General features: G+C 50.1%; 2 protein-coding genes across 3 annotated transcripts; both read right to left on the bottom strand.

Moving 5' to 3' along the window:
- Positions 1–49,490: 49,490 nt before the first annotated feature.
- Positions 49,491–59,426, bottom strand: LOC127236690 (natural cytotoxicity triggering receptor 2). The gene is made up of 4 exons (XM_051204443.1): positions 55,512–59,426; positions 54,934–55,263; positions 53,894–53,993; positions 49,491–50,782 (listed from the first exon to the last, which is right to left on the bottom strand). The coding sequence occupies exons 1-4, from the start codon at positions 55,873–55,875 to the stop codon at positions 50,674–50,676; spliced, it is 903 nt and encodes a 300-aa protein (XP_051060400.1). The 5' UTR covers positions 55,876–59,426; the 3' UTR covers positions 49,491–50,673.
- A 48-nt stretch (positions 59,427–59,474) lies between these two features.
- Positions 59,475–69,303, bottom strand: Treml2 (triggering receptor expressed on myeloid cells like 2). 2 transcript variants are annotated; one of them, XM_051204441.1, is made up of 5 exons: positions 68,763–69,303; positions 66,480–66,829; positions 62,311–62,683; positions 61,426–61,529; positions 59,475–60,739 (listed from the first exon to the last, which is right to left on the bottom strand). In XM_051204441.1, the coding sequence occupies exons 1-5, from the start codon at positions 68,816–68,818 to the stop codon at positions 60,642–60,644; spliced, it is 981 nt and encodes a 326-aa protein (XP_051060398.1). In that variant the 5' UTR covers positions 68,819–69,303; the 3' UTR covers positions 59,475–60,641. The 2 variants fall into 2 exon arrangements, with proteins under 2 accessions (XP_051060398.1, XP_051060399.1); XM_051204442.1 differs by having other exon boundaries at positions 66,480–66,800; positions 68,763–69,302.
- Between the last annotated feature and the right edge of the window lie 1,439 nt (positions 69,304–70,742).

The following is a 70,742-nucleotide window of genomic DNA, read 5'->3' as shown; positions in this document are numbered from 1 at the left end:
GCGCTCATGAGGCAGAGGGCGTGGTGGTTAGACACAAAGGGTTAGACACAGCTGCTCTCTCTGCTCCAAAACTCTCCCCAGGGGATCACACTGTCTCATGGACAGGACTTACCATTTGAAGGTCAACCTAGAGCATGGAAGCACTGGAGTATGCTGGAGCTCTTCCAATATGCTTTTCTTTAAGTGGGCATCTGAAGACATTTTGAAGCATGCGTAAGGCTTGAAGTGCCCTTTACCAAGTTAAATCACGTCAGTTTAAGGGTGTAAGTGTTTTTCTGTATAACTCGGTTTGCTTTGATAAGCTTCCTTTGGACACGTTCAGAAATAGGCGGCCAGAGACGAGGAAGAAGACATTTGAGAGAGAAGCTCCAACCCTCACGGCTGGCAGCAGGGTGCACATGGAGCTTCATCAGCTTCTTTTATTTTGTGCTCTTTGTGTCCCTGGTGGTTACGATTGTGTGTGGTTTGGAAGCTGTGTGTCAGGAGTTGCCCCATCTCTGAGAAAGGAGTGCCTTGGGGACAATGAAGGGAAGAGATGCTAAGACAGGCAGAGCTGGAGAGAGCCGAGGTGAGGTTTCCTGGGGATTTGGAGGGAGGAGAGACATGCACAGAGGTCAGCCATCATCCTCGTGGCCACCACCCCTCACCGGCTGAGACTGAAGTTGCTGTATCTCCTTGTCTTATACTCTGGGCTCCTCCCACCCCTGGGGACAGTCTTTGGGAAAGCGGACAAGCTTTCCTATGCCCAGATCACTTCAGCAACACTGCCGAGAGCCTTCAGGAAAACGAACATATTAGGCCCAGGCTTTGGCTCTGGGGAGCCTGATTTGGCCATGTTAGAAGATGCCAACTGCTATTTATTAGGGATTTTCTTTCTGTTGGGTATTATGTTATCTTGTATTATATTATGAAGGTTACTTTATTTTTTTTTAAGTTTTAAAAGTTGTGTTTATGGGGTATGTGCATGTAAGTGTGAGGTGTGTGTATCTTGAAGAATGGTTCTTTTCTAGCAGGAATATCAAATGTACAGCTTTGGGATGGACATATAAGGTTGGTGGGGGGAAAGGGACATCTTAGCCAGCCAGTGAGCTAAGTCAGCTCTGGGGATCAATAGAGGGACAGGTATTGCAGCCAGGCCATGCTCTCATATCAATGTATGTTGTTGTTGTTGTTGTTGTTGTTGTTGTTGTGTGTGTGTGTGTGTGTGTGTGTGTGTGTGTGTGTGTGTGGTGTACTGGAGTGCAGGTACCCACATACGCCAGAAGAGGGCATCGAATGCTCCGGAGCAGAAGTTCCAGGCACCTGATATGGGTGCTAGCATCCAAACCCAGGTCCTCTGCCACCACGGTGCATGCTCTCCAGCCCCTCAGGGTTCAGTCTAAGTCACCAGAGGAGGGTGGGGTGACAGCTTGATGGCTTACTTGCTTACCACACAAGCGTGAGGGTCTGAGTGCAATTCCCAGAATTCCCATAAAAGCACACTCACAATACTCACACTTACAATCCCAACGCCGGGGATGCAGAGACACACAGGTCCCTGGGGCTCACTGGTCAGCCAGGCTAGCCCTAATCAGGGTGTTCCACATCAATGAGAGACCCTGTCTCAAAAACAGGCAAATGGCTATTGTAGAATGATACCCGAGGTTATCCTCTGACTTGTACATTCATGCCCTTACGGATGCATTCATACATAGACACAGACAGACAGACACACACACACAGACAGACAGACACATGTGAGGAGAGAGGGTAGAATGGCCAGACAGAAGTGAGAGCGGAGGCTTGTGTCCTGGCTGGGAGTTTCATAGGAGAATTGAGGGACCACTAGGCAATGGGAATAAATAAATGATTTGAGCTGAAAGGGATATATATCTTTCATCCCATCACCCAGGGAGGTGTAAAGGAGTACGATTTTTCCGCCCGCCGCCACTGGTCTTGTCCTGCCGCCGCACCAGCCCCAAATAATACACAGAGACTCTGTATTTGATACAATGCTGTTGGCCCGGTTACTTGTTTCTTATCGGCTAGCTCTATCTTAATTATTAACCCATTTCTGCTGATCTATGTATTTCTCTTACCGGGGAGCCGGCCGGCATACTGTTTTCTCCCGACTCTCCATGCTGACTCCTCCTTACTACTTCCTATTTCCTCCTTGTCTCCTAGTCCCTCCTATCTTCCTTTCCTATTGGCCAACAGTGCTTTATTATTAACCAGTATGAGAAACATATATACATAATGGCATCTCCCATCAGGCTGGTCTACATAGTGAGATCCTACGAGAGAGAGAGAGAGAGAGAGAGAGAGAGAGAGAGAGAGAGAGAGAGAGAGAGAGAGGATTTGAACTTGAAGAGGAAAAGATCTTTCCCTTTCATTCTTGTTTTGTAGGTTGGCTTGTAATCTGCCTTGTTCCATTGCTGACTTTCTGCTGCATCTCTGACTTGTTGAATTCCTCCCAGTGTGTTTATCTGTTGTTCTTCCCCTCTCCATCCCCACCCCCCATGCTCACCACTGGGCGGTGTGATCCAGTTCACCCAAGCCAGTTCCCACTCTGAAAATCAACATAATTTTGATCTTTTTTTTGGGGGGGTGCTTTTTGAGACAGGGTTTCACTGTGTAGCCCAGCATCCTGGAAGTCACTTTATAGGCCAGGCTGATGTCTAACTCATAGATCCTCCTGCATCAATAGGCCTGGCTGCATAATTTCTATCTTAACCGACCATACCAGCTGGATTTAGGGGTCAGCCCTGATGCCACCTGAAGTATCACGTACAACAGCATGCGCTTCTCCTCTTCCAAGTCTTGGCCTGAATTAAGAATGAAACGATCACAGGAGTCAAAGCACACACATCAGAAACACTGGCCAGGCTGGTGTAGAGGCGCTGGGACCAACCAGGCTTAATGACCCCAGTTCAGTCCCCAGCACCCGTCATGGAAGGCGAGAACCAACTCCTAAAAATTGTACTCTGATTTCCAAATGCACGTGACACCCACATACCTCCAAAGTAAATGATAGTAATAAAAGTCCCACGCCCTCAAGGAGAGCTCCACTCCGACAACTGTAATCTAGATGCTGTTGACTTGTGGCTGTGCAGCGGGATCAGTCTAGAGACTTGTCCATGCTACATGCTTCATCATGTTCAGATGCTTCGGTGACACTTTTTGTGGTCGTTGGTCCTGCGCTTCCACTCACAGGTGGACACCAGTGTCTTCCTTTGAAAGGGATTGGTCTTGGTGAGCATGTGAGAGCAACAGCATCCTGGGAATTCTGGGGCTTGGATGCAGCACACTGATTCTGCCTCGATTGACACATCATAATGAGAGAGGCTAATGGCACACATTGGGGTACTTCCGTATATGCATCGTGTAGTGACCAAACCAGGGAAATTATTTACCAGGGTGATGTTTATCACCTTAAATATTATTTCTCTGTGGTGAGGTAATTAAAAATTCTATTTTCTAGCATGTGTGCGTGCGCGCATGTGCGTGTGTGCATGCATGCATGTGTGTGTGTAGTGTGCTGGTAAACGTGTATTCACATGCAAAAGGCCAGCAGTCAGCCTTGAATGTCATTCCCTCAGGTGTCTTCTGTTGTCTGGTTTGGGACATTGTCACCACGTGCAGGTCCAGAGGCCTCAGAATCCACCTGCCTCTGTTTCTGCCATCTGGAACAGAAGCCTGCACACCAAACCTGCCTGACTTTCTCAGTGGGCTCTGGGGTTGAACTCGGGTCTCATGCTTTCACAGCAGGTTCTGTGCCCAAAAGCTTCCCTTCCAGTTGTCTTTGAAACATTTTACGGCACCACTGTCAGCTTCGGTCACTTTAGTAGGTCACCAGAACTTCTTTTCCTTGTTTTGAGACAGGGTTTCTCTGTGCAGTAGCCCTGGCTGTCCTGGAACTCGCTTTGCAGACCAGGCTGGCCTTGAACTCACAGATCTACCTGCCTCTGCCTCCCAAGTGCTGGGATCAATGACGTGCACCAGCACCATCCCCAGCTTATTTTTCTGTTTAAATATCTCCCTCCCCCTCCTCAGCTTCTGATAATCAATAAATAGTCGATATTTTGCTCTCAACTCATAATAGACCAACCTTGAAAAAGCACATCTAAAATTTTTTAAAGTTTTCTGTGTGTATGCCTCTGTGTGTGGATGTGCATGTGTGAGTTCTGTACATGTATGCTTCTGTGTATGAATATGCATATGTGAGTTCTGCTTGCACAAATGTGAATTCTGTTGTATGCTCCTGTGTGTTGATGTGTACATGTTAGTTCTGCATGTGTGTGCTTCTTCCTGAGGATGTGCAGGTGTGAGTTCTGTATGTGTGTGCCTCTGTGTGTGGATGTGCACATGTATGTTCTGTGCATGTTGTTGTGTGTTGATGTGCATGTTATTTCTGCATGTGTGTGCCTCTGCATGTGGATGTGCACATGTGTTCTGTATGTGTGTTTTTGTATGTGTGTTCCTCTGTGTGTGGATGTGCATGTGAGTGCAGGTATCTGAAGAGGCCAGGAGGGGGTGCTAGATCTCCTAGATAGAGCTGGAGTCATAGGCAGTTGTGAGCCACCCAAAGTGTATGCTGGGAACTGGCCCTGGTCCTCTGGAAGAGCAACAAGAGCTCTTAATCACTGAGTCATCTCCTTAAGCCACTATTATCTTATATTTACCACTGGTTCACTTGGTAGATGCCCTGGCCCTTTCCTGAGTTCTTATCCATCCCCCTATTTCAGGAGAAAGGGAAACAGGCTTAGGAAAAAGGATGCTTCACTCCAAGTAAAAAGCTGAATCTTGGCTGAAGATGTAGTTCAGAGGTCGAGCCTTCCCTAGTACATGCACTGCCTTATGACAGATCTACACTGCTGACAAAATAGAATAAGCGAATAGGATCTGGGGTCTACGTGCCTCAGCAGAGTGCTTGCCTAGCGTGCACAAGGCCCTGGGTTCAATCTCCAGCACCGCATACTGGGTGTGCTGGCACATCTGTGATCCAGCACTTAGCCGGGAGGTGGGCGGAGGGTCAAAGGTTCAAAGTCATCCTCAGTCACATGGAATTCAGGGCCAGCCTGGGCCATGCCAAAGTGTCTCCAAGACAGGACAAACAAACCAACAAATAAACAAGGGCTGGAGAGATGCCCATTGGTTAGGAGCACTGGCTGCTCTCAAGGACCCAGGTTTGGTTCCCAGTCCCTCCACTATACCTCACAGGTGCCTGTAACTGAGTCCAGGAGATCCAATGCCTTCTCTGAACTCTGAAGGCAGTAGGCATGCATGTGGCACACACGCATACATGCAAGCCAAACACCCATGTGAAATAATGGAAAAATAAGTGAAATAAACACTAAGTCCCACAGCTCTAGAGGAACAGGTGGGGGATGGTCTGGAATGCCAGAGAGCACTGGTGTGAGAGGGGACCCAGGAGGGTATTTCAGTGGTTAGTGACCTACGCTGCAGCTGATCAGAAACCAGCAGGGACGCCGCCCTCCGAATGGAGAGGAAGGGCTAAACCCTTTGATCAGGGCATTCTATTAGAATGACACTGACTCTGGGTCAGGAAGGTGGAGTTTGTAGGGGCCTCTTGGTGTTAAGATGAGGCTAAGATGCAGAGCCATCGCTTCAGACATTAGAGGTGAGATGGCTCTCTTCTGCCACCCCCTAAAATAACCTACAACCCATGTGGATGCAGAGACGTCTTCCTGCCCCGGCCATTCCCGGGACCTGTCCCCATCCCTGCCTTCCCTGGGATCCTTGTCAACCTCTCTGTTGTCACTCACGCTCCGTGGTTTTGACCTGGGCTTCTAGGACCCTGAGTAGCAGCAGTAGCAGGCAGTTACCTGCAGGGTGCTTTGCAAGCTGTCACAGGGTCTCCTCCCTATGCCCTTCCCTATGCCTCTCATTCCTGGAGCGAAGAGGTGACCTGTCTTGTCCTTTATCCCAGGATTCTAGGCTCTGTGAGTCTTCCTAAAGCGGGGTCCACAGCTTGACCTCATAGCACCATTCCCTGGGATGTTTCTATGGTCTTTTGAAATTTTACTTACTTCCTTTTTATTTTGTGTGCATGCATGTTTTGCTTGTATGTATGTCTGTGTACCACATGCATGTCTTGTGTTTAAAGAGGCCAGAAGGAGATGTCGCATCTCCTGAAACTGGTGGTTGTGAGCTGTCATGTTGGATCTGGGAATTGAACCCCGGGTCCTCTACAAGGGCAGCCAGTGCTCTTAACTGCTGAGCTTTCTCTCTGGCTTGTCTTTGGGTCTTTTATACCCACAAAGGCCTCAGAGACAGGAATGGGGCCCAAGCAAGCTGAACATGAGCCCTATTCCCCAGCTCTCCTAAGTCTGTTCCATCCTCGAGTCTCCTATCCCAAAAGGGAAGGTTATCCAAAGAGCCAGGGCAAAGCATCAAAACGAAGGGAGTCAGAGGGTGATGCATTGTGCCACTGTCCTCCAAACCTTAATTTGGAAGTGTAAACTGTCAAAAACCAAACTTACAACACATTTAGTTTTCATTGGCTTTCACCTGTGACTCCAGAATGAGGTAACTAACACCTTACTCCATAAAACAGAGAAAAACACTCCAGGGCCAACAAGGTGGCTGGGCGGGTAAAGGTGCTTGCTGCCAAATCCGATGACCCGAGTTCGATCCTCAGAATCACACGGTGGAAGGAGAGAAACAGCTCTGTAAGTTGTCCTCTGACCTCTACATGTGCACGGTGGCATACGTGCACCACCCATGTCCACAATCAACAAACAGAAATGGGATAAAAAAAAAATTAAGGGCCACCGAGGTTGCCCAGTGGCTACGAGCACTGGCTGCTCTTGCAGAGAATCTGAGTTTGATTCCAAGCACCCATGAGTTGGATCACAACGGTCTGTAACTCCACTTCCAGGGACTCTGACCCTCTCTCGGAGGGCACCAGGAAAGGTACACAGACAGACATGCAGGCAAGACACCCATGCACGTGGGGTAATAAATCTAAATTTTTTTTTTTCTTGAATAAGAAGTGTTCCAGTTGAGGAAGGATGGGAAGACAGGCAAAGTCATGGGGAAGAAGGTACGGGAAAGAGTGTCTTAAAGCCTTCTGGAGAAGCAAGGATTCCAGTATAAAGCATTTCCCAACGGCCTTTCGCCCTGTGCAGCTCCCAGTCAGGGAAGCATTATAGGGAAAAGAATGCCCCTTACGGCCCTTGTGGCCCTCTATCAGCTTCCGGTTTTCCTTTATCATATTATAACTCCTTCTAAGGTGGTTCAGTGCCACCTTATAATTTCGCTTATCAAAAAGAGGGAGACTAGGGGAAAAGCGTTGCTTAGCAACCTTCTGAGTTGTAACTTGAGCCACCAACATGGTACAGAGGGCTAATGTTGAGATAATTATGACTCTCCCTGGGGAAGCCCACACAACGCTCTCAATGTGCTTTTACCCTTTTCCGAGTCTTTCTCTTTTAATAAAAACGTTAGTTCTGCTTCATGCTGTCTAGTCCTGAAATTGTTTTTTGCTTCAAAGCCAGGAATTCTGAGTTTGTTCAAGTTTAAGTTCCTGAAAGACATCTCCCTCTGTCACGGTCCACCTTCCTTTGTGAGACTGGTCTGTAGCGGCTGGAATGGGGAGGCCCCGCCCCCATAGGCTCATATATTTGAATGTTTGGTTCCCAATTGGTGGAACTATTAGGGATAGATGAGGAGGTGTGGCCTTGTTGGGGGAGGTGTGTCACTGGGGGGTGGGAGGAGCTCTGAGGTTTCAAAAGCTCGCTCTGGCCTGTGCTTGCCTATCAAGATGTGAGCTCTCAGCTACCGCTCCAGCAGCACGCCTGCCTGTCCGCTGCCATCATGATGGTCATGGATTCTAACCCTCTGAAGCTACAAATTTTATTAGTTGCTAGGGAAGCCTGTGTTTCCCAAGGGGGATTGGAATGGTCCTGTTTATTAGGGGTGTGGGTGGGATGGGACATAGTTCATAGTCTTGGATCGTGTGTGTTCTAGTGCATTGGAAAAAGATGCCACCCCGTAACGGCCATGGACTTGGGGCTGAGTGCAGAGGCTAGAAATGGCTTTGCTTTGACTCCTGTAGAGACACCCTGGCCACACTCTCCACTCACTATGGAAGGGACAGCTGTCCCTTCACCATGGAGGGGTAGCTCGCTCTGTTGGTCTCCCTTTTCCTAGCCATGAGGTCAGTCTCTCCACAGTGGAGTTTTAGGCCCAGAAGTGCAGAAGGTTGGCGCATGGGAGGCCAGCCAGGAGGAAGGGTTGTAGAGTGAATTCACGCAGGGCGAAAGTGCAATTCTCTCACGAGCCCAGTACTTCCTGCCCTTCTCAAACCCTGTTGACACACAGGTTCCTAGAAGTGAAACATCCCATCTTGGAGGCATCTGATAAGACTCAGAGCATAAAGAAATGTACAGACTTAGTAAGTAGGCAGAGTCTCCCATGTCTGATCAATTCCCTGAAAATTCAAAGGTTCTCAAGGCTCCTCAAAAGGGTTTTATGAGCCTTAGCAGAGAAAGGACCAGGCTGGCCATGCTGCCTTGAGGGGGTTCAGGGACCCAGTTTTAATGAGCAGTGCACTTGCCTTCACCCTTGTCCATGCTGCCGAGAGTGAGCTCAATGCCCCCACTGCTTTGCTAAAACAGACTTGGGTAGAATCGCCTCTCCGATCTGTCTGCATCCTAGCCTGGGCTAACAGGTGTTTGGTCACACCTCACCAAAAATGCCCCACCACGTCTTCTCCTGGCTGCCTCCACATGGACCAAGTGTTTGGAGAAAGTGTCCCAAACAGAGTCCACACACCCTGAGCTCAAGAGACCCCGTGGAACTGCATGGCACACTCATAGCCTTATTTTCTTGGGCTTGATTGGGAATCCAGCGTTTGCTTCACTGAGGACTGTGGACAACCAGCTGCAGACATTAGCAGGGTGGGAGACATTGTCGACAGTGAAAATCATGTGTATTTCCATATCTCATTCCGTTGTTGCAGATTTCTCAAAATATCATTACATTCATCACTACTTGGAAATTACGGCAGTTATTAGACCTGCCACTAGATTGCACATAATTGCAGTCTTCCTGTTGACAGACAGCTACGTAATGCAACTGGTCCAGGCTGAGCCCAGGAGGCATACAGCTAGGAAAGGGGGAGTCACACAGGCTCATATTAGTGAGCCAGACATCCATGCTGCTTTCCTGTAGGCCTGGCCTGGACTGTTGATCAATGGTTATGATTGACTTCAGCTCCAAGTCCAGGACTCCCAGTGGGCAAGCTCTTTCCATCAAATTCAGCAGAATTTCTCTGGGGAGTATGAACTGTGACTTTAACACACACACACACACACCCATCTCTACCCACCATGCAAGAGAGAGGGTCATTCAGGTAGACAAACAGATGCATTCCCTGGACAATCGCTATTCTGGGACACTACTGGGTAACTGTTGACAGACCCTTCATCACGGCAATTGAGGTTTCTTAACTGGGCCCAGGATCATTTGTCTAGGAAGGGTTCTAGTGATCTTCCATGGCTCCTGCTCTGGCCTTCTGGGAAATATGATAGTTTAGGTTTCTTTCACTTTTAAAGGTTTGTTCTGTGGCACAATCACTGGCACACTGAACTTCGAAAGGTTTGCAAAACTATGGTTCTAACAAGATTTTTTTCTTTTTTTGGTATTTGGCTCATGCAGCCCTTCACATACTCTGGTAGTTCACAGATGAGGTGGATGTTGGTTGGTGTGGGCTAATTTTTTAAAATCGAAAATTATTTTATTTTTTAATGCCAATGGGTATGTCTGTGCATCATGTATATGCCTGGTACCTGCAAGGGGTCAGAAGAGGTCATTGGATCTATGTGGGTGCTGGGAATTGAACTCAGGTCCTCTGAAAGAGCAGCCAATGCTCTTAATGATGCCACTTCTGAAGGAAGGGAAGGACCACAAGAGCAAGACTCCTGCATAACCTAGACACTCTGGACATGTGAGGTGTGGAAAAGCAGGACAGACAAGGACTTTGGAGTCTGGGCTGTCTAGATGGGTTTTAAAACCATGGGGCCCAGTGACATCACTGTCCTGGATTGAGTAGTGATGTCTTCCCCAAAACTTAAGCTTCCCAAGAATCTATGAATTTGAGTTAATCTGGATGTAGGGAGATCTCCAGATGCATCCAGGATGAAGTCGTAATCCCACACTTGGTGTCCTTACAAGAATGGGGCTGAAGAGATGGCTCAGTGCTTGAGTTACTTGCTCTTTCAGGATTTGGTTAACAGTACACACATTGAGCAGCTCACAACTTATTATACCTCTGACTTCAGGGGGTCTGGCACCCTCTGCTGGCCACTGTGTGCACCAGTATTCAAGTGCACATACTTGTATACACACACACACACACACACACACAAAGGCCAATATAAATAAATCTGAGTATGGCAGACCATATTTTTAATCCTAGCTCTTAGGAAACAGGGGGAGGCAGATCTCTATGAGTTCCAGACTAGCCTGGTCTTGTCTACATAGAGAGTTCTAGGACAGCCAGGGCTAGATAGACCTTGTTTCCAAACAAAAGAAAAATACAAGGGGTGGAGGAGAAGAAAAAAAAAGAAATGAATTAATGAATAAATGAATGAGCGTGGATACACAGAGGGGAGGCAGCCATGCAGACAGAGGCAGAAGGAGGAGTTAAGCTGCCACAGACTGGAGAGCAGAAAGGACAGTTGGCAGCCACCAGCAACTGGAAGAGAAAGTCAGGGAGCCTCCCTAGAGCCCTACAAGGGATGTGGAAATATGATTGTTCTGACTTCTGGCTTCCAGATGTGTGAGGGAATAAGTAAATAAATCATTAAAAATAAAATAAATCTCTATTATTTTCAGCCACTGGATCTGCAGCTGCAGAAAATGAATGTGCTTACTGAAGGTATCCTGTGGAGAGCGAGCAGAGGAACACTGAGGACTGAGCCCCAGGGGACACCACTCTCCAGAGGTCAGGACGGAGAGGACGCACTATAGAGGCTTGAAGACCCAGCCACGGGCGCAGGACGGGGCTGGGGGAGAGGGATAGGCAGTATGTAGAAAACGACACCCAAATTCCCAAAACACTCTTTATGAATGTTTGTTTTCATTTAAAGGGGGTTTGTTAATGGTCGTAGTCAATCATTTTCCAAAGAAAAAAGGGGATATGATATAGAAATGATGAAAAAAGATAGGTTATTAAATCTACTTTAATCCAAAAAACAACTTTTAATCTCAAAATACATTGGTATGGAGTTTGGTTTACCGTTACAAATTTAAGGAGATATACATAATATATATATAAATATATATATATATAATATATATATGTATGTATATATATATCACCATATATACGTACATACACACACACACACACATATATATATATATGTATTTCTACTCTTGTTTATGCAGCTCATTTAAAAATGTAATGTGTAGTTAAGAAATACAAATTAATAGTTATCTACAATAGTCAAACCTATAGTCATGCTAGTTAGGTTTTCTAGATATGCAGATATATTTCAGATGGATAGGTAATCTTCAAACACTTCAGAGACCTACAAAATATGGCATTTAAAATGTTTTAAGAACTTAGACTTTTCTGACAGACATATCTGCTCCTGTTCGCACCAATTACTTCAAGAGGATGATGGGCATTGAAGGAGCTCCTTATGGAGTTTGCTTTCAGTGCGGCAAGACTAGCCATTTGGGCAAGAAACTGTTCTTGTCTGGACTGGTTGACTGTATGCTACATAAACTGGGCATGCAGGACCCACAGGAAAATGACTGCCAAACTTGCCAAGACAAGGTGGGACAGTCCTTCAGGGTCCCTGCTTCACAGAAGAAGCTGCCAGACATTCTGCAGGACACACAAGAAAGCAACTGACAAGTTTTGCCAAAATATGCGGGGCAGTCCTTCAGTTTTCCCGCTTCATGAGAAGTCTAGGCCTGTAGGCTGAAGATGGATGTACCAATATTACAGAAAGACTTTGGCTGACTGTCCAGGCAGCCAGATATCTCTGTCATTTCTAGTGTCTTAGAAGGTGCTTGCAATGCACTTCCTGTTTACTCAAGTAATTTTATATCCTTCTGGGGTCTTTGATGGAACTGAGGACTAGATAGTTACAATTATAGTTTTCTTTATGATAAAAGAAAATTAGATATGAAACTTTAGACTCACAAAGAAAGGATAGAGTATTTTCTTTAATTTTGCCAAATAAAAATATTATAATTAATTTTTGCTTTATATCTATTTTGTTTTATGCCATTTTACAATGTTAAAAGTTAAAATCTTCTTTTTTAATTATACAGAAAAGGGGAAATGATGTAGGATGTCCTTCTGTATGCTGCCAATATGTGTTGCCTTTATTGATTGATGAAGGGCGGAATATAGCTAGGCAGGAAATCCAAGCAGAGATTCAGGGAGAAAGAAGGTGGACTTGGGAGGAGATGCCAACAGGTAACACATGGCCACATGACAAAACATAGCTAAGAAGTATTCATTAATTTAAGTTGTAACAGCTACCTAACTAGAAGCCTGAGCCATTGGCCAAACAATTTAATTAATATTAAGCCTCTGAGTGGTTATTTTATAAGTAGCTATGGGTCTGGGTTGGACACAGAAAAGCCTTATGGCTACAAGGATGCTCAGGAGCCACTGGGAACTAAGGCTTCAGGAAGAAAAACAACCCAAGATGCTTCGGGACACTGGAATGGGTTTCTGGAGTTGTCCCTGTGGAGGAGGTGACTTTGACCAGGCCAGCTTCAATGGAACAACTGGCAAAAGTTAAAGAGTGAGGAGCTGAGAGGTAGCTCAGAGGTTAAGAGCACCAGCTGCTCTTACAGGGGGGATCCAGCTTCAGGTCCCAGCACTCACTTTAACTCCAGTTCCTGGTGACCTGATGCCCTCTTCTGGCCTCTGTGGGTACAGCAACACTTAGTGTACATAACATACTCACACACACATAAAATAAATATTAAGAAAAATTAAAAGAGAAAAAGCTGGGCATGAAAGAGCACACTTGTAATCTAGCACTCAGGAGGTGCAGGTAGAATTCCCTGAAGCATTGGGGCTAACCAGCTGGGAGTACACAGGGGCAAATAGAATATTCTGTTTCAAACAAGGTGGAAGGTGAAGGGCACACCTGAGTTTTTCTGACTTCCACATGTGTACTGATGTTCACACACACACATATTCATGCATACATCATATATGCACATACAAACATGCACAAATACACACTACACAGAGACATTTTAAAAATTAAGTTAATGAGTTATTGAATAAAAAGTTGGGAATCTGCGGGGCTGGAGAGATGGCCCAGAGGTTAAGAGCACTGGCTGCTCTTCCAGAGGTCCTGAGTTCAATTCCCAGCAACCACATGGTGGCTCACAACCATTTGTAATGAAATCTGGTGCCCTCTTCTGGCCTGCATCTCTACATGCACATAGAACACTGTATACATAATAAGTAAATAAATCTAAAAAAAAAAAATAGTTGGGAATCTGCAACAAACATGACTGTGGCACTATATGGCTGGGGTCAGTGTGTGGCCTTAGATGTGACCCCATCAAGCTTCCTTCCCCAGGAGTGGGGTCCATTCTTTACCCATAGGGACCCATCACAGAGAGATGCCTGGATTCCCCCGTGTATAGGGAGACCCCCTCCTCTCCACGGTTTTTGCCTTCATCTTGCCCATTCCAGCCTACTGGTTGTTTTCGGGATGTAGGCTCCCAGATCTCTGATGTCACTGTCACTATTCATGTTTTTGTCATCTTAGAAGATGGCTTCTAGGGCCTTGGCCAAAGATCTGAGGGGGTGGGGCGTGATAGCTGGGCTCACTTCCAGGTTTGTCTCGACGTGGTAGCTCACAGCTCTCCCTACATGGACTCCTTCACAAGGCTCTCCTTCTGCTTCCTGTGATGGAGCCTTCTCCATGCTCTGAAAGTCTGGGAGAGTTCCAGCTCTCTGGCTCTGCAATCTCCTACCTTCCCATATCTTCAGAAATAGTCCCCTTCCCCTGAATTCTGGCCACTCAGAGCCTCAGAATGGAAACGTGGCAGATGTAATTATCTGAGTAGAGACAAAGTCATGCAGGTTTATGGTGGCCCTAACACCAGTGACTGGAGGCAACGCCCCATGGAAGAGCTTCTGAGCACCATATAATGGTGGGGGCAGAGGCTGGAGTAGAGCTGTGTCTTAGTTTCTCTTCCTGTTGCTGTGGTAATATACCCTAAGAACAAAACTTAAGGGAGAAAGGATTTATGTGGCTCACAATTCCAAGTTACCATTCATCATGGTGGGGAAGGAAAATGGGTCCTTGAAGCTGCTAGTAACATCACATCTTTAGTAAAGAGAGCAACTAATGCATACATGTCAGTGTTCATCTGGCTGTCTGCACTCATATATGTCAGAAACCGCTTTCCTACTGGCTGTCTGCACTCATATATGTCAGAAACCGCTTTCCTAGGGAATGGTGCCACCTACGGTGGACTACTCAATAAACACTTCGATACACTTCAATAAACCCAATGGAGACAATCCCCACTGGCATGGCCAGAAGCCTGCCTCCAAGATAACTCCAGATTGCATCACAGTAGCAATAAAAACTAACCATCAGGGTTAGAGAGACGGCCCAGTGGTTAACAGTGCTTTTCACTCTTCCAGAGGACCGGAATTTGGTCCCCAGCACCTGTGACAGATAGCCAGTAACTCCGGCTCTAGAGGACCCAACGCCCTCGCAGCCTCTGACAAGGGCATCTGAACACATGGGACATACGGTCCCATCAGCACGCACAGATAAAATAAAAACAGAACCATCCCAAGCACCACCAGAAACTAGAAAAAAGCCTCTAGAAGCAGCCAACCCTGCCAATACCTTGACCGCCAACTTCTGGCTTCTTGAGTTGGGAGAGGAACAGATTATTTTGGGTTAAAGCCATCTGTTGGAAGTAATTGTTACATCGACCCCGTGGAATTAATACAACCCTTATCAAACTGCCACTCTGCTCCATGGACAAATGCCATGGCTGTCCTGCTAGGAAAAGCAGAACTCGTAGACTCCAGAAAGCAGCAGGAGAACTTAGTAATGGAACACAGCGTCCTTAGGGCTTATGACATCAGCTGTGACGTCACAGCAGGGGTAGGGGCCTTCACAGTATTCTTACTTGGATTTTCTGGGACTCAGAAAGCTAGTGCTAGAGGTAGGGAACTAATGCTTTGTCCGTCCACATGCCACCTCTCCTCTCTTGCCCTCAGCCACGTCAGCTCCCATCGCAGACTGTGTGAAGGAGTATGTCTGACCGGGTCCCACTTGAGGTGTTTGGAAGACATGTTGGAGGTATTTTACCCTCCAGCCTGAGGGACTGTTTGGAAGACATGTTGGAGGTATTTTACCCTCCAGCCTGAGGGACTAGGCCATCTGTCCCAGCATCCTCCCTTCCTACTCTGGAAACCCCTAGGGCCACTGTTGTACCTGATCACCACTCCCCACTCCCAGCTTCCCCTTCTCTCTTCTCTCTGCAGAGGAAACCAAGCCATACACTCTGTGGTAGCATCTGCCTCTCCACTTCCGTTGCAGAAGGAAGAAGATGTCCTTGGGAAAGGCAGAAAATGAGTTCGAAGTCAGGTTGGTGACATCTCTCTTTCTCCCACGCCTTCCAACTATTCTGGCTTTTTTGCTTTATTTATCATGTATAGTTCATCCGTTTGCTCATTCCTTTCTAAAGGAAAGCTCGACTCTTCAAGGGATTAAGGTGGAAGACCCAGCCTCAGCCTCAGGGGAGCCAGAGTGCCCAGCCCTCCCATTCACCAGGGAATGAGCTCTGCCCTTCCAAGGAGCACACCTCTAAGGTCTGCCTGTGTGGGTGCAGCTTGCGGACAAAAGCAGTCCTCCATCCCAGGCCAGACCCAGTGCAGTTTCCGGCCTCCCGCATGCTGCCCAGCTTGCCAGCCGAGAGGAAGCCGCCGGTTCCCAGGGTGATGGTCCTCCCTACTCAGTTCTCCCACAGCTCCTCCAAGTTCAAGGCCGAGGGCAAGTCCCAGCTGTTGTCTTGGCGTGATCCGGTGCCCCTACGCCAGGTGGTGCCTATGAGCGTGTGGCCCAAAGGCTTTATCAATCCACTCCCGAAACTTTTGCCGGAGCAATCTCTGAGTACCTTTATCCACATCGAAGGGGTTCACATCCCCAGGGCAGTATCTCCAGTGATGTCACTTGTGGAAGATGCCACCTCTCTGCCACCTTTACTGAAGTGAATGTGTTTAGTCAATTATGATTTTTCTCTGTTTACTGTAAGCATGTAAAGCTGTTTATCTATTTTAACTGAAAATATATTTATATCCTCATTGTAAACCCAGTTGGGACTTGCAGAATTCTGTAGTACAGTGTGTCTTTCAAAATATATTTTAATTTATCTTTATGTATAAATGTGTGCCTAATTGTAAGTGTTCTAAGTTGGTGCAGGTAGCTGTGGGGGCCTGAGGGGTTGCCAGATTGAACTGGAATTCAAGGCAGTTAGAAGTGGCCCAGTGTAGGTGCTGGGAATTGAACCTAAGTCCTCTGCAAGAGCAGCAAACACTCATAACCACTGGGACACCTCTCCAGCGCCCCTCCACCCTTGAGACAGGGCCTCATGTAGCCCAGACTGGCCTTGCATTTGGTACGTAGCTGAGGCTGGCCAAGAACTAGGGAGCCTCCTCCTTTCAACTCCCAGTTGCTGGGACTGCAGGCATGGGTTGCCTTACTTGGGGATGACCGCCAGTCTTGATGACCCTTCAAACGTGGCTGTCCACTCTGCACACAGTGGGTACTTTTCCTGTAGTGTCCAGGTTCCAGTAGGACATGGAATCAGGTGCACTCCAGTTCGTTTTTCACAAACAAACTTACTGGGATTTTGCTGGGGATTGTATTGAATTTGGATGTATATAGAGAACCGACACGATGTGGGTCATTCTACCTGTAACGGTGTGATTCCCTTTACCTGTGGGCCAATGTGCCCCTCCTGAGAGGATGCCTTGGGTACCAAAACAAGAGACAGGGACTGATGTGTCTAGATATTTCAATTTTCTTCCTATTTTGCCATTTCAGTGTGAAAGTTTTAAGCACTATTTTCTCTCCCCTCCCTCCCTCCCTCCCTTCCTTCCTTGCCCTGCCCCTTTCTCCTTCTCATCTATTCTGAGACAGTAATTAATGTGGTTCAGGCAGGCCTTGAACTTGCTATGTAGCTGAGGTTGACCTTGAACTCCTGGTGCATATGAGTACATGACATACTTGTCTCTTGAGTCTGGCTTATTTTGCCAGATCTAATTGCAAAAGTCCAGTTCCATTGGATAAATGCAATGATTTACTTTTTGATGAGTTCTGATGCTGTTGTAAATCAGACTGTGTTGTGTACAAGCATTAACATGCTTCATTTTACGTGTATTGAGGTCAGAGGACAACAGTGTATATCAGTTTTCACTTCCACGTTGTTTGAGATAGGGTCCTTTGTTGTTCACCTCTGTGTAATCCAGGCTAGTCCCTGCATGCCTGGAGAGCCTGCTGTCTCCATCTCCTCCCAGAGGCACACTGGGGCTACATGGGCATGCTTCTGTTTCTGCCTTTACCTGGGTGCTGGGGATCCGAACTCAAGTTCTCATACTTGCAGTGAGTCATACTCCAGCATTTGCTGGGGATTTTCTAAACACTGGTTATAGATTCTATAAGGAGAACCCAAGTACCTCCTGCCCTTCATTTTTCCTTTAAAATTTGTTTATTGTTATTATTATTTGTGTGTGTGTGTGTGTGCGTGCGTGCATGCACCATGTGATTGAAGTACCTGCAGAGACCAGAAGAGGCCTCTATGTGGATGCTGGGAATCAAACCTGGGTCCTTTGGAAATGCTATCAGTGCTCTTAACTACTGAGCCATCTCTCCAGCCCCATACCTTTCCTATTTGAAATTAAGCAGCCTTTATTAAGTTGAAATCCACATGCCATATTTTAAAGTATACAGTTTGGTGAGTTTTAGATTCACAGATATGTGTAACCATGATCACAATCCTATAACATTTTTTTTTTCATCTTAAGTATCCTCCTATGGGGACTAGAGACTGCTCTGGTTAAGAATGCTTTCTGCTCTTGCATATTTTGTCTCCCAATTGTCAGCAACTCCAGTTCCAGGAGACCCAGTGCCTTCTGGCATCTTCAGGTACTAGGCATGCTCATGGTACACAAACATACATGTAAAACATTCGTGTACATAAAGTAAAACTAAGTCTTCATTTGTTACTATCTGAATGTTTGTGCACTGATCTCAGCGTTACAGTTGAAATCTTTGGTTCTGGAGAAAGGACCCAGCAGCCTTAAGCTTGAAACACGCTGCCTTTGATACTCTCGCACTGGGGTCCAGGCGTGTGTCCTAGTGGCTGACCTACATTTTGAAATATCTTTTTTTTTGTCTTTGTGTTTTATTTTTAATTATGTGTATCTCTTGTGTGTGTGTGAGGGGTCTGTGTGTGGTATGTATGTACATGTATGTATGTGTGGGAGGTATGTGTGTGTGTGGGTGTATATATGTGTGTAGGGGGCATGTGTATGTACTGGGTCCAGAAAAGGGTGTTGGATGATGTGGAGCTGGAGTTCAGGTAGTGTGAACCACACAGGCAAGGGTGCTTGGAAGTAAACTCGGATTCTCTGGAGGAACAGCAAGCAGTCTTAACTGCTGAGCCTTCTCTTCAGCCCAAATTAGGAGTTTCTTTTGTCTTAAAGCTTCTTGAGGAACTATTTATGCTGATCACCCAGTACATAGTAGGTGCTCAGTAAGTATCTGGTACCGTTGTATAGTTTTTCATTCATAAATAGTTTTCTATGTGTATGTATGTGGGCAAGCTTCTGGCTATGTGCGACATACTCATGCAGGTGCCAGCAGAAGGCAGAAGAGCATCAGATCCTCTGGAACTGGAAAGGTGGCTGTGGGGCACCCAATGTGGGTGCTGGGAATTGGACCTGGTTCTTTGCAAAAGCAGTACGTTCTCTTAACTGCAGCCATTTCTCCAGCCCTAGTCCCATGGTTTGCCTTTTATGTTTATTTATTTAGCATGTGTGTCCATATATATATATGTATATATATGTGATTATACATACGTACATGTGTGAGTGTGTGTGTGCACGTGCATGCACCATGAAGTATGTGGAAATCAGAGGGTAAGTTGTGGAAGCTGCTTTTCCCCTTCCATCTAGGCCCTGGGGTGGCATTTAAGATGGCAGACTCAGCAGCAAGCACCCTCGGGATGAGCCATCTTGCCGCCCATTGTTTGATCCCCCTCTCTGGTGCAGGGGCATTTCCAGCATTTATTTTGCTCCCGTTCCTCCTTTTCCAGCTATAGATTTAGAGCAGGTTCCTTGGGGGAGGGAACGGGTTAGACAATGTAGGGTTCCCCTTTTGAACCTCCTGTGGCTATGGCGCCTTGTCTTAGGGATGGGAATCACATGTGCCTTACAGACACATTCTGTCAAGTTCAGTATCAGGGTTTTTAAACTTTCCCACAGAACCTGTTTCCCTTTCTTAGATAATTTAAATCAACAGCCACAGTCCCTTCTCCTCTACCCTGTAGAACTTCAAGAGCATAACTTTGAGGCTGTGTCAGATCCTGTCAGCCCAGGCCCCGGGAGAAGGTCAGACCCCCTTCACCATAGGACTTGCTTCTTGATGTACATAGATCCATAGTTAAGAGCAGTGGCTGCTCATCCAGAAGACCCTGGTTCAGTTCCCACATGGTGCTCACAACTATCTGTAACTGCAGTTCCCAGGACCCAATGATCTTTGGCCTCCTCAGCCAACTGTACAAATATACAGATGTACAATTACACAACACACACACACATACACACACACACACACTCACACACACACACACACAGCTTGAGTATTAGGAAGCTTTTAAAGCCACAATTGGTGAGCACTTCCCCCTCCTGAAGGCCAGAAAGAGAACATTGATTCACCTTCCCTAGAATCTTTCAGATGATCATGCCTGCCCCATGACTTTTCATTTCAGGAAAATGGTGTCAGAGATTAGAGCCCATAAAGACGTGAGGTTCAGAGACCAGGGAGGCTACTCAAAGGCTGGGTGGTTCTTAACCTGGCTTGAAAGCCTGATGTCTGTTCCAAAGTCCTCCTTGAAGAGGGCTGGTGTCCTTGGAGAAAATATTCCTGTGCTGAGTGTAGAGTGCAGGGGGAGGTAAGGCTGGTGGCTGTCTAGCCCCCTAAGTTTCCCTTGGGTCCAAGTTGCAGCCAAGGGAAACATGAGCCTGGTTCCCCCTTCCCAGCAGAAGGCAAAACCGGGTCTTTCCATCTACAGGCTGGAAACTTCCATCCCTGTCCCCCTGCAGGCCCCCAGCCCAGGGACAGGAGGTCCGCTCTGTTGGCAGTAGGGACATGGCTTCAAGGGTCTGGAAATAAGATGGGCGTTTTTCCCCTCAAGGGGCTCACAATCTTTGCTAAAACCAGACAGACCTTGGGCGTAGGGGGGGGGAGACTCCTTTATTGCACACTGAAATTCCATCCACAGGGAAACTGGCGGGAGCATTGAGCCAGCCTCCAGCGAAACAGCCAAGCCCAGGGCTGCCGGCTCCAGCCTTAGTCCTCACCTGGTACCCTAGACCTCACTCCTATTCTGCTAGCCACCAAATTTCCGCTGACTGATCTGTGTCCGGGAGGCGTAAGGGGCCGCCCCCACCGAAAATCCTAATCCGTTTGCAAAGAAACATTGGAGGCAGAGGGCTGGGTGAGATGGGAGACATTCCTCTGTCTGGGAAAATGTCTCTTATCGTACTGTCCTCTCCCTGAGTCCCGACGTCCCCCACTTGGTAGACTAGCACTAGGAAAAGATGTAAGAAGGGTTGCTTTTCTCTGCGACCCCCTCGCCCCTCCCCACCCGGCTGAATTCCTGCCCTGGCTCCCGCACCGGGCTGGGGCGCCAACTAAATCTGATGAAAATGCAATTGCCAAGTCGTTAAGGTATTTGAATTAAAAAAAAAAAAAAAAAACTCCTGAGAAAGAAAGTATTTGATGGCTAATAATCTCATTTCAATATAATGGGACCTTCTTCTACAGAGAGCAAGACAGGTTAAGAGATATAATTATGACTTCGCAAACTCTCTCCCAAGCGCGGGAGACACGCTGACAGGTCTGTGCGAGGCTGCGCCCAGCTTCTCTTGCTCGGAGGATAGACGCTTTGTCTGCGCGGCCCGTTAAAGACACGCGGTCCCTTTTCAACCCCCAGCTCGGCCTACATTGCAATTTAACTGTCAGCCGCGTCCTCGCTCGGGGATTGAGCGCGAGGGCAGGGGGGTGGGTGACGGAAGGGGAACCGGACTTGCAGGAGAGGCATCCAGAGTCTGACCGGTCAAACGCTGCTGGACCCGGAACCCCAAGGTGGAGTTTCGAATCTGATCCCACCAGGGGCTCTTTTTAAGGGCGCCTACACCGCAGGGTCCAGGAGGAACAGCGGTCGGGAGGACTTGAGGGGCACAGATTTATTGCCTGCGTCCAAAGTGGTGCTTTTGATCCGAAATGAATAGATTCTTTCTGGTGGGACTGCTGGGCGTCAGGGGCCGAAAGGAATCAACTCAGGAGTCTTGGAGAGACCCTGGACGCTGAAACATTCCCCATTTACTGCACTAGTACAGAAACTCCCTAAAAACCTAGGTAGGGAAAGAGAATTATCCCGGGTTCATATCTTTTCCCTTTACCAAAGTGCAAACCTCTATAGCGCTGGACACCTCTATGCAGTAAAGATGTGTGCCCGCGAGCGAGCGGCCTGTACACTCAGTGAGTGCTGACCTCTGCTCAGATCCAGAGACTATGGGGAAGTCAAGGCTCCGGGCTGCCAAGGAGTCCGAGTCACACAGCCAGCAAGATGAGCCTCTTAGTAAGGCAGGTGCGCAGACCACCCTGGACCAAGTTCAAAACGTGCAGGAATGCGTGTGCGTGCGTGTGCGTGCCTGCGTACCCCTGACATCCTGGGAACTGCGAGAGGAGGAAACCCCTGCAGGGAGACGGTACTCAGCTTAGTGGCCAGATACCGGGTGCAGAATCTGGGCAGTGGAAGTGACCCGAAACCTGCAGAGGCTTTACACCCAACTTTTCTCGCCGAGATCAGCTATGCCCACCTCCGTGGAGAAGGAATTCGAAGGATGCGGGCGCATCACCTACCCTTCCCAGGCCTCTAGGCCTCTAGGCTCCGGAGTAAACCCTCAGGGAAGTGAAGGTGTGGGGGTATCCCAGGGTGACAGACAAGGTCGCTAGGTCACTCGGGGCAGCGACTCCTGGAGTAGGTGACTTGATCTTGCCAAGATTCCAGGTTTTCAGCCCTTTTCCCCAGCACTCTCGCGCGTGGCCTCTCTAGAGCCATTGCAACACAGTACAAGCGAGGGTGGCGCTGTCGCGTCCTCGGTAGCTACGTTTCCTTGCTCCTAACAGTTCAGAACGGCCCGGGGACATCCTCCCCCTGGTGGCCCGAGCCGTACGTTTTTGAAAATCTTGAGCAAATCACCCTCAAAGCGAGCCTGGCTGCGAGCCTGGCTGGTCCTGGTTGCATATTCCCTCCCGAGCATATGCTAACCCTTTGCCCTGGTCGGGCCCACGGTGCCTAGGCTGTGCCAGCCCCTGTATCTCTCCCCATGGCGGGATGGTGCGGAAACACATGTAGAAGCGGTCCCCAATCTTGATGGATTAGGTTTCCTGTCACCTCCTCGACGTGCCCTTCCCTCTTTGGGATTTAATGACCCTAGCGCTGAGACCCTAGCACTGGGTGGTGCGCGGACCCCGCAGGGAGTGTTGCTGATGGGAGCCATGTGGCCGCAAGGCTGAGGGAGCCTCCGGGGTGATCCATGGTGATGGGGGTTCCCCAGTGCCGAACGAGCTGGGGATCGAGGGCAGCTCCGGGCGTCTAGATGTGCTGGCCCGGGTCCCGTGCGTGCGTGTGCGCGCGCGCGTGTGTGTGTGTGAGTGTGTGTGTGTGTGTGCTCAGAGGGCGGGTGCGTCGCCGGCGGGGTCAGGGGCGAAGGGGCAGGCAGAGGGCAGCTCGCGGGGAGCCGGCGCTGAGGCTCAGGTTACCAGGCCCGGCCCTCCCACCCGCAGCTCGCGCGCGGGGGCCGGGGCGGGCTCGGGCCGTTCCCCCCGCTGTTTGCATTTCTCTGGCAGGCGGCGGGGCTCGGCTTGAAAGGAATGGCCTTGATTTGGAACGGTGTTTATTTTTCTTAACTAGCCAGTGCGGACAGACGACCCCTTGAGCTAGGCGAAGGGACCCAGCCGATCCTGCGCTTGGGAAAAGGGGTCAGGACTGGGGCCAGCCGGGCGACAAGGGGAGCTGGGAATGGGCTCTGGTCCCTCCCCACCCACGCGGCCGGGCTGGGGGAGGGGGTCGTGGCTGGCCAGAGGATGACTTTGTTACTTGTAGGCAAACAGACCTTCAACAGCGGTTGCCTTAGATTTGACCTTGCACGAGGCAGTATAACCTTTTGGTTTTGAAGGCCTGTCTTGTGGGGTTTAAGTTCATTGTTCCTCTTTTTTTTTTTTTAGTTCTAATACCTGTAGTATCTTTGTGACTCAGTTTCCTCCTCGCTCAAAGGGCTCTAACATAGCGCTTTGGTCAGTAGGTGCTGTAAGGCTTTATAGTAGCGTTTTTTTTAGAGCAGAGCCTGGCACTTGCCCAGAGGTCTGCAGATCAGCCCTTTTGATGGGGGCGGTGGCCACCCGACGACTGATGGTGTAGAGGAACAGATCGCAAGGATGGGCCCCTAGGGAAAGTCTTGAGATGGGGGCTCGGGACCCTCGAGCTGTAGGAAAGAAGTGAGGGCTGGGAGAGAAGAGTTCTGAGCCTTTTGACAGAGATGAATAAAATGCAAATGATATTCAAAGCAATATGCTAATGAGTTTCTATTCTTTGAGCGGCCACAGCCCAGGCAGGGTCCGTAGTGATGGAAGAGCTGGGGTGAAATCGAGGCCTGGGTAGGGTCCAGCAGCCTGAGTCTCGGTTGTGCTCCACGACTGCGAGTGTGTGTGTGTGTGTGTGTGTGTGTGTGTGTGTGTGTGTGTGTGTTGCGAGCTTCCTCCTCCGGAATGTGCAGTGCGGGCTCCGGGTGTGCTCGCATCGACATGAAAATGAGGTCAGGGAAGGTCGTTCCACTCTGCAGCATAAATCAAGGAGGAAAGGAGAAAGGATGTGAGAGACAGCCCCTGGAGACTGAGGAGGGGGGAGGGGGGGAAGAGGGGAGGAGGGAGAAAAGTTAGGTGTAGACTCTGCAAGAAGGGGGTTTCAGGCTCTTCCACCCTGCGCTTTCTGAGCCTAGAAGCAGACAAGACCGTCCTCAGACCCCCATCTTAACACATACACGCCTTCTGTCGGTCTCTGTGTCTCTATTTCTTTGTGTCTCTCTCTCTCCAACCCCACCTCTCTCCCCCCAGGATCTTACTGTGTAGCCCTGGCTAGCCTTGAACTCACAGAGCTGCATCTGCCTCTGTCCCCTGAAGGCTGCGATTAAAGGTGTTGCCCCGACTCTTAGTTTAAATCTTCCTGTCTAAGTGCTCTTTGTGTAATTCATGAAGCTCCTGCACCCAACCTTTCCAGGAGTGATCCTCCTGCCCCTGCGGTTGCCCACTTGTTACTCCCCAACACAAAGCTGGGCTCTTGGGTGGGGGAGGGGGATCTCAGTAAAATATCTGGACAAGGCTGCCCTCTGCCATCCTTCTGCCTTGGGCTCTGGTCTGTGCTCATCAGCCTCCTCACCTCCCCCCCCCCAGTAACTTGGCTACTGTCACCCCGGGTCCCCTCTTCATCTCTGCTCCCCGTGGGCATCCCTGTGCCCATCTTGGTGACCCCAGTGGGTGATCTCCATCTCCGGAACCCAGGCTGCCCCAAAGCTGGAACACAGGAAATTTCCAGGCTTCTCTTGCTTCCAGGAAGCCAGACCACATGCCAGAGGGAGGTGGGGGGTGGGATGTAGCCCCCCACTTCCTACATCTTGGGGACATAAGTCCAGAGGAATGAATGGATAGAACGGTCCCCCCATCTTGGAAGTATGTCCGTGGGGACGGGGAGCTGTGTCCCTGGCTGGCCTGATGGCCACTGGCAACTGCAAGAAGGGAAGAAGGCGTATTGGGCTGATGACCTTTCCCTCCCATCTGTGCCCGGGGCTGCATCAGATCTATTCTCCTCTCCCCTCTCCTGGCAATAGACCATGATGCTGGAATCTCTCACAGTGGGTACGGCCAGCTGCAGCACAGTACACATCGAATTACATGCACAAAGGGCCGACACCAGCAGAACCTGGTGTGCCCACATTAGCTAGGCCATGCATTCATTTAACAGTGAACTCCTTCCAAATGTCCAGCGAAGGAAAGATAGAGTCGTGGGCGCTGGGGGTGTGCACACTTTCCTGGGGTAGGAAGACAACAGTCAGATAACACAGGAGCACTTATGTGGCACCAGGTGAATGCCTGCTGGAGGAGGCCTGCGTGAAGTAAGGGGCGGGCCGTGCAGATTTCCGGAGGGGCAGGGTGGATGGCAGAGAGGACCTGAATGCAGTGTTGCATGTGGAGGGGTGTTTGATTTCGGGGGTGGGACGGAGGCCACCAGGGAGCCAGGTGGGCCCAGATGATGGTGTGGAGTTTTACAGGCCCTACTAGGGGGCCTCAGATCATGAGTCGTGGGAAGGAATGGTGTAATTTGGGTATATTCTTTAAAAATGGTCCACAAAGACCAAGGGGGATTTAACTAAGTTATCTTGGGTTTTCAGGGTCATGAGTTTCAAAATGTCCTGGCTTAATTGTGGCCAGGAGATGTCCTGCACTGCCCACAATACAGTTTTGAAAGATTGTCCGGAACTGGACGTCAGGTAGGGTCTCTAAATAGGCCAGCCTCAGGTCTGGCCGGTGAGGATCCCAGGACTCCTATTCTGGGGGGGGGGTCTGGGGTTTATACCCTCTTACGCCTGCCTGTCCTACCCCAGGACTGTTCCAGACTGTGGAGACAGCGGTGTGTGTGTGTGTGTGTGTGTGATTGTGCACACTGTAAGAAGGTAACATCTGAGATGGTTGTGGCATGGGCTTTCACACAGAGGACTGGATGCTGGAAGCCGCCAGATGGTACCATACCGCCCCCTAGTGGCCGGGAGAGACACTGTCCCAGAAGTCTATACCAGATGCAGAGCTGTTCCAGGGCGACAGGGGGCGCAGGGGACAGGTTTTTGGGTTTCTGCCAGGTGCCAGGTGTTTGGCATCAGAGTAACTCACAGAGATTCAGGCTTCGGGGGTAACTTCATGTCTGGAGTTCTGACAAGCAAGATGCTTGGTTAAAGGATGGGCGGGGGTGCTTCTGCAACCTCGATGGCAGGGAGAGGATGAACCAACTTCCCTGCAAGGTCCAGAGAGCCTTGGTGTCATATCCAGCGCAGAGCTGGAAACCATTCTCCGTCCTCTGCTGCCTCCTAGTGGGCACGAATGACACTGCCATTGCCAGGTAAGAGATGTGATAATTGTGTGAGGATCTGGGTACAGAGCATCCTAGAACCATGCCCACCTAACTCCAGAGCTGTTACCGCCAATAAGCTTTTCCCTTTTAAAGACAGTTCTCACCATGTAGTCCTGGCTGGCCTGGAAATTCATATATAGACCAGGCTGTCCTCAGTTTCTTGGAGATCTGCCTGTCTCCGCCTCCAGAATGCCCCTGCTCCGACAAGTATTTACTGACCCACCCAACCACGGGCTTGCTCAGCCATCTGATTGGGAGGACCAGAGTCGTGTAGTGTCGCTGGGATCCCTCGAAGTTGTTCACGTGTCTCAGAAAAACAAGAGTTCGTACCCACATAAAACCCTTTAAATAACAGTTCATAGCATCTGTCATCCTAACAGTCCAAAAGGAACAAGCCATATCGTCCCCACCTTTCCCTACAAGCTTTATTTGTAAAAACCTATTACATTTGTTTATTTATGCACGCACATGACACTGTGGGCTTGTGGGGGTCAGAGGACACGCTGTGGGAGTCAGTCCTCCCCTTCCACTGGGTGGGCCCTGGGGATTGAACTCCGGCTCGGTGGCAAGCACCATTACCCACTGAGCCCTCTTGCCAGCCCCGTCCTTTAAACTTTAAATGATTATAAGTTCATACGCAGTTCAAAGACAGAGCACAGAGGCCCTAGGCTCTTCCCACAGACATTTTACCATCACAAAGATGACCCTACTGCAGCCTTTATTTTGCTTTTGTGTTTTTTGAGGTAGGGTTTCACTATGTAGCTCTGGCTGTCCTGGAACTCGCTCTGGCCTTAATCTCACAGAGATCTACCTGCCTCTGCCTCCCCAGTGCTGGGATTAAAGGCGTGCGCCACCACGATTGCCCCTTCTGATACCCTTTACAGCCACACCCATTCCTCTCTTTCCAAACGTTGGCACCCAGGCCTTTGTGAGTCTGCAGCAGAGTGGCCGGGCTGCTACCGTGAGTGACAGGTTGAAGACACAGAGCAGGGCTTTAGCGAGCTGGGTTAAGCTTGAGGGCTGACTGATATCAGAACACGCAGGAAATCTAAGAATCAAGGAACCAGTGAAGACTCAACACACAAGCTGCGCCCAGAAAGATGACTGAGTTAGCCTTGGTCAGGACAGTACGCATCCTCTGTGTCCTGCGCAGGGCACGGCCACTTCTGACATCCAAGTTTCCCGTTGCCTAGATTACATTCACGGCAGCTCCCTGGCTGCTGCAGAGGGAGGAGGCAGCCCAGCACATCACCCACCCCTCTCTGCTCCCTCAGGCCTGCTCTCATACCTCCTCACCAGGGTGTACCAGGCCCTCCACACAGGACTCAGGGCAGACCTCCTTCCTTTAAAAGTCACCCTTGTTAGGGATTTTGTCACAGCAATGAGAAAAGTCACCAAGGCAACGCACGTAGCCTGTTTACACACCCACAGGCTGTGGACATGGCCTTTACTTTTTCTTGAGACAGGGTTTCACTATGTAGCTCTGGCTGTCCTGGAATTCACTCTGTAGACCAGGCTGGCCTTGAACTCACAGAGACCTGCCTGTCTCTGCCTCCCAAGTGCTGGGATTGAAGACATGCCACCATGCCTGGATTTTATCTTCATTTTAAAAGGCATGCAAAATATGTTTTTTTTTCTGAAAATCAAGTACATCCTGGTGATGGAACACATTTCTGTTAGTGCACACACCCCACAGGGCACCCTGTGAATGCATGCCTGTTAGTGGGCACAACCCACATGGCACCCTGTGAATACATGTCTATTAGTGCACACACCACATGGCACCCTGTGAATGCATGTCTGTTAGTGCACACATCCCCCAGGTCACCCTCTGAATGCATGTATGTTAGTGCACACACCACATGGCATGCTGTGATGGAGATGTGACATCATTTATCATCTCCTCCTCCATTTGTGGCCATTTCATTGGTTTCAAGTATGACTATTATATACAAAGCCGTAGCAACAGCCTCCCCCATAGTATTTTATTGTTTATTTGGGAATTTCACATCATGAACCCTAAGCAACCTTAATTTCTAGTCCTCCCTTTGGCATCCCCAAAAAAAGAAGAGAAAGAAAGGCCCCCAAACAGTACCATTTGTGTTGCCCATATTCTCGCTGGAGCGTGGTCAAACTCCCAGTGGCCAGCCCCTTGGAGACAACTGAGCCCTTCCCCACCACACTCCACCAGAAGCTATACTTCAGCATCCTTATCACAATTTTTAAGAGTTCTTTTCCATGACTTTCTGTCTAGGCTGTTACTTTTTCAGGGGGCGGGAAGCAGCGGTTGTCACAGAAGCCTTCTATGTCCTTCTTTCTCAACCGTGAGTCTGCAGTCACCAATACCACGGCCAAAGTTGCTTCCTTGGCTTCTACAGTCATCAGGAGCACAAATCATGGACTTACACATGATCTCTGGTCACAGTGTGGACATCCACACGGTCTCCAGTGTCAGCATGTGCCACTGACCTCAGCATTGTCTCAGTACAGATCACACGCACCAACACAGCCCCCTGCTGCTGCACTGGCCTAGGATATCAGCATGGTTTCAGGCTGCATCACAGACCACAGGCATCCACATGGCCTTTGGTGGTAACACAGGCCATGAACATCAACACAGACCCTAGCTGCCCAGACCCAGACACGGCCCTCCGTGGTAACATGGACACGCACATCACCATGACCTCCGGAGGCAGTCCAGGACACATGGCCCCCAGCTCTAACCACAGACAACAACATGGTTTTGGGCTGCAACAAGCAGGTTTTTATGTGTATCTCTTGGTATGCACGTCGTTTTTCCTCCTTCATAGTCACCAGGAATGGAATTGTCAGCAGGATGTGGATGTGCGTGTAACAGTTTGATATATCTGGCTACATTGATTTCTTAAGGATGCATGAATTCATTCAGCTTTTGAGACTGAATTTTCTCCCAACCACCATCACCGCTGGGAATAGCCTATCTTTTAAATTGTTATTAATTTGATGGGTACAAATGATCTGCTCATTGTTGTTTTGAATTTGCATCTCCCGTTTACTGATAAAGTTGATCTCATCTTTCATATATTAACTTTTCTTTGGATGACAGCTTCCATTGATCCCTTCTTCTGCTCAGCTGTCACCTATTATCCACCCCACAGTTCCCTTGGCTTTTTGGATAGTCATCTTTATGTATCATAATTGATATTATTTTAAAATGTCTTCTACGGTACCTTTTGACGTATGTATGAATTGTTTTTCATGGGACTGAGGAGATGACAAGCATGAGGACCCAAGTTCAATTCCCAGCACCCACATGAGAAGCCAGGCATGGTGGAGCATGCTTACAATCCCATTCTGAGGCACTGGAGACAGGGCCTCTCGAGGGCGAGCTGTCTAGCTAGACAGTAGAATTGCTGAGGTCTAGATCCAATCAAGAGACCCTGTCTCAATGAACAAAGTGGAGAAAAATTGAGGGAGGCCTCCAATGCTGACTTTGAGCTTCCACATACGCATGTATTACAAGCACATATGCACACATACACATTCAAACATATATGCACACATTCACACACATGTACATGCAAAAAGACAAAAGAGAACCAAGATGGATGGCCCCTGAGGAAGGACACTTGAGGTTGGCTTCTGGCTTTCTCATGTACACACTCACATGTGCACACACACATGTACCTGCGTGTGTACAAACACGCACCCTCCCTGTGTTGTTCAGGGTTCTCTAGAGAGGCAGAGTTTAAAGGATGGGGATTGGTTAGGATGACCTACAGGCTACGGTCCAACTAACCCAACAGTGGCTGTGAATACAAAGCCCAAGAATCCAGGATTGCTCGCTCCATGAGGCTGGATGTCTCAGATGGCCTTCAGTAGATGCTGCAATGCGGACGAAGTAGTTCTAATGCCGGTGAAGGGATGGATTTGCCAGTGAGAGCAAGCAGAGAAAGACCACAAGCTTCCTTCTTTCATGCCTTAGAGAAGCCTCCAGCAGAAGGTGCGGCCCACAGTAGGGGCATCTCTTCCCGTCTCGAGATCCAGATTTGGAAGTGGATCTACCCACTTCAAATTAAGCAAAAACCCCTTGCAGATATGTCCTCCATTTTCAAATCTTAGCTGACTCCAGATGTGGTCAAGTCGACAACCACGAATAGCCATCCATCACACTACCCTTACACACAAAAGGGCCGTCTTTAGGTGGACCTCCTCCTCACACTGGCCTTGTCCCTGGCACTCTGGAGGGAGTTGCCTGGACATGAGGATGGTCCTTGCTCAGGTTCAAGTGAGTAATATTTCTCCCATTGTCTCAGGGGACACCTAGGAATAATTCTCAGCATACTGATGGCTGCACGGAGCATCGTTTTTCCTGCTGGAGTGCCCAAGCTCATCCCTAGGAGCTCAGCAGGGCAGAGATGCAACCCAAGTCTGCAATCTCTGGGGGGAGCCATGTACTTCTGCTGTGTGCTCGGGGCTGGTGGCTGTCTAGTTGTGGAGACTTGCCCATCCTCCCTTGTGCACAGGGCACGGATTGCAGGGACTCACTCTTTGTTTTTGGCTTAGCTGTGTCTCCTCAGGCCTCAGGTCAGAGGCCTGCTGGGCTGCCCAAAACAGAATAACCCGATCACTCTTTGCTGTGCAGCCTCCTTTTGTGCCCGGTCCTCCTCTGTCCTGCCTGCCCTCCTCCCCAGCCTGCACCTGCTGTCCAGTGCCCACACAGGCCAGATGAAGCAATAGGAGAGAGGTCCTCCCCACCAGGAGTCCCTGAGTGAGGAGGGAGAGGCTGAAGGAGTGATGTGGTCCCTGGGAGTTGGGCCTGGCTCCTCAGGACCTGAGGAAAGCAGGGGGGGGGGTGGGGGACGCTACGAATGTTCTCTGAAGAAGCAGGAGGAGACGAGCTGAGGTCAGGAGGCCTTCCCCTGCACGTGCTTGGAGCACCCCTGGTCCTGAGGTGCCTCAGCCCTGCTTGTCCTTGGCAGCCTCAGGAAACTTCCAGGTTCCCTGTTACCTCCCTGCTTAGCTTCCCCCCCTCAGTCCCAAGTAAATGGGTGGAGGGGAACCGTGGTCTGCTCAAAGGCCCCCGCCATTTCCTGGGTCCTGTTTTACCCACCTGCCCTAGAAAGACAGGCAGGCTGTCAGGGAGGACAGGTGTGTGAACAAATTCTATCACGCGGCAGGCGGCACTGGGGAGGAAAAGTGGGAGGAGAAGGAAGGCAGACTACAGACATTGGGGAGGGTGCTGAAATCTAGCTCTATCCAGGGTCACGGGCAGGCGTGGACTGGGCATAGGCGGCGGAATGAATCCCAAGAGCAAAGGGCAAAGATGGAGCTGGAGTGAGGGCCACCGGGTAGAAAGCGGTGATGGGCTTGGTTTAGTGAGGAAGCCTCGCTGTGGAAGCCTGGCTGGACCATTATCTCCCCCCCTCCCCCGCCTCCCTTGCTGAAGCATCAGTGATACTCGATGAAAAAAGCAGAAGGTGAGAAAATCAGATATATCTCTCCCTTATTAATATTCATGCTTAATTTGCCAAAAGAAGAGATTTAACCCCCCTAGGAAATTTTGTGGGCGATGTAGTCATTCCAGCGGTCTGGTGAGCAATGCTAAGTTCAGGGTTGTGCTAAGACGTGCTGCACCGCTAGGCTTTGGAAGGCAGCTCCTTGGGCGGGGCGTGTTGTCCACCAGGGCTACCCAGGAGGCAGAGGTGGGTCTGCACTGGGCATGCTCGCACATGCCTTTAGTCCTAGCAATGGGAGGCAGAGGCAGCCAGCCTTCTGTATACTGGAGGGGTCAGCCTAGAGGGTTCTGGGCTCTTCTAATCTGTAGCAGGCTTTGAGGGCACTTTTCTGTGACAGCCACTGGGACAGGTCACCTGTGTAATTAGCATAGAGGAGCAGGATGCTGGGATTTCGTCACCTGAGCTCAGGGACCAGGTGCTCCTCTCGCTTCTGTATTTTTAACTCCTTGCATTTTTTTTTTTTTAAAAACGCAGAAGTATTTTAAAATAAATCGCAGATACCCTGACATTTTGTCCTTAAATAATTCATTAGATGTCTCTAAAGAAAGAACTCCTTGCTACATAGAAAACAAGTATGCTCAAGTTGATGCTGATCTCTCTCTCTCTCTGCACAAGTGCACAAGTGTGTGCACACACGTCTCTCTCTCTCTCTCTCTCTGCACATACATTTCTCAAGACTGCATTCACATTCATGCTGCATGGATGTACAAGGGGCCACGTGCAGGGACCAGGGCTGGTCCAGCCTCTGAGCCACTGTGTCCTTGTGCCTCTTAGATGTTGTCACCTGACCCTGTCCAGCCTCGGATGACTTGGGCTGTTGTAATGCAGCGAGGGTGAGGAGAAACCACTTCCCAGGTGCTGGCTGGAAGCTGGGGACCTCGAGTAGAGGGCACCTGGGGAATTCTCTGAACGTGTGCTGTGGCAGCCTCTGGGAGCTGCTGTCAGCATCGGTGATGACATCCGGGGAGCGTCATCACTAAAGAGGTTGACTGTGTCTCAGAAGACGACAGAAGTGTACACCATGCCAAGAAGTGTCCTCTTACAGGCTCTCACCTGCTCTAAGCCAGCCATCTTTCCCAGAATTCCCACTCAGTGCACCCTTTGATCCAGGAAGTAGGCATAAGGGTCATTTGTTTTTATTTCCTGTCACATGCATAGTCAATTTGCAACCTTAAATGACTTTTTTCTGTGCCCACACCCTGTCTCTTTTTCTCTCACCCCCTTTGGAAAGTTTAAGGTGAGTCTCTCAGAAGAATCCCCTCAGAGGCATCTCCCTCCCTCAGCACCCCACACACCACTGAGACAGTGAGGGCAGACCCTGGGCATGGGGTCCCTTTCTAACCCTCTAGACGCCTGAATCCCGCACACTCCTCACTCACGGAGCTTTCTTTGTGGAGAGGGAGCTGTGAAGGGGAAAGACTGTGGCCATCTCCTGCCTGGGCAGTCTAAGGGCCCACAACACACGCTGTTTGCCTTCCCTTTGTGAACTGTTGAGACTTTGCAGGAATTTCTAGAAAGCTCTGAAGAAAGACAGAAGTAGACGGGAGAAGAAAACAAAAGACAAGCAGGCAGGCAGAGGAGAACAAATAGACACAAAGCTTAAAAATCAGTCCAAGGGTTCATAGCACACAGCTGTCACCCCAGCAGCCGGAAGTGGAGGCAGGAAGACCGGCTCATTGCCTCAGCCTGAGCGACATGAAACCCTGCCTCAAGAACAAAACAAAAAGAGCTATGGTTTTAGTATTGTCAGAGAAGAAGGGGCAATCTGTAAAAGGAGCATTCTGAGAAATAAAGGTGGGCCACAGATGTTGTAAACCCTGGTGTGGAAAAGCCGGGGTGGGGTTGGAAGGCTTGTTCCATAAGGCACTGTTGGAAGCTTGGCCTGGACCTTGCCTACAGTCCCAGCTGAGGCAGGGTGATGAGGGATCCAAGATAAGCCCCAGTTATAGAGCGAGTTTGAGGCTAGCCTGGGCTACAGAGACCTCCATCTCATAAAGACAAAACGGCTCAGTGGTTGGGAGCCCGGCTGCTCTGGCAGGGGACTGGCGTTTGGTTCTCAGCGCGCACTTGGCCGCTCACAGCTGTTTGCGATGCCAGCTTTAGGGACCTGATGCCCTCTTCTGGCCTCTGCAGGCCAGAAGGACACTCAGGTGTCCACAAATAGAGAGCAGCCCCCAGACCCCTGAGATGAACCACAAAATGAACGGGACTCAGTAGAGAAAAGACAAAGCCAGAGGCTCTGTGTGGAAGGTGGAATGAGGAAACCACCAAATAGCCCCATGGGAGTGGGGAGCTGGGCAGGACCCTGGGACACAAGAGAGAGGGCAATAGGAAGGCCTAGAGCCTGCTGCCACGTTGGTGGTGGCAAGGACAGCCGGGATGGGAGGGGAGGGGAGGGAGGGCAGTGGAGGACATAGGCCTGGCTGAGCCTGCGTGAATCTGGGCTGACTGACAAGAGGCCCACGGTTCGGATTTTGCATCTGTGTAAGCACACAAGGTGAAGACACCCAGCAGACACTGAGGTATCACGAGAGAGCTCTGCCACACGGATTTTACCCAAGGTTTTTCTTCGGATGTGGAGAGATGTCGGCCCTAACTGCTTCCACAGTTAGAAGACGCTGGCTCTAATAGAGGAGTGAAGATACTCTAGAGATACAGTGTTTGTTATTATCAGATCATTGAAACAATGGACTCTGAAGAAATGGGAATTTCCCCAGGAATCTCAAACTGGGAGCCGGAAAAGGCTGGCTTGTGGCTTGGGGGGCGCGGGGATCGCAAGCCCTAACAACATCAGACAACCTTATAGAATGAGGCAGAAGCTCAGTGAGTGAGGACCAATAGTGGGCAGGACCATACATGCACCACCAGGTGCCTGGATGTGCGTGTCTGTGTCCTCTGCTTAAACTTTAATCTTACTTTAGGCCCTCAAAGATGGACTTGGGGGGACTCACGGGTCTCTTTGTCCCTCTTACCAATGTGGCCACATGGAATAAATAAATCTCCTGTTTCTGCTTTTCACTATTCACTTCTCTCTGTTTAATTACTGAGGGTGGGTGGCTGAACTTGACTGGGGGGGGAGGGGAGATGACTCTTTTCTGTATTGATCAGTGTAGTCCTGGGCTTTGGCCTTTTCTTTAAGAGTTATGTCATTCAGAGGTCAGGGAGGAGCTCCTGGGAGCCCTGGCTTGAGGGAGACAGGCCACCCATTTTGGGACTTGTGGCCTGGGCTGGGTTAGATGACTCCAGGAGATTACTGTGTAGCTTGCATGGATTTCTTAAGGCTCTGGGATGAAGAAAATATAAATGGTCAGTCATACCTGTTCTTGGTGCCCAAGGTGTGTCCTTCCTCCCCACAGGTGTGCTCTTCCTCCCCACAGGTGTGTCCTTCCTCCTCACAGGTGTGCCCTTCCTCCCCACAGGTGTGCTCTTTCTCCTCACAGGTGTGCCCTTCCTCCCCACAGGTGTGCCCTTCCTCCCCACAGGTGTGCCCTTCCTCCCCACAGGTGTGTCCTTCCTCCCCACAGGTATGTCCTTCCTCCCCACAGGTGTGCCCTTCCTCCCCACAGGTGTGTCCTTCCTCCCCACAGGTGTGCCCTTCCTCCCCACAGGTGTGCCCTTCCTCCCCACAGGTGTGCCCTTCCTCCCCACAGGTGTGTCCTTCCTCCCCACAGGTGTGCCCTTCCTCCCCACAGGTGTGTCTTTCCTCCCCACAGGTGTGCCCTTCCTCCCCACAGGTGTGTCCTTCCTCCCCACAGGTGTGCCCTTCCTCCCCACAGGTGTGTCCTTCCTCCCCACAGGTGTGCCCTTCCTCCTCACAGGTGTGCTCTTCCTCCCCACAGGTGTGCTCTTTCTCCCCACAGGTGTGTCCTTCCTCCACACAGGCATGTCCTTCCTCCTCACAGGTGTGTCCTTCCTCCTCACAGGTGTGCTCTTCCTCCCCACAGGTGTGTCCTTCCTCCCCACAGGTGTGTCTTCCTCCCCACAGGTGTGCTCTTCCTCCCCACAGGTGTGCTCTTTCTCCCCACAGGTGTGTCCTTCCTCCTCACAGGTGTGCTCTTCCTCCCCACAGGTGTGCTCTTTTTCCCTACAGGTGTGCTCTTTCTCCCCACAGGTGTGTCCTTCCTCCCCACAGGTGTGCCCTTCCTCCACACAGGTGTGTCCTTCCTCCCCACAGGTGTGCCCTTCCTCCCCACAGGTGTGCCCTTCCTCCCCCACAGGTGTGCCCTTCCTCCCCAGGCCCCCCCCACAGGTGTGCCCTTCCTCCCCACAGGTGTGCCCTTCCTCCCCACAGGTGTGCCCTTCCTCCTCACAGGTGTGCCCTTCCTCCCCACAGGTGTGACCTTCCTCCCCACAGGTGTGCTCTTTCTCCCCACAGGTGTGCTCTTTCTCCCCACAGGTGTGCCCTTCCTCCCCACAGGTGTGCCCTTCCTCCTCACAGGTGTGTCCTTCCTCCCCACAGGTGTGCCCTTCCTCCTCACAGGTGTGCTCTTCCTCCCCACAGGTGTGCTCTTTCTCCCCACAGGTGTGTCCTTCCTCCACACAGGCGTGTCCTTCCTCCTCACAGGTGTGTCCTTCCTCCTCACAGGTGTGCTCTTCCTCCCCACAGGTGTGTCCTTCCTCCCCACAGGTGTGTCTTCCTCCCCACAGGTGTGCTCTTCCTCCCCACAGGTGTGCTCTTTCTCCCCACAGGTGTGTCCTTCCTCCTCACAGGTGTGCTCTTCCTCCCCACAGGTGTGCTCTTTTTCCCTACAGGTGTGCTCTTTCTCCCCACAGGTGTGTCCTTCCTCCTCACAGGTGTGCCCTTCCTCCACACAGGTGTGTCCTTCCTCCCCACAGGTGTGCCCTTCCTCCTCACAGGTGTGCCCTTCCTCCCCACAGGTGTGCCCTTCCTCCCCACAGGTGTGCCCTTCCTCCCCACAGGTGTGCCCTTCCTCCCCACAGGTGTGCCCTTCCTCCTCACAGGTGTGCCCTTCCTCCCCACAGGTGTGCTCTTCCTCCCCACAGGTGTGTCCTTCCTCCTCACAGGTGTGTCCTTCCTCCTCACAGGTGTGCCCTTCCTCCACACAGGTGTGTCCTTCCTCCCCACAGGTGTGCCCTTCCTCCTCACAGGTGTGTCTTCCTCCCCACAGGTGTGTCCTTCCTCCTCACAGGTGTGCTCTTTCTCCCCACAGGTGTGCTCTTCCTCCCCACAGGTGTGTCCTTCCTCCTCACAGGTGTGTCCTTCCTCCTCACAGGTGTGCTCTTCCTCCCCACAGGTGTGCCCTCAGAAAGGCTGCTCCTGGCCTGCCATGACTCTCTTCAGGACTTTCCAGAGTTGGCCCCATGCCTTTTGCCCAACCCTATGTATATTTCTCTACATGTCCCCTGTCCCCGAGTTGGTGACTCATTTCCTCCTGTGGCTGCTACTCCCATACCAAGAACCTATGGTGTCAGCTGTAGGTAGTCCCTGGACCTGAGTGTTCCTGAAGGGGTGAGTAGTGGAGGGACTTTCTGGCTGTAATGAAGGGTGTGGCAGGGGCCAGAGTGTGGAGGAAATGCCTGTCCACAAGTCTGCTGTGAAGGGCATGCGGTCTGTAGGAGGATGTAGCCTCAGACTTGAAAGGCTATCAATATTTTTTCTCACCTCTGTTCTCTGGCAGACTCCTGCTCTGACCCACTCTGACAGAACCTGTTCTCTGCTCCATTTGCCCCCAGCTCAACCCCCATTAGGCACCTGGGGAGCAAAACTAACAGGACCAGGGTCTTGATGACCAGGAGTCCACAGAACACGGGGACCAGGGCCCTGAAGGCTGCAGGATCAGAGCCCAGGGTGCCGTTCTGCAGCCTGGAGGGACAAAAGGAACACAAGACAGGGCTGAGTGGTGGTCTTGTCTGCTATCCCCCACGACAGGCTTGTGTGGATCAGGTCCAATTTGGAACTCACTTTGTAGAGATGGTGGCAGTAGCCAGGGCTCCAGGGACTGCACTGACTCCTCCATCCTGGGACACAAAGCTCTGTGTCTGTGAGAAGATGAGGTTGAGGGGAACCCAGGCTGCCTGTGAGGAGGCAGAGGCTGTCAGGGAAGAGAAGGGATCTGCGTTAGTGGGTGGGGCAGCCACCTGCTCCCACAGGAGGAAAGGAGCCAGCTGGTTCAGAGGGGGAACAGTGGGGTTGGAACTTGGGACCTGGCCCGTGAAGTTGCTGTGCCACACAGGACATTTTTATGGGCCAGTTGATGTGGCTTTGGGCCAGGAACATTAACCACTTTTGTCTCCTACCAGAATTCCTTTATACCCCAGGCTGTTAGATGTTCACTTCTGGCGTCTGTCCCATCCTCTTATCCCTGGACTGTGGGGAAGTCAGCCCCGGGAGGGAAACTAAGGCAGTACGGTGGTTTGATGAGACGGCCCTCATAGGCTCACACATTTGGATGCTCGGTTCCTCAGTTGGTGGAACTGTTTGGGAAGGATTAGGAGGTGTGGCCTGTCCCTGGGGGTGGCCCTGAGGTAGGCCACACCATTCCCGGTTAGCTCTCTCTGACTCCTGCTTAGGGACCAGCTGTAGCTGAGAGTTCTACAACTCTAGCAAACATCAGGAAGAGAGAGACACTGGGCCGGGTTTGAATATCCGAAACCCCAAAGCCACTCCAGTGACACACTTCCTCCAACAAGGCCACGCCTACTCCAATAAGGTCACATGTCCTAATCCTTTCAAATAGTGCCACTCCCTATGAGTCTATGTGGGCCATTTTCATTGAAGCCACCACACCATGTTAAAAAAAAAGTTTCTTAACAGGTGCTTGCAATCCCAGGATGTCGGAGGCGGGGGCCGAGGCGGGGGCCGAGGGCCGAGGCACATGGACCTCGGGGACTCACTGGCCAGCTATCTTAGTCTACTTGCCAAGTTCCAGGCCAGTGAGAGATGTTGGGGGTGGGGGGAAAGGTGGCTATCACCTGAGGAACCACAATCAAAGTTATCTTCTGCAGTCCACACACATGCATATATACACATGTGCTGGCATACCTGCAGACAGACAGACAGACAGACAGACAGACACACACACACGCACACACACGCACACACACGCACACACGCACACACACACGGACCTGAATTGGATCCCTGCACCCATATAGTAACTAGGTGTGGTGGCATGCACTTTTGTAATTCCTGGAGGCAGAGGGAGGAAGCTTCCTGATGCTCAGCATGGGCCAGGCAGCTTTAACTTAAGCAGTGAACCTCATCTCAAGAAACAGTGTGGATGACTTCAGACACCTGAGGGTGCTGTCTGGCTTCCACAAACATGAGCATACACGTTTACCTGTGTGCATGTGAACCACACCCCTTCACATAAATAGAGTATAAATGGATGTTGAAGCCACTCTCTTGTGTGTTCACAAAGAAATGCGCCATCAACACCTGCTTTTGCATGCCAAGTCCAAGCAGAAAAGTTCTGTTCTGCTTGGCAACTAGAGTGCCTGCAAAGGGGGAGCCAGGTCCCCATCATCTTGGGGAAGATGTGGGCTGTACCACCGCCCATGCCTGTGGTGTAGCTTGGCCATAGGTTTTTGTTTCTTCTTTGTTTTTCACAAGGTCTTACTACGTAGCTCTGGCTGTCCTGGAACTCACTTATGTAGACCAGGCTGGCCTTGAACTCACAGAGGCCTGCCTCTGATATTTTCTTTGTACATTATCTCCTAAGAGTTATGATGTCACTAGTAGTTCTTATATTGGATAAACTGACATGTAAGACTAAGATATTTAAATATGGATACATTATGCATTTGTGCATTCATTTCTTTGTTTTGAGATAGGGTTTCATGTGGCCCAGCCTGGCCTTGAACCCTTGTCCTTATATCTCCATGTTCTGAATGCTGGGATTACAGGCCTGTGCTGCTACACTTTATCTCTGCTACTCCTACCCCTATGCATGTGTGTCTCTGTGTGTATATGTGTATGTCTGTTTCTGTGTGTGTGTCTGTGTGTGTGTCTGTGTGTGTGTGTCTATGTTTGTGTGTCTGTGTGTGTGTATCTGTGTGTGTATGTGTGTGGTGTTTGTCTGTGTTTGTGTCTCTGTGTGTGTGTGTGTGTGTGTCTGTGTGTGTGGTGTGCGTCTGTGTTTGTGTCTCTGTGTGTGTGTCTGTGTGTGTCTATTCTGTGTGTGTGTCTCTGTCTCTCTGTGTGTGTGTGTCTGTGTGTGTGTCTGTCTGTGTGTCTGTGTGTGTGTCTCTGTGTGTGTATATGTGTCTGTATGTGTGTGTGTGTGTGTGTGTGTGTGTGTGTATGTGTATGAAAAGAACCACAATGTGAGGATGAGTAAGCACAGTTGTGATCCACTAAAACTTAGCCAGCAGGCACCAAAGTACCAATTTCTTACAATTTTCACATTACAAAGAATTATTTTACTCTCGTGTGGTGGCACACAGTTTAATCTCAGCACTTGAGAGGCAGAGACAGGCAGATCTCCGTGAGGTCAAGACCCACATGGTCTACAAAGGGAGTTCCAGGACAGCTGGGGCCACACTGGGAGTGAGACCCTGTCTCAAAACAAAACAAAACAAAACAAAACAAACACAACACAACAAATCAAATCTAATCCCTCCTCCCCAGGCCAGCAAGATGTCTAAGCTGGTATATGCTGTGTTGCCAAGCCTGATGGCCTGAGTTCTGCATGGTGGAAAAGGAGAACTGACTTTTACAAGTTGTCCTCTGACCTCTACATGTGTGCCATGATATGTACTTCTACACATGTGCACACACACACAAACACACACACACACACACACACACACACACAATGTGATAAAATACTACTTTCTTTGATTTTTTTTCTGATCAGAAGACCATCCTGACTTTGGGGGGTTTAGCTTGCTGACAATCATCTGGACTAGGAGAAGTGGACAGACCCCATCCTCATATAATCCCCACCAACAAGCTCACACTGCCATGGGATGTCCTAGGTGAGTGTTGCTTGGCAACCTGTGAACACACTTTTATGGAGGATCTACTCTGTGTGAGATGCACTGAAGAGGCCTGGGCTCCATGTGGTTCAGACTGCTGAGCATGGTCAGCTGGTCTATCTGAGCATCTGTAAAGAGCCGCTGGTTGCTTGTAAGTCGTGGACAGTTGAGGTGGCTGAGTGTGTCCAACTATGTGAGTCCGCAGAGTCCTGGTCCCAGCAGCCTTCCCAGAAGGCTGTGACTAGAAAGTAGCCAAAAGGAAGCAGAGGGCCTTCCCTGGAGGCTGGGAAAGGGGCTTACCTTGGAGACACCAGCAGGTCAAATTTGGAAGTCAGGAGGATAGCATTTCGAGAATCATGGTATGTGGTATATGGTGCACCCGGTAGCACCATCCAGGTTACAATAAAGAAGCCAGCACAGGGGTCACCCCAGATTGAGAATCTGGGGGCTGGAGCTGCTGATTAGCCTGATGCATATAAAAGCGGATCTCTCCTGGCATCACCTTCATGGCGGGCAGGGCAGTTCACAGAGAATGTCTACTCTGCCACTGTCAGCGCCTTGAGTGTCCTGGAGAACAAGGTCAAGGGCGTGCACAGAGTTTGCCTCACACCAGCCCTGGCAGCCCTACTACCCCCCTCAACACACACACACACACACACACACACACACACACACACACACACACACACACACACGTTTCCTCCTCCTCACCTCGGAACAGCAGCAGTAACAGCAGCAGCGGTAAGAGCATGGACCTCCTGGCCATGGGGCCCTTTTCCTACAGTTGCTGGGAGGGGCACAGGGTACAGGTGGAGGGGATCTGAAGGCGGAGAGGCTCCTCTCTGGGTGCGGTGGGGAAGGGAGGGGTGGTGGAGAGCAGGGGGGCCTCCAGCTGTGGGCGTGGATCTGTCCGGGAGGACCCCTCCCGCACTGCTCAGATCCCAGGCCCCTGTAGATGCTGTTTGCTCTCGTGGGTGTGCAGATACCCTCTGGGATGGATTCCCCTAGGGGAGGAGCTTCTAGTTCAGAGGAAACTGTGGTCAAGCCCCTGGCCTTTCTTACATCCTCTTTCCCTTCCGTATGCTGCCTTTATTTATTTATTTATTTATTTATTTATTTATTTATTTATTTTGCAGGCCCACACCTGCCTGCTTCTAGAACCAAGGAGATAAGGCTTGAAATTTGAGCTGCAATGCCAGGCACTTTGAGGACTGGTCATACACCCCAAGGCTCATTGGTGGTTCTAGGGGTGACCAGAGATTGCATGGCCAGGCTGTCTGCTGGGCCAATAACTTGCTTCCATCCTGGAAAGTTTGTGAGCATTGGGGACTGAGAGGACATAGAGATTCAGTCCTGGCAGAGATGCGCAGACAGGGTTCCTGGAAAAGGTGAGGGCATATGGGAGACCCCTGAGGTGGGTGTTCTCAGCTGGGACAGTGAGGGGGGCAGAGGGGATCTGGGCCGGTGGGAGGATGGGCCAGACACACTAGAGACATAAGCCTAAGGAGAAGGAGGACTCGAGTCTTTTCCATTAACAATTTTCTTTTTAAAAAGGGATGTGATTTACAGAAGTGGGGGAGGGGCAGTGGCTAGAGTACCCAGAGAGTGGTGTCTGGGGTTTATAGTCTCAGCACCTGGGAGGTAGAGGAAGAAAGAGCAGCCTTGGATACATAATTAGTTTGAGAGCAGCATGGGCTTCATAAGAATCTGCCTCAGAGCAACAAGAAAACGCAAAGCAAAACAAAACACAACAACAAAGAGCTATGTGCTAGTATTAGAAGGGATGGTAAGGCTGTGTGTAATTCCCAGTTAAGCCACCTGGAGGCGCTGCCAATCTATCTCTTAGGGTTGGGTACCTGAGTTGGTAATTGGACCTTGTGGGAAACACTTGCCTCTAACTTCACTGCAGTGTCCCCCTCCGTGCAACAGAGGTGACAGAGAAAGGGCAAAGGTTTGGAGAAAAGGCGGTCACAGCAAGGGTATCAGGTGAGCTGCCAAGGGAGTCCCGGTGGCAAAGAGGGACTAGGTTTTCAGAGCAGGAGGCCACGTGGAGTACATGAATCTAGAATTAATGCCACTCATTCCTGGATTGGTTAGGGATATATTTTTTTAAGGTTTACTTTTACCATTTGTCTGTCTGTCCGTCCGTCTGGATGTGTGGCTGTGTGGGGAGATACGCATGTGACTGTAGGTGTCCATGGAGGCCAGAAGAGGGCGTCATATCACCAGAGCTAGGGTCACAGGTGGTAGTGAGCCATATCCATCTGTCTAAAAAAAAGCTATACCTTTCGACCAGCTCCTGGGATGCCTGTCTGCAGTACTGATGTGTATATACTCAGGAATTCCTATGTAATAAATACAATATTTAGGCTATTAAACAACGTTTTAAACGGCCATGGAGGTAGAGGGGGAGAAAATTTGGTCAAAAAGTGAACAGGAGCTCTGTGGCTGGGAGGATGTGTGGGTGTGGCAGCCACAGGGGAGGGTGGCCTTCCTGTGTCTGAAGAAGTGAGAGGCTTCTCTGAAAGACGGCGAGGGTGAAAGCAGGGACTTGAGTGACACAGGAAGTGATGCACACACTTAGCCTAGGACATGAGGTTAGGACAGGACCTGTGGGTACCCTGGAGGGAACCTGGAAAAGGGTTGTTGGGGGGGGTCACTGGGGCCGCAGACAAGCCAACAGACAGGCTGGCTTCTGCAGTAGAAAGAGCAGACACGAAGCACCCTGACATCAGTCTGGGCCAGCTTGCCAGCTTCAGTGGTGTCTTACGGGTTCAAACACCCTGTGAATGTCGTTCTAGGACCCTCAAGTCGTCCAGTTTGAGGACCCCAGGGCAAGCATGTATTGTGGTTTTAAGTGACACATTCCCTTTCCAGGATGTTTGCACACTTGGTCTCTGGCTGGTGGCACTGTTTGGGTGTGGTTTCCCAAGCCAGATGAGGGACGGTATAGTGTCGCTCACATCCTGGACATCTCTCAGAGAGCACAGCAGGAGTGGGCCTGGGCCTAACGCAGCTCCAAAGAGACACTTGATAAAGTCAGTCAGGCTTTGGTGTCCTCCCCCACCAAGAGAGCTGGCTTCTCGGAAGTCACGTGACTGGCTTGGAGAGTCCTGCCTCCTTTGCAGCCCTTCCTCCCTGGTCCTCATCTCTCCCCTCCCCATCCAGCTGTGTAAGTTAGCCCGGCCATTTCAGTAAACGACCTGTCCTCAGAAACAGTCTCCTGGGTCTCCTGCACTCACACCACGGCTGAGACCCCGCTCGGAGACCCTGCTCCCCAGCTTCCCCGCATCCCGGGACTGCTGGGGACAAGGGACAGTTGGTGGGGGCGGGAGGGGACCTACTTTTGGGAACATTGTGGACCCTTGGTGGGTTGGAGTTTCTTCGGACAAATTGGGTTACTGGAGTCAGGCTTGGAGGTTTGGTAGTTGGGTCACACTTTGTGTCCCTTCTCTGCCAGCCAGCCCCCTGTGCCTGCCGACATCTTCCCTGCTAAGGTGATTGGACTCTTCTGGAACTATCAGCTAAATAAAACCTTTCTTTCTTTAATTGCTCCTGTCAGCATCTTTTACCATAGCAACAGGAAAGCAAAGCAACCCAAAGCAGGATGCCAGAGCCAATCATTTTGAGCCAGTTCACACAGGCCAGTACATTGAGACACAAGGGGCCGCCTGTGAGCGCCCATCTTGCAAAGTCATCGTGAGGATTTGTGAGAGACTGTATGTGAAAGATTGGGGCTCAATAAAAGTGAGATATGAAATGTGAACCCATAGTGCAGGCATAGATGAATTGGTACACTACTTGTCTGGCACGCACAAAGCCCCGGGTTTTGTGAACTGGCATGGGGGCCACAGCTGTAATCGCGGAGCACTCAGGAGGTGGTAGGAGGACCAGAAGGCCCAAACCATCCTCACTTATATGAGAATTCTAGTTTTTTTTTTTTTTTTTTTTTTTTTTTTTTTTTTAGAATGTATATCCCTTTTCTCTGTGTACATCAACTAGCAGGTTCACAGCCATCTTGGGCCACATAGTGAGATCCTGTCTCAAAAAAAATCAAAAAACCAAATCAAGCCAAACTAAACCAACCAACCAACCAACCAAAACCAACAACAGCAACAACCCCAAATCCAGGTACTGGGGCCCGAAGAGATGGTTCAATAGCTAAGAGAGTACTGCTCTTGCAGAGGACCCAGGTTCAGCTCCAAAACATATGTCTGTAACCCCAGCTCCAGGGATCCAATGCCCTCCTCTGGATTCCTTGGACTCCTGCATACCCACAGGTGTATGTATATTCCTCTGCCTTCTAGATGCACATAACTGAAAATAAAATAAATTTAAAAAGAAAACAAGGGCTGGGCTCCCCCTCAATGGCCTATTGCACACAACCCCTGAACCGGTTTGATACCCAGCAACATGAAGGGGAAAAGGGGTTAATTTTGTCAGGTCAGAGAGTTGGTTCAGGGTTTAGGAGGACTTGTTGCCCTTGTCAGAGGTCCTGAGTTCAGTTCCCAGCATCCACATGGTAACTTGTAACTATCTGTAACTCTTGTTCCAGGGGACCCTCTCTTGTAATGAGTCTTTTTCTGTCCCACCAGCCAGCTCCCAAATAATGACATGGAGACTTCTTATTAATTATGAAAACGTGGCCCTTAGCTTACGCTTATCTCAACTAGCTCTTGTAACTTCAATTAACTCGTTTGTATTAATCTACGTTCTATCACGTGGCATTACTTCTCTTCTGTCTTTCACCTCCTGTTTCTTCTCTGTGTCTTCTATCATCCCCTGTGGGCTCAGTCCTCCTCTGTTGTGGAATATTAGTTGAGATGTGTTGCATTCTTTGATGATGTGGAACATTTGCTTAATGATGCAAAGATGTGTTGCATTCTTTTATGTTGCGTTTAACTCTGTGAAGCTGTGTTTCTTTGCCTGCCTAAAACACCTGACTGGTCTACCAAAGATCTGAACAGCCAATAGTAAGGCAGGAAAGGGATAGGCAGGCAGAGAGAATAAATAGAAGGAGAAAAAGAAAAGGAGGAGAGGAGGAATCAAGGGGCCAATCACCCAGCAAGACAGCCAGACATGGAATAAGAGGGAAAGAAAGGATGTACAGAAGTAGAAAAAGGTAAAAGCCCAGAGGCAAAATATAGACAGCATAATTTAAGAAAAGCTGACTAGAAATAAGCCAAGCTAAGATCTGGCATTCATAAGTAAGAATAAACTTCTGTGTGATTATTTGGGAGCTGGGTGTTGTCCCCCAAAGAGCAACAGAGGAAAAAAAAAAAACAACCATCAAAAAGAACCACATTCCTCCTCTTCCTTTCTCTCTTGCCTAGAAGTTCTGTTTTTCCTCCTGCCTAGCTATTGGCCATTCAGCTTTTTATTACGGCAATCAAAGCAATGCATCTTCACAGTGTACACATGTCCCATAACACTCTCTGGCACCATCTTCAAGGCATGCACATGGTGTACATGTGTATTGTGGATAAATAAGAATCTGGGAAATGACAGGCCGATGGATGTTTATTCGGGGAGAAATCACTTATACCAGAAACAGATGACCATTGCAGGTTCCCGTCCCAAGGATGCCTCCGGATGCTCTTTGTCTCCAGCCAGGAAGCAAGAGAGAGCTGGGGTCCAGGACCCAGACCCAGTCCCCCCAGGTCACACCTGCACCTGTCTCCCCGCCCCAATGGGTGTGGTCAGTACAACAGGTGTGGGTGGGGTGGATATCTCACTACACACATGTACACTTTTACACACAATAAAGTAAATAAAGCCACACGAATTTTAAGGAGAGGAGACGAGCGCATGAGAGCACGCAAATCAAAAAGCTAATTACATTTGCTTGACCCCTGTGCTGGTTGATTTTTATCACCTTGACATCCTTATCTGGGAGTAGGGAATCTCAACTGAGGAGTTATCTCCTGTAGACTGGCCTGAGGGCAAGTCTGTGGTCCATTTCCTTGATTAACAATTGATGTGGGATGGCCCACTGTGGGTGGTCACTGGGCTACTAGATAGCTATAACCCTAGCTCTAGAACTTTCTAATTATTAGGGCCGACAACCATACAGGTAGAAATGATAGCTCACACTTTACACAAATTAAAAGTTGGACATTATAAAAATATGATGCATGCATTTTAAAAACATAATTATGACTAAATGTTTCTTTCCTATTTGGAAGATTAAAGGTAATTAGACTTCATGTAAAAACAAGTCTTTTAAGCAATATAATAAAATGAGCATATCAGTAGAAATAGGTGAGATGGCTAGAAGGCAATTTCTCCCAGAAGAAATACATCTTAGCAATGTTAATAAGATATATTCAAGATGAAAATTATTAAAATAAATGCAAAATCATTCTCCTCAAGATGAAAACGGAATAATGATAACGGAGGTTTTAGGTGAAAGATAATTGCATGTGCTACTGGGTAAAAATAATTGATTCCATCCTTCCAGAAAGATAGTGTGGCAAGCTGAATAAGAGCCCGTTTTGAAGAGGTGGGGAAGGTTGTTAGAGAATATTACTTTAACTATGTAAAGGTGTGTTGCATTTGTTTATGCTGGATTTGTTTAACTATGTAAAGATGTGTTATATTTGTTTTAGCTTGTCTGCCTAAAGCACCTGATTGGTCTAACAAAAAGCTGAACTAACTAGGCAGTAGAGGTGGGGCTGGTAGGCAGAGAGAATAAATAGCAGAAAGAATCTAGACTGGGGAGAGAGAAGAGAGGAGAGAATGAAGGAGAAAGAGAGGAGGAAAGAGGGAGAAAGAGAGAGAGATGCCTGAGGCCAGCCAGCCAGCCAGCTAGACACAGAGTAGGACATACAGAATGAAAGGTAAAAAGCCTGGAGGCGAAACATAAATGAAGAGAAACAGTTGAATGAATTTATAAAAGCTAACAAGAAATAAGCCTAAGAAAAGGCCAAGCATTCATAACTAATAACAAGTCTCTGTGTCATGACTGGGAAAGCCTGCTACAGAAGGTAGTCTGCCTAGCATGCATAGGCCTCAGTTTCCCTACAGCATTCTTTAAACCCTCATAATCCCAGCACTCAGCAGATCACAAGTTCAAGGTCAGGCTAGCAAGGTGGATCATCAGGTAAAGGTCCTTGCCATCAGGGCTGATGACCATAGTTCAATCGCCAGGACCCACGTGGGGGAGAGAAGTGACTCCTGAGAGTTGTCCTCTGAGCTTCATGCACATGCTATGACACACTCACACATAGACACACTAAAGAGATAGGCAAACAGAAAAATTCAAGGCCACCTCCTCCCTCCTCCGTGATATAGGAGTTTGAGGCCAGGCCTGAATACAGAAGACTCTGCCCCAAAACGAGAAAAACAAAGCAGGTCCAGTGAGATGGCTCAGCGGGTAAAGGCCGCTCTTACCAAGCGCGATGACTTGAGTTCAATCCCAGACACTCACATAGTGTAGAGAAGAGAAGTGGCCCCCATCCGTGCTAGAATGTTGACTGGCTCAATCCGGTTCAGGCTTTGTGCTGTAAACCTCAGTGGCTGAGTTCATGAAGGCAACGGTCAAGTCATACCCAGAAGGCACTGCTGTGTTGCTGACTTCTGGCTCTTACAATCTTTCACGCTTTCAAGATGTTTCCTGAGCCTTGGGGAGGGAGTGTAATGTAGGTAGCTGAGGGCTCCAGACACTTTTGTTTATCTCTGCGAAGTTTCTCTGATGAGGGTTGAGACCTACTCTGTCCCATGGGTACAGGATGTACATTCAAAGGCAGTGTAACACCATGGCCACTTAACAAAGTAACAGTAGTAAATTCACCCCTAGAACTTATGAGCTCCCACCACAGATTTTTGGCCAGAGTTACAGTACCGGGCGTGGATTTCCTTAGGTGGAGTGGCCTTAAATCCAATAAGAAAGAGGTTGTTTTCTCATAACATTCATGCATTATTGCACCAATGGGCCCATCTTACCAGTTGTTATAGCAGCTTGTATCAACTAATACCGTTGATGAATGCACCCGCCCCTCACCCAGCACCTGATAGTACTTTCCAGGACTATGGCAGCTACCAGCAGGGAGGATGTTTCCAGGAAAGTCCTAGCTTGATTTCTCCAAGTCATGTGACCAAAGTATATGCTATCTTCAGCAACAGGGTCTTACCATCAAGTTCTGGTGGGCACTCAAGAGTAATGATAATAGCTTGTGTTATTTTTGAGGTCTTCTCATTGTTCTGGGGCCCTCCTTAACCCACCCCTAGCTCTGAGAGTTTTATTTTGCATCTTTCGGCTTCTGGGAGGAGTATTAGGCGGATGTAGGGTAACTTCATTTTAACTCTCTCTCTCTCCTTTTGGTTTTTTGAGACAGGGTTATTTTGTGTAGCCTTGGCTGTCCTGGAACTAACTCTGTAGACCAGGCTGGCCTCAAACTCACAGAGCTCAGCCTGCCTCTGCCTCCCAAGTGCTGGGGTTAAAGGCGTGCACCACCACCACCTAAACTCTTTTATGTTTGTGTTAGTAGTAGTTTTTCCCTGCCAGTCTGGTCCCACCTCCATGCCAGCCCAAAATAACACACAGAGACTGTATTTGATATAAAGCTGTAGGCCAGTTACTAGTTTCTTATCGGCTAGCTCTGTCTTAAATATTAACCCATTTCTATCAATCTAAGTTACCGGAGAGAGGGGCTGGCGTACTCTCTGTCAGTCTACCATCTTGGATCTCCCTACTACTACCTCCTCTCTCCTCCTTGTCTCCTAGTCCCGCCTATCTTGCTTTCCTATTGGCCAACAGTGCTTTATTCATTAACCAATAAGAGAAACATATTTACAGAATGACATCTCCCATCATGCATGTGTATACTTTTATAAAACAGTAATTTCAATATGGCTTTTACAAATACCCTTAGTGTTTGCTCTGCTTATCCGACCCCGTCCTCTTTGCCCCTCTCATTCCCTTCTTTATTTAGCCTCCCTCAGTACTTCCTGTCCCCTTCATAACCTGTGTTCTGCAATTTCCTCTCCCAGAGCATCTCCCCTCCTTTCAGGCTGCTTTCCAACTTCCTGGCTGATACAGATATTTCAGTTTAAACATACAGTTTGAAAGATTTGACAGTAGAATCCACATATGAGAGAGAACATTCAGGGTTTGTCTCTCTGGGCCTGGGTTACCTCGCCTGGTGTTATTTTTTTCCAGTTCTACCAATCTACCTGAAAATTTACTAGTTCATTCTTTTCTCTGCAATTAAATGAAATTTCATCGTATGTAGGCACTGCATTTTTATTACCCACCCATCAGTTCGGAGGACCACAGATGAAGACAAATCTGAGTGCCGGATTCCCAGAGAGGAAGGCCCCGGAGGCTGGGAGAGCAGGCTGCTTCATGAGCAAGGGCCCGGCCCAGGTGGCTAGAATTGCACCGCCCAAGGGAAGGACAGGGGCAGGGTGAGCAGTGATGACCCCTAAATCTCCCGACTTCCATGGAAGGTGTCACTAGGAGCACTGGGTTCCGTCTTTATTGCAGGCCAACTGGTCTACTCAGGCGCGATGGCCAGAGGCCTGGGCAGTTTGCCCTCTTCTGAGGTGCACAGCACACAGCAAGGATGAGGGTGGACTGAGGGGGTGAGCAGGGCCAGCAGGACATCCTGAGCCTTAGATACCACCCACGATTACAGGCCCAGTTCACGTCACAGTCCCTCCTTAGCCCCCACCCCCAGCTCCTCCCGTGAGACAGACATGGCTGAAAGTCAGAGGTCACTGTGCATGGCATCATGGTCTGTCATCCAAATGACACACACTTCTGTGTGACAGCGAACAAGACCGTGAAGACCAGGGTCTTACTGAAGAGTCCACAGACCACAGGGACAACAATGCTGGACGTGGAGACCCTGTGGAGACAGGAGATTGAAGGACGATTGATGACCACCCATGGTGCAGTCTAGGGAATTCTTCCCCATGCACTCTTGTCAACTTAGGGCCTCCCTGCAGCTTTCCCATGGCCTGTGGGGAAGTTTAGACGCTGTTTATATGGCTGCTTCCTAAAATAACCAGTTAGAAATATGTCTGGTGGAGAGTCGTGAGTTCAGGGCCAGGAGATGAGTAAAGCAGGACGGTTCATCCAGGCATCTTGGCCTTCTCTGTGGAATCATAGAGGCCCATATCTAGGGAGCCCCGTCCCTGTTGTTAGCATTCTGACCTGCTTCTGGGGACACTTGTCCAACCTTTAGCCTCAGTTTCCCCATCCAGAGACCAAGAAGAACCCATCCTTACTGAAAATCCCATTGCAGAAGTGTCATGATTTTAGCAAAGTGATTCTCAACTTCTAGGTAGACAGCAGTAAACATAAGAAAGAGACCTCCACAGGAGAGAGAGAGTATTGCCTGACCTGGGCAGAGGGAAGAGATGAGGACACGGTGCTCTACATGATAAGACACAGGGACAGAAGGAGTAGGTGGCAATGAATCACACAGAGATCACACAGAGTGCACAGAGCCTTCTAAAGTTTCTGCTACTTTCCAATAGTGCCACTCAGGTGACCAAGCTTTAAACACTCGGGCCTTTGCAAACCCTGTCATATCCAAAGTGTGGCAGCAGGCAATGTTTAGAACCACAAACTTGCCATGTATGCCTCTCTTTACCATTACCACTGAATGTTGGTGTGTCTTGGAATGTGCCTTCATTTAAATGCTAAATTACAGAGGAAGAAATCGTTTCCTTCCTTCCAACTTACCTAAGGTGCTTCCTCATAGTCTTGCCTGATCTTTATTCATGCTTATCCAAACCTAAGCATGGCACTAATTCTAATTATTCACATGGCATCATCTTCCCTGCTAAGATTGTCCTTCAACATCAGTACCTAGTCTCTGCAATTATAATTTCAACAGATGCATAATTTCCCAGAAAAGCACACTCACTTGTCCATTATTAGTCACTGATATTGTTTTTGGTTTTTTAAAAGTTGCATCTTTCTTCTTGTGTACATAATGTTATCTGTGTGCATGTTTGTGCACGTGATTGCAATGGCCATAGAGGCCAGCCAGAAGAGGGCACTGGGTTTCTTGCAGCTGGAATTATAAGCGATTGTGAGTTCAGAAATGAACTTGGGTCTCTGCAAGGGCACCGAGTTCTCTCAACTGCTGAGCCATCTCTCCAGTTGATTTTTGTTTGTTTGGCTTTTTTTTTTTTTGGGACAGAGTTTCTTCATGTAACCCTGGTTGTCCCGAAACTTGTTCTGTGAACAGGCTGGCCTCGAATTCATAGATCTCCCTACCTCTTCCTCCCAAGTGCTTAGTAAAAGTGTGCACCACCATTGCCTGGTTGTCCTTTTGTTTTTATAATCATTGATCTATACACAATTTCCATGAGCATGTATGTCACTCTGCATATGATCACATGTGCAAAGCATCTTCTGAATATGGAAATTCATATGTACCAATAAGGCAGTGGGACTGCAGGTTGGCCAACATGTATTTAACATTTTAAAATCTTCCTGCTGGGACTGAGCGTGCAGCTCAGAGCATGGGTTAAGGATGCATGAGGACTTGGGCTCCATCTTCAGCACCAAGAGAACAATATTATTACTAAAATAGATGTGATGCAGAATGAACTTACAGCTGTGACGATGAGGTAGGCTGGGCCTAATGGTGAGATTTAGGTCTTTGAGGACATTGATCAATTCATCCAAGCATTTATTCATTCCATTATCTGTCCATTCACCCACCATCCCTTCATACACATGCCTACCATCTATCCACTCATCCTTCCTCAAAGGGATAATGGGACCCTCTTTCTTTTTGTCTGCATAGCCTGGCTATGGGGAAAGGCTTTGCCACATGCTGCTACCTCTGTGTACCTGCCATAGGTCCAAAAGCCACATATTGAAACCTGGAACTTCCAGCCAAACTGGACATCTCACAAGCTGATTATCCCAAGGGTCTGTCACAATGATGGAAGCTGGCTCGCACAAATGCCTGTTAAAAACCTGAAAATCTTACTCTCAAATCCTGAGACCAGTAGCTTGGAGGTAAAACACCTACATAGCAAGGGTGAGGCCCTATTTCCATTCTCGGCATTGCTAAAATCAATAGCAAACCTGCTGAGAATTTACACCAGAAATTTTCACCCCATCAGTGTATAGTTGGTTACTCACACCAGGGTTGAAATCAAAAAACAAAAAACAAATTAAGTAAGCAAAACAAAAGCAAGCCGGGTGGTGGTGGTGCGCACCTTTAGTCCTAGCACTCGGGAGGCAGAGGCAGGTGATCTCTATGAGTTCTAGACCGGCCTGGTCTACAAGAGCTAGCTTCAGGACAGCCTCCAAAGCTACAGAGAAACCCTGTCTTGAAAAACAAAACAAAACAAAAAAAGTAAAAGCAAAGGCAAAAATTTAGAGTCATTGCCAAAATTGCAAGAGTTGTGGGGCTAGCCAGGCCTGATGATGCACACATTTAATTCCAGCTCTTGGGAGGCAGAGGCAAAGGGAGAGACAGAGGCAGAGGCAGAGGCAGAGGCAGAGGCAGAGGCAGGTGGATGAATCTCTACCGAGTTTGCGGCCAGCCTGGTCTACATAGTGTTCCAGGCCAGCCAAGGCTACACAGTGAGATCTTGTCAAACATAACAAAACAAAACAAACCCTTGGACTTGATCACCTTCCAGCTCTGACCATCTGTCCAATGTCCCTCTGCTACAGAGCTTCCTGACTTCCCTGAAGTCATGCGGTCTGTCTGCTGTGAGAATCCAGGATGGGCTGGGGAGGACAAGAGCCTCATCCTCAGTCAGTTGGTACCTCTCACCTCTCTAGGCATTTCCACACAGACTGAGGTGATTTGAGTACAAAAAGTATTCAAAGAAGGTGCCCAGCAGCCTGAAAACATGTTGGTAACACCTATCATATTAGTGAATGTGACTTCAGGATCTTGAGAGGGGACAGCAACAGCTGACTTGGGTTGTGGATACACACATACACACACACACACACACAGACACACACACGTACATACCTGGCAGAGATGGCATTCAGGTCTTCTGTGGGATTAAAGGTAGGAACTTCAGTTACTGTCCAAGTTGAAGTCATGCCAGAGGCAGGAGTATTTGAATTATCTGCAAGAAGACACATAGAATGGATGATAGGTGGATGGGTAGGTGATAGATGCATGATTAGGTGAAGAGAAATGGAGCTGAAGAGGAAATGAATACGTCTATTTAAGAAGCAAGGTTCCACTTTACTAAAATCCAAACAAGCCAGCCTGAATCAGAGACAGAAAGAAATGAACGGGAAGGAGGAAAGGAGGGCGCTGGAAAGGCGTGAAGAAGACTTCCGGGCTGTCTGAGTTACGGAGATGCTCTTGTTTGCTGCTGTCCACCTCTCCGTCTGCCCTGGTGTCCTTCTTACACGGTTCTCTCGGCCTTTGTAAGTCACGTCACTCCACAAGGTACCTTGACTTTTTTGTGTATCTTTGACTCTGAAGCCAGAACCACGTGGCCAAAGCTACCAAGTTCTGCTATTTGCAGGGGCGTTATGTTTTCTTTCACTGCCAAAGCTTGGCTGCCCTGGAGCTCTCTCTGTAGATCGGGCTGGCCTCAAAGTCAGAGATCCCCCTGCCTCTGCCTCCCGAGCGCTGGGTGTGCACCATCTCTACCAGCCCCTTTTCGATTTTATTTCATTCCTTTCCTTTTTTAAAGTTATTTTTTTTATTTAAATTAAAAATAATCCTATTTTACATACCAATCCCAGCCCAGGACTGGATGACTGTGAGAGCTGGGGTGAGCAGTAAGGACCTTCAATAATCAGATTTCTGTTAGCAGCAGCATTAGGAATAACCAGTAAGAGTGGCCCAGAAGCCTGGAGTCTAGGGCTGACTCTGCCCTGAGAACCATCTGTTGGCCTTGGTGGTGGTGGGGCGGGGGGGGGGGGAGGGGAGGACTTTCTACCCTGTGCCACAGCTTCCAGCTACTAGAGGAAGCAGTTCCTAGAATCCTCTCCAACCCTGGAGCCTGTGACTCCAGACGGCTGAGAGCCACATAGAAGGGGGACGCTCACCTTTGGACACCACTAGGCTGAAGCTTCTGAGAACAGTGAACATTCTGCGGCTTTCGAGGGTCCCACAGTGATAGGAACCCGAGTCTGTTGTCCTCAACGCAGTCACGATGACAGTGAAGGAGTTAGAGTCAGGATTGTCCCAGATGAAGGATCGTCCTCCCTGAGCATCTCTGCCTGCAGGACTCGACACTAAGATGTTACAAGTATCTGCTGGTGTTTTCACACACCAGATTTTCTCCTTTAAGTGTTGGCTGGGATCATACCAGCATTTCACGGAAAGCCTCGTTCCCTCCACTCTTTGAAGAGATTCTGTGCCCTGTGCCCAGGAGCCTGAGGACAGACAGACCCTCCAGGTCAGAGAACCCCCAGCCTCCAAAGCAAGGCTAGGAGGTGGGTCCCCTTCTCAGGGAGTGACCCTCTTTCTGTCTATGCTGGGATGAGATTAGAGCCAGCCGCTGGCCTCAACACCCCATGTGCTCTGCCCTCCCAAGCCCAGTGCCCCATTGGTGCACACCTCCCAACCCTTCCCTACCTTCTCCCGGTTCCTTCCCTCCATCACCCTCGTCCCCCATCCTCACCTGAGGCCAGGAGCACCAGCAGGATGGGGGATAGCAGGCATGAGGCCTCCCAGGCCATAGGTCCTCTTCTGGAGCTGGGGAGAGGAGCAGGGAAGGGGGCAGGGATGCCGTGAGGAGGAGACCAGGGCAGGGCAGGACCCAGGCAGCCACCACAGCCAGTGTGGGACGAACTGCTCAGGGAGCAGAGACCGCCGTGGACAAGAGAGAAGGTGAGCAAGGCCTGCGTGGCCCCGTGGATCCTCCAGCCACAGGCTTTGTGTCTGGGCTCCTGAACTGAACCAGATAAAGGCTCACGGAGGAGCTGCAGTCTCCTGCCTCGTAAGACCGGGGTGAGGAAAGCTGAGAAATCCCAGGAGGAAACCATAGTGAAGTAAGAGTCTGCTCATTTCTCCTCAGCACCACCTGCATGTCCCCCACTTCCTCTTTAGCCTCAAGTTTCTGTTCTGCACCCAAGTCTGGCTCCCACTCACAGCAGGTGACAGAACCAGAGGCCCTCTGGAGACCTGGCTAGGGCTCTAAGGCCACCTTGCCCTCAGGGGTCAGAACCTTGCTGACTGGCTCACCCGGGGACCAGAAAGCTCCATGTGAACTAGCGGGGCTGAGAAGAAGGGATGGGCACTCCTGCTGAGGGGTGGGAGAGCACAAAGCTGGGTAGGAAGGAAGAGGGCTCAGGAGGAGGGAAGAGAGGAGGCAGCCCCAGGCCCCCTGTTACCCCATATACCCAGCTTCCCAACGTGCCACACTCACTGCTGAGCATCATTCGAAAGACCGTGCTCATCAAACGCATTCCAGTTAACTGTCACAGGACAGCAAGGTGGCTCAGCAGGAGAGGACACTTGCCACCAGGACTGACAGCCTGAGTTTGAGCTCCCAAAAGTTGTCCTGACTTGCACACACGTGAGAGATTTAAAGTAAATAAATACAACTGATATTGCATGAGCTACCAAAAGCAAAACAACCAACAACGATAATAATAGCAAACAAACAAAAAACCAAGAAACAAAACACAAAGACACCTGTAGCTCCAGGCTATAGAGAGATGAGCAGGAGGCAGGGCGGGCCATGAGTCTAATGCTAGCGCTTGGGAGGTGGGGGCGGGAGGGTGTGAGGTCAAGTTTGTCCCTGGCTGCTCAGCAAGTTCAGCCAGGACTACATGAGACCCCGTGTCAAATAAACACATAAACAAAAGGAATTTACAAACCGTAGGATGTAAATGGGGAAGCCCCTTTAAATGACGATGTCATGGAGCAGCCAGGGCACAGGGCTGACCCAGACCGACCAGGACTTGTGAACGACTCAGCCTAGGAAAGGGACAGAGTTGTGGACAGTACTACAGGCCTGAGGAAGCCCAGGCCACCTCGTGAGGAGGTCTGAGAGGCAGGGTGAGCCTTTGACCAAGGTGGCAGAACGGCGCTAAGCCTTTAGACACCAGTGTCAGTCAGTCTGTGGCAAGGAGGTGTCTAGGAGGGACTCGGGCCTTGGGAAGGTGACTTTCGCCAGCTGGCCGGCTAGCAAAGGCGACTTCTGCCTCCTCACCCCTCCCAGCATGGAGCAAGGAGTCCGAGGATGCGGCGGGCAGACCCGAGAGCACCCATTACTGTAAGCAGAGCAAGGCAGGCGTCTGCACCCACACTGTACACACAGCTCTGGAGAGCGCACAACGCGGCCACAGGGTCGCTTTACCTGCTCCTTCTGGACAAGACACCGAACCTCGTGCAGGGCTGTCCAGGCTGTGTGTGCTTAGCTCTGGAAGCTGCTGCCTCTCCAAGGCAGCTGCATCCCTGACCTGTCTGGCACCTCTCCTGTGCCCCTCCTAGAGTCCCCAGCCAACCTACTTTGGCTCTTGGTCCCCTGGAGCACCAGAAAGAAAGGTGAGCAGATGAAGGAGGAAGAGCCGGCCTGGAGTTTGGAGCAAAGAACCTCAGAAGCCATGCAGGCCCCAGGAGGTGAGGAGCAGCTATCTACAGCAACTCCTTGGTTGCCAGTGCCCCTACCGTGGAGGTCCCAAGTGGGCAGGCGCTAGAGTGAACAGCTGTAATGCATTCCCAGCTTACAGAGACCCCTGGCCTGATCACGTGAGTGGAAAATCACTCACTCTCTCCTGTCTATCCCCTCTCTTACTGAAGTCTCCCATGACCACTAGCTGTGGCTTGTCCCTGGCCTCCGCTGTCCACATAGCTCCCTCTGGGGCAGCCTTCCGAAGGTTCCAAAGTGCATTGGCCTGTGCTGTCTCTGCAACCACAACCCTAGAGCCTCCTGCAGACACCGCCATCCCCTGCCTCAGCCTCTGCTCTGGCTTCACATAGAAAACCCCTCCATGAAGCTCATCAAAGACCCTGAGCTCCAGGATGTCCCAGCTCTACTCCCTGAACAACTTCATGCCTGCACCATGGCATCTGAACATGCGTGAGGGTCGTGTGTGTAAACCACACATGCCTTTGCTTCCCTCAGTCACCATCAGACTGAGGCCAGAGCTGTCTGAAGTCCTTTTCCTGCTGACCTGCCCCTCTCAATCCTGAGTTGTGCTCAAGAATGACGTGCACACGGCTTTGCTGTAGGAGGTGGTACACAGCAGCCTCTGCCTTCTCCATCCTCCTGTCCAGCAGAGGGACAGTGAGCCTGATCACACTCAGACGAAGGACTGCACTGGGGATTTGAACTCAGACCTTGATTTCAGTGTCACTGCCTTACCATGCACCTTAAAATTCACCAGGAGGCTCGCTGACGGGTCCACCTTTAGTGGTCTGGTGAGATGTCCCCACAGTCTCGGGTATTTGGACACGTGGTACCCAGTTGGTAGTGCTGTTTGGGGCACTTTAGGAGGTGTGGCCTTACTAGAGGGAGTGTGTCACAGGGGGTCGGCTTTAAGAGCCTAAGGCTTTACCTTCCTCTGAGTTTGTGCTCTCTGCTTATGGACCAAAATGTGAGCTTGGAGCATCCTGTTCTAGCCTGCTGCATGCTGCCATGCTTCACTGTCCGTGGACTCAACCCTCTAGAACAGTCACCCCAAACGAACCCTTCCTTTCCTAAGGTGCCGTGGTCATGGTGTGACCTGGGCCAGCAGGCTTCAGTGCAGGGTCATGAGAGGAAGGACCTGGACGAGAAAAATGAAGAAGACAGGAAAGATAGGACCAGGAGCTGATAACTTCTGCCCTGCAAATTTATTAAGTAGCACAACATTTTGCATATGGTTTGCAGAGGGGAAATCGGAGAGTGTCAGCAGAAAGCTGTCAGACACTGTGACGCAGACAGCAGGAAGCTGATCAGACGATGCTGTACCAGATATTTCATGTGGTCACAGAGAGAGCACCTAGAGATCCTGGGACTGATGACCACAGCCCCTTGGTGGGGAAGAGTTGGGGTCCCAGGGTCAGAAGCCTCAGCTTCCCCAAGAATCCCACCCGAGGCTGTTCCTGACTGCCCAGCATGTTCCTGGGGTTATGCAAGGAACTACATTCCTCTCCATACCTCAGAGCCCCAGGGGAAGCCTAGGAGCAGCCATCCCCAACAATTAAAAAGTGACTAATACAGCCACCATCACAGAGCTGTAGTGTGAGCATAGAAAGGGAGGAGTCAGGGGAGGTCAAGAAAATTGACAGCATTAATTCCCAACTTGACACAGCCCAGATTCTCCTGAGAAGGACGCCTCCCATGAGGGATTACCCTGATCACATTGGCCTGTGGACATGCCTCTGGGGATTGTCTTGATTGTTAGCTGACACAGAGGGTCCGGTCCACTGTGAGAGACACCATTCCCTTGGCAAGCGCTCATGCGCTGTGTAAGAAAGCTAACAGCACAGACCTGTGAGCAGACAAGCCAGCAGACTGCGTTCTTCTGTGGTCTCTGCTCCAGTCCTTAGAGGAGTTCCTGCCTCAGCTTCCTTCAAAGGTGAACTGTGACCTGGAAGCTTAAGTCAAATAAGTCCTTCCCTGCCTAGGTTGCTTTTGGTCCAAAGGGCTTGGTTTTTGTTTTTGTTTTTTTTTTTTTTAATAAAGTTTTTTCATGGGGTATATTTGTGTGTATCTCATGTGCCTGAGGAGATCAGAAAAGGACACCAGATACGTGGATCCGGAGTTACGGAGAGCTCCATGGTCTAGTGTGTATCCATACTAGGGAGACAGTTCATCCCACAGTCCGTTACCCACAGCTGTCAGCCCTCACCTGTATCCCACGGCCATCCCTGCTCCACTCTGGACCAATGATCTAGATAGTAGAGTCTGAGGTGTGCATGGATGGAGGCAGAGTCAGTAGTGCACTGGACCCCAGGCTCTGTTGTTTCCATGCCTGCCTGGAGAAGTCGTCCTGTTGCTCAACCACAAGCATGACTCATAACAGGTCTTTTGCTGGTCACTGGAAGATTTCTCTCTCCCTTTCTCTCTGTCCTCCTCCTCTCTCTCTCTGTGTGTCTGTTTGTGTGTATCTGTGTGTCTGTGTGTGTGTCTGCCCATCTTTCCAGGCTAGAATCTGCTTTGTCAATTTCCCAAACTGAGTCCTCCATCCCCTGCTGTTTAAAGCAGGGTACCTCCACGTGGTCTTTTCCCATAAGTGGTCATGCTCGCCTCTGAGGCCAACCACAGTGTCTGGAGGAGGGACCCTCTCAATGGGGCTGCAGATTCCTCAAGGCATAGTCTGTGCCCTCAGTCTCCTCCATGAGCTCATCACTGTGGCATGGGAATAGAAACGGGATTGGGAAGTCCAAATTCAGCCTTTGCACCTGGGAAAGGCTGGCCCTGTAGCTGAAGGCTCTCATTGGCCTGAGAGGGGTTAACAGGCAGGAGACAAGAGAAATGTGTGGTTCCAAGACAGAAGGGACCTGCCGCCACCGTCAGGGTACATCAGAAGATAGTGACCTTGGTCAGCTCTGGGACCTCCTGCTACCAATTCCTCTGTGTTCCCGGGTCTTAGTCACTGTCCCTTCTCACCCAGAACAGAGATGCTGGCTGCCTCAAGGGCTCATGAGCGCTGGCTCTTGTCTCCAAACATCCGGAGAAGTTTTTCGGCAGCAGAGGGACGCTGAAGACACAGTGGCCCTGAGGAAAGCTAGGCACCTGTGCTGTCCTGCCCCTGGGCCACTTCCTGCTCCTCCGTCCTCTTCTGGACTCTGAGCCCACTGGAAACATCTTCCCAGATCACTGAGTTATCCTAGACCACGCAGGCTTCCACAGCGTCTCTGATCCTTCAGGAAGGTGTATCCAGGGTTTAGCGGAGTTGCTGCTCAAGTTGTAGCCTACAACAAACAGGGAGAGATGCTCTCAGTGTGCCAATGCCCCTGGGTGGCCTTTGACCCTTTCTGGCCTCTACATTGCTCCTTCATCCCCTTAAGGGACATGTGTGGCCACCCATGCCTGGCCACCCTCCTCCTCCCTGGATGTCACTGGTCATCTTGACTGGACACAGGCAGAGACTCAGGGTCCTCAGTGTCACACTCCTCAAAGTAGGGACTCACATCTTGACCCTGGGAGCCAGAGGGTGGGTGACTTGTGGTGATGTATTATTTATGATTTATTAGGGCTTGCCTGAGGGTTCAGAAAGCATAGCTAGAGAGGTCAGGCAGCGGTGGCACACACCCTTAATCCCAGGACTCAGGAGGCAGGCAGAGGGATCGCTCTGAGTTCAAGGCCACCCTGCCCTATACAAGAGTGAAGAGTACAGAGCTCATACCTTTGATCCCAGCACCTGGGTGGTGGAGATGGGAGAATGGGCTGGGCAGAGAGAGGAATATAAGGAGGAGGAGACAGGAACTCAGAGCCTTTTGCCTCCGAGGATTCATGGAGACAGGGTTGCCATTTCAGCTCGGTAGAGGGAAGATCTACTGGCTCGGCTGCTCTGCTTCTCTGACCTTCAGCTTGAAGCTTGAACCCCAATGTCTGTCTCTGGGTTTTTTATTATCTGTGTTACAATGACTCTACTTACTTCCCATATGCCTCTTCTTCCAAAACCCATAGACCAGCCCCACCACAGGAACCAGAAGGAGCGTCAGCACCACTGCCATTGCAGTGAGGTACATGCTCTGCGACCTGAGGGGGCAGGACAGGAGAAGGGTAAGCACCAGGTCCCCACAGACCCAACAGGCAGCCTCACAGCATTCCCTCCAGAGAGCTCCCCCCTCCCGGGACCAGATGTGGGAAGAGAACGGATACCAACAGGCGGAAGGGAGGATCTTCACTTAATACCTCTCCTCCGGTATGTCCCCAAGTCCTTTCATCAGTGAAGACGAGGGTACTACGAAATGGCCCCACGGGGCTCAAGACGCCAAGATTGCTGCCTCCACAGTGACTGAGGATTCCTCTTGCTCCCCTTTGTCTCCTGTCACTAAAGCCAGCACCATCCTTCGGGCTGGAGCCCTTTATGCTACCCCCTACCAGTGGCATATCACCGTCCCAGCTCCTTGGCCTTGAGTGGGCATCCGCCACAAGATATGGTGGGATGATATTCTTGTGTGCATAGTAGAGGCTGCTTCAAGCATGGTTTGCCAGCTGCCTTCCATCCTCTGTCCCACCGCCACCCTCTTCCCTGCTCTGGGTAAAGCTCTGGTCATCATCTCAGTATCTGGAGGAACACAATGCACCCACACTTCCCATTTCCAGCCCTTTGCCCCGCCCTTCCTTCACCTCTCCATCCTCGCTCTTGACCTTCATCGCCATTGCCTTCCATTAGAAACCTCCCCACTCCTCACTATTCACTGCTGAGTGACAGTGACCCAGACTGGGGAACAGGGAGTGTTGGAGGAAAGGGTGGCCCCCTGAGGTTTTGGGGGCTCTGAGAGCTGGGGCCACACCTGATAAAATATCACATAACCTGTTGGGGGTTAACTGGTGGTACATCCCTGTGGTAGACAAGCCACTGCTCAGGTGTCTGGACACAGTGGACGTGGTCACTGGATCAGCAGAGAAGGGTCTCGCATTGCTAGGAGACACGGTCGCTGGCTGGGGCTCTGTGCTGCTTGCGGGCTCTGTGATGGTGCTGCTGGAGTCGGTGAAACCGTAGCTTGTCACGGGGGTTGGCGTGGTGGTCCCTGAGGCCAAGGTGAGGAGTCCAGATGTGAACACAGTCACGTCAGGGGTGAAGGGGGCGTGAGGGCCTGACATGGGGACCTGGCCCGTTGTGACAAATCCACTCTCCAGGGTGTTGGTTAGATGCGTGCGAGGAAGGTTTCTCTCAGTTGTGAGGGCTGAGGGACCAGAGAGGAAGAAATACCTGATTAAGCCAAAGGCTTGAGTGCCAGGGACAGAATTCATAGCCCCTCAGCTGCACAGACACTGCCTCTCCACGGCTTGTCAGGCGTGTGCTCTTTCAGAGAGGAAGTAGACATGTGAGGGAGGGGGACACTAGAACAATCTCCAGCCTCCCTCCCCTTTCAGACCTGCTCTCAGAGCACAGCGCCATCTTCCTAGCTGCCCGGTCACTTTCCAGGCCCTTCTTAATCATGAGCATCAAAGAGATTGCCTTTTAAAATGACATTTATTTAGCTTGTAAGTGTGTGTATTTGTGTGTGTGTGTGTGTATACTTGTGTTTGTGTGCGTATTTGTGTGAGTGTATTTGTGTGTATGTATTTCTGTGTGTGTACATTTGTGTGTATGTATTTCTGTGTGTGTACATTTGTGTGTATGTATATTTGTGTGTATTTGTATATGTGTATTTGTGTGTGTGTGTAATTTGTATGTGTGTGTATTTGTGCGTGTGCACACATGTCACAGAACACATGTGGAGGTTAGGGGACAACTTGCAGAAGTCAGTTCCTGCATTCCATCATATGGGTTCTGGGATTTGAACCCGGTCCCATTGATGGCAAGCGCTGTTACCCATTGAGCCACCTCACTGCACCCTTTTGAGTTTAAGAGATGTTTTTATGATATTATGCTGTCTATGGGCAGCAGCTTTGTAACTGTCAGATGGGGACTAGGACTGGGAACAGAGAGAGGATCCAAGCGTCCCACATTCAAGAGGAAACTGCTCAGAGCTGTGGTCAGACACCCTCCTTGCTGTACACTAAGACATACAGGAGCAGATCCTGCCCCTGCCCAGACCATCACTCCAACCCTTTACCACCAGCAGCAGCGGCGTGGAGTCTGGACAGCACGAGGGAACTGCAACCAGAGGTTCAGTCTTGTGGGGAGCCACAGGTTTGTCTGCACCAGAGCAGGACACAGAAAGACCCCCAAGCCCTTTGCTAGGCACAGAAAGGCCACATTCCTGAGGCCAGCGGTCCCTGAGCAGGGAGGTCTGAGCCACTGTTCTGAGCAATGAAGCCTGAACATCAATGTAGGACTCAGCCAGTAGAGGGCCTCCCACACCTGCTAGCTGACTTCCACCATTAATGCCCTTGCCCCGTTCCTACTCAACCATCAGTGTGTCCTAGAGGGAGTGTCCAGGCTCGTGCCACTGAAGGAGGAGAAGCTCGTGGAGGTTAAACTTGGAGAGTTGCCAAGCTGGATTTTGATGTAGAATTTCACCACCAGTGGCATTGTGGGAGCCTTCCAGAGAGGTTATGACCGGTATTACAACAAATACATCAACGTGAGGAAAGGCAGCATCTCGGGGATTAACATGGTGCCGGCTGGCAGCCTACGTGGTTTTCAGCTACTGCGGTTCTAACAAGGAGCTCAAACATGAGCAGCGACACAAAGGGTCACTATGGATGGTACTGCACACCTGAGCATAACCCCTGTCCCATCCCCAAATGTGAATCTTCAAATCCTGACTAAGAACCAGAGTCCAATGAAAGGTGGCCGGCTGACTGGTTCATGTAAAAAAGAAAGAGGAAACCATCCCCAGCTCCAAAGATGAAGGAGCTGGCCAGGAGAGCAGCTGTTCCCCTTCCCGTGGCCCTGGGTTACAAGCCCTGGCTGCTGGGGCAGTGTACATGCTGCTGTTAGAGTTGTAATTGGGCTGAGGCTTAAGTACTTGTTTACGTTTTCATTTATTTATTTGGGAGTGGACACCACATTCCTGATACGAGTATGATGGTCAAAGGACAATTTGTGGCAGTCACCTCTCTCCTTCTACGACACGGTCTCGGGGATCAAACTCAGATCATTGGGTTTGGCATTAGTGTCTTTTCTCACAGAGCCAGATGGTCATTGGCAGAAGTCTTTTTCTTCTTGCCACTGAAAACATGGGCAAAGTTGAAACCACCCCAAGGTTTCCCATAAGAAGCAGAAAATGAAGATAAGGGGGAAGCTCTGTCAGCAGCGTTTGCCCTGCAAGCGTGAGGACCTGAGTTCAACTCCCGAAAGCCAAGCGTGGTGCACACGCTCACAATCAATGCTGGACAGGCAGAAACGGGAGAAATCCTGGGGTCACTGGCCTGACAGCCCAACCTACTCAGCAATTTCCAGGTTAGTGACAGCCACTGTCTCAAAGAAAATAAGAGAGCAGATGGCACCTGAGGCTTTCACCGACCTTCATGTGTAGATGACCGCGTGCGCGCGCGCACATACTCACACACACACACACACACACACACACACACACACACACACACACACGCACACACACACTGATAAGAGAAATGATGATCCATTTCATGATGGTATCCCTCCAAATGAAGACCCCAGAGCCAGTGTCACCTGCTTCTGAGGTTGACAAGAAACTAGAATGAGATTTGGCTCCACAGCTGGGAGGGAAAGCTCTCCCTGGTTCTCCTTGGAGTTCAGGGGAGCAGGGGAGGGCATGTGGTGGGCAATGGGAGGCAGGGGGTAATAGATGAACTCAACTCTGTGCTTGTTTAGATGTCCTGCACATTTTGGAGTGCGGGCAGATGTGCCCAACCCCACTTGCCCAAGCCACTGCTATTCCCAGTCAGGCATCCACCTTGGTCTCATCGGCCCCTCTCATACGCTCCCACTGTTCATACACAGTGATCGTTGCCTTACACAGAAGCCATGTGAAACATGGCTCAGTCGGTCAAGTGCTTGCCTTGAAAGCATGCAGACCTGGGCACACTAGTGTGTTTTTAATCTGGGCATCGCGGAGCCCACTTGGCATGCTCCAGGGCAGTGAGAAATCCTGCCTTAAATACATGTAGACAGCTCCTAAGGAATGACACCTGAGCTTGACCTCTGGCCTCCACATATACCCAGTACACCCTCACATACATCACACACACATACAAAGAGGGTATCAAAGAAAGTTACAACATGTTTCTCTTCCTGTTACTTTAAGAATTAGACCCATTTTTGTTTCGTGGAATTGAGGACCACTGACTCTACAAGCTGAAAGCCAAAAATAAAAGCCAAGCATTAGACTGGTACAGTGGCGCACACTTTTAATCCCAGCACTAGGGAGGCAGAGGCAGGGGGATCTCTGTGAGTTCAAGGTCAGCCTGGTCTACAGAGTGAGTTCCAGGCCAGCCAGGGCTATATAGGGAGACCCTGTCCCCAAATAAACAAACAAATAAATGCAACCAATTACTATAAAACTTACTGCTTTTTTTCCCTAATCCTCTCCCACATCCAGAGTGAACCAGCCACACCAATCCTTTTGCAGGCCTTGTTGCATCTCACCTCAGGGCCTTTGCTCATAAGGCTGTCCCTGCAGATGCCCTTCCAAGCATGAGCGAGCTCTCCTCACCCAGGACCCCCTGACACTGAGTAGCTAGTTCATCATTGCTTTCTAAGCACATACATCGTGCTACGCCATGATTTGTCTGGATGGTATGTTACCATCTGGCATCCCCACAGGACAGGACTGTGGCTGGTTTTGTTCATCATTCTATTCTCAAAGCCTGTAACAATGTGAGGCACACCCCGAGCTCGGTGAGTATATGACATGCAGATAACTGAACAAAACAAAGCATGTCCCCGGAGTTCCAATCTCTCCTGTGCACAGGGCAAAGCCAGAACCACACAGAGTTTCATAAACTCCTTTTCTCTTTGTCTGAAAAAAAGGCGACAGGAAGATGTCCCCAGTGAAGAACCATTCCTACACTACCCTGCCTACCCCAGATCTGGGCGGGTCTGCTCACCTGGATATACTTGTAGCTGGAAACCCACCAAAGGGTAGAGGTTCCCGGCCGTATTCCGCATACACCAGTATCTTCCGGAGTCCTGGACCCGAAGGGCCTCCATGGTGATGTGGACCACCTTGGCCTTGGCATCATCCTGCATCGAGTAGCTGGGACCCTTCACCCAGCTCCGCGTGAAGCTGAGCTCACACTTCTTCTTCCTGACCTTGCACCAAGCCTTGCCCTCTGCGCGGTTCCGGCGGTTCTTGTAGGAGCACTGCACAGACAGAGACTCCCCTTCACGCCGCCACACTTTGTTGTACACGTTCTCGTTGGAGGGACCTGGGGAGACAGGACTTGCTGAGCAAGGTCTGGAGAGGAAGAAGAAGACATCTTGAAACTGGCAGCTGGGGTAGGGGAGGGTGCAGCAGCCCTGGCTTTCGTGGAGCTCAGCGCGAGGTGGAGCAGAGCCCCGGCCTCATGTCTGACGGGAGAAGCCCAGGCCCAATAACAGCCCACTGCCAGTCTGATGGAGGAGACCCAGTCCAGTGAGGAAACGGCCTTAGCGGGAGAGCCCCTTTCGTCTGGACATTTTCTGGTCTTCAGGGATACCCAGTATCTCAGGACAGACCCACACCCTGCCTGAGACAGATGTGCAGACACAAACAGATCACTAGGCTCTGGAACCGGAGAGCACAAGCTACTGTGGTGATGAAAAGGTCCTGAATCTGGGAAAATGATGAAGAATTGTTTCCCCCATAATAGTTTCCCTTCTCCTTCTCTCTTCCCTCTCTGCTCTCCCCTCTTTGTTTTGCATGCAGTGTTGGGGATCACATCCAGTGCCTCAAGGGTGTTGGGCAGGCACTCTACCACTGAGCCACACCCCTGCCCTCTATTGAATACCTTTTAAATAGCACTCTCCATGGTGCTTAACTTTTAAATATTCTAGTTACATAAAACTCACAAATAAAACATGCCACACACACTTACGCCCTCGCTGGAGAGCCAGGCAGTGGCTCCTACATTATTTACTGTTCAGCCAGTGTTTCCATATTGCAACTTGAGTTTGTCATCTGTAAATGTATTGAGCAAGTCATGACTATCCCAGGGTGCATTGGGCCTGCAGAGCACACGCTAGACGTGCCTGGGAGAGCGTCTGGTCTCTATACCTTGGAGTGAGTGTGGCTCACACCTGTAATAGCATGAGGTAGACTGAGATAGGAAGATCTAGAGTTTAAGGCTAGTCTGGGACACCTAGTGAGTTCAGGCTAGCTTGGAAACAAAACCCTGTCTCCAAAGAGAGAAAGAAGGCTGGGGAGACAGTTTATAAAAACTGCTAAGCGTAAGAACCTGAGTTCAAATCCCAAGACTCATGCAAAACGCCAAGTACCATCACTGTGCACCTGTAACCCCAGTGATGGGCTGGGGGGGGGCGGGGCAAGAGGATGGACCGGTCTGTACATGTGTATGTATTCCACACACACATAGAAAGGAGGGAGAGAGAATGAATACGAATGAATATATTTATGTGGTTGAAGAAAATGCAGAGCGGGAGGGGGCAGGATGATTCAGGGGACAAAGGGAGGAACCGGAAGCTACAGTCACTGTGGCTGAAGCACTGAGGGTCTTCTTCCCTTGCAAAGTAAACAGAACAGAGCAGGCCTTTCCACTTCACCTGCCCGCAGAGCCTCGGAGCTGGGGCCACCTGGAGGAAGCCCCTGGGGGTCCTTGGTTTATCTGTCAAACAGTGAGGGGTGGGTTTGGCAGCCCTCACCATACCCAGAAAGGAACAGGAAGTGGTAAGTGGTTGCCTTGGCAGCCAGGAAGGCAAGAATGGGTGAGCCTCCTGCAGAGAGTAGCCATGAGTAGGGAAAAGCCTTTGAGGATTGGCTCCCTTCGGGTTACAGCAGAGGGACCAGATGTGGCATCAGGATTCTGAGAAAAATGCAATTCAAAGTGTGCCCACATGCTACAAAGACCCACACCACCACCGCCAGTGAGAACTTTTCTTGATAATCAAAAGCTAAACAGAGGTAATTTCTGTGAGGAAATTCTCCACACCAAGGAAGCTTAGCAGATAAAGACAAATAGAGCGGACACAGTTACACCCTCCAGTGAGGCCTGCTGGGGCTCTGCCTGGGGCTAGATATTAGCATGCATGGGACATGGCCACCGCTCTGTAGTAAAGACCCACCAAGCCAGCCCAGCCTCCTTCCCCACACAACGCTAAGACAGTGGGGCTTGAAAAGGCAATGGGGGACAGACATAAGGAAGTGGTCTTCTTCCCTCAGCCCCACTTCTCACCTGAGACACAGTCCTGTAGCCTCAGCAGCAACAGCAGCAGGAACACGAGAGACCATGGCTCCATCCACATGAGCAGTCAGTCACCCCGGGAATGGAGGACCCACACTGACCCCGGGCATGCCACCAGGGAGGGGTATCGGGCTCTAAAAACTACAGCTGCCTGTTTGGGGAAGTGAGGGTATGTGGCACGGCGGCACAGATCACAGGAGCGGGGAGAGCAAGTGAGGGCGGGCCCTGGCTGTTTCCGCCCTCTTCCTCAGAACTGCAGGCAGGTGTGGCTGATCTACCCAGTCTGGGGCCCCTGGGCCTGGAGAAGCCCAGCAACCACAACCTCTGTGATTCTGTACGGAAAACCAGATCCATCTGGGGCATCTCCTCATCCAAGGAGGCAGGTCCACCCAGGGACCTGGAGGGGAGGCTTCTGGGACATTCGGTACAGTACAGACTTTATGGGATCTTCTGGGTGCAGAGGTTCAAGGGCTGTCTGGCAGGACTTGACAACTCCTTCAAAGCAAGGCCTTATGTCTGGTGAAATGCACTCCTTCGGTCGCCTTGGCTTCGACTCCTGGCTGCTTACATCAGTAGCTCCTGCTCATTGTTGCAAATAACCTCTTACAGACTCACGTGAGGTCACATGAGGTGTTTTTTTTTTTGTCATGGGGAAAATATGCAAATTTAGAAACTCCCACTCCCCCCTCCACACACACACACACACACACACACACACACACACACACACACACACACACACACGGCCTCTCCCTTTTCCTAGTCACATTTCTCTGCCTCTGCCCGTTTGCCTTCCTCCTGGGGTCTCTAACTCACCGCCAGCTCTCTTGAGCCATCCACTCCTTCCTGGCTCCCAGGCTTTTTGAAATGCAGTAACCCTTCCCCTCCCCCATCCCCTCTCAGATCACCCTGCCCTCAGAGCCCCTCCCTCCCCTTGTTCTGCCGGCTTAGACACCACCAGAGCAGCCCTATCCCCTCACTTCCTTTCCTCAGCCATATCTCTCTCCCACAGCCACCGGGCTCTAGATGAAATGACCCAGCATTTGGCCCAAGACTCCACCCTTCCCTCAGTCCCCAAAGAACCACAGGTTCTGCTGACGTCCAATAGCTATGCAACCCCATGATTATATATGTTCTCTCTACTGGTTTAGGCCACTCAACAAAATGTTCTCCAATTTTGCACAGCCAGGGCCTTAACACGAGCTTGGACTCCCAAATGCCAGACCAAAAGAATTTTATTTAGCTTTGCCAACTTCGAACTTCTCACATCTTTTCACTCGTTCACTCATTCACTCATTCATTCATTTATTCCTTAGTTCTTACAAACTCCTTGCTATGCATGCATGGCCCTGGACACTATAGGCAGAAAAAGTGAGGACCGCACTTGTCCTGTAAGGGGTCTGCTGTGGCCTTCAAAGGGGACACTGAGGCATGTCATGTTTGGGGGAAAGAATTGTGTCCAGTGCTGTGAACGAAGCCCTGGGAAGAGCTGAACCTCCCACAAGGCTGGCTGCCTGACTCACCGTGGCTCTGCTTCCCAACTGTGTCCCCTCATACCAACTTGACACCCCCACTAAGGCGACTCTACCCTTAAACTGCACTCCCAACCCCACCAAAGTGACTCTACCGTTAAACTGCACTCCCAACCCCACCAAAGTGACTCTACCCTTAAAATGCACTCCCAAGCCGGTGAAGTCCTGGCAAGATGGCTTGTTGATTGGATGGGTTCCATTATCAGAGTCACATAGGGGAAGGAAAGCATCGACTCCAGTAAGGTGTCCTCTGACTGTCACACAAAATAAATCAATGTCACACACACACACACACACACACACACTGATGAGGTCATTCGGAGAGGTTAGCTTTGTAAAACTTTATTCACCTCCCTCAACTAGATGATGGGACAGACTTAGTAGACTTCCTAGGGGAGGCCCTATCCTCTCCAAGGAGCAGATAGGAGGAGGAGGGAAG

This window comes from Phodopus roborovskii, unplaced genomic scaffold (genome assembly GCF_943737965.1).
Source record: "Phodopus roborovskii unplaced genomic scaffold, PHOROB, whole genome shotgun sequence".
In the NCBI taxonomy this organism is placed as follows: domain Eukaryota; kingdom Metazoa; phylum Chordata; class Mammalia; order Rodentia; family Cricetidae; genus Phodopus; species Phodopus roborovskii.
The sequence above is the reverse complement of the archived record's forward strand: the minus strand, read 5'-3'. Positions and strand labels throughout refer to the sequence as shown.

Bases quoted from the DNA above. Each gene is read 5' to 3' on its own strand.
- LOC127236690 (XM_051204443.1), bottom strand. From the start codon at position 55,875: ATGGTTTCCTCCTGGGATTTCTCAGCTTTCCTCACCCCGGTCTTACGA. The intron at 53,994-54,933 runs GTGAGCGTCCCC...GTCTTCTTGCAG, and splicing joins CAGCCTAGTGGTGTCCAAAG to ATAATTCAAATACTCCTGCC. The intron at 50,783-53,893 runs GTATGTACGTGT...CTGTCTCCACAG, and splicing joins CTGAATGCCATCTCTGCCAG to GGTCTCCACGTCCAGCATTG.
- Treml2 (XM_051204441.1), bottom strand. From the start codon at position 68,818: ATGGTCTCTCGTGTTCCTGCTGCTGTTGCTGCTGAGGCTACAGGACTG. The intron at 61,530-62,310 runs GTTATGTGATAT...CTGCCCCCTCAG, and splicing joins CACCAGTTAACCCCCAACAG to GTCGCAGAGCATGTACCTCA. The intron at 60,740-61,425 runs GTAAGTAGAGTC...TGTTTGTTGTAG, and splicing joins GAAGAAGAGGCATATGGGAA to GCTACAACTTGAGCAGCAAC.